The 67,721-nt window shown below is 49.6% G+C and overlaps 5 protein-coding genes across 25 annotated transcripts; 1 reads left to right on the top strand and 4 right to left on the bottom strand.

Annotated features, from left to right (window-relative positions):
* Positions 1–13,085: 13,085 nt before the first annotated feature.
* On the bottom strand, positions 13,086–24,395 carry FXYD5 (FXYD domain containing ion transport regulator 5). Of its 7 annotated transcripts, none has more exons than XM_036232230.1 (9): positions 23,869–24,187; positions 23,533–23,593; positions 21,664–21,753; positions 20,853–20,909; positions 19,377–19,478; positions 15,724–15,753; positions 15,571–15,645; positions 13,358–13,403; positions 13,086–13,266 (listed from the first exon to the last, which is right to left on the bottom strand). In XM_036232230.1, the coding sequence occupies exons 2-9, from the start codon at positions 23,591–23,593 to the stop codon at positions 13,152–13,154; spliced, it is 576 nt and encodes a 191-aa protein (XP_036088123.1). In that variant the 5' UTR covers positions 23,869–24,187; the 3' UTR covers positions 13,086–13,151. The 7 variants fall into 7 exon arrangements, with proteins under 7 accessions (XP_036088123.1, XP_015988841.2, XP_015988844.2 ...); XM_016133355.2 differs by lacking the exon at positions 23,869–24,187 and adding an exon at positions 24,289–24,395 and having other exon boundaries at positions 13,088–13,266; XM_016133358.2 differs by lacking the exon at positions 23,869–24,187 and adding an exon at positions 24,289–24,395 and having other exon boundaries at positions 13,088–13,266; positions 19,377–19,475.
* Positions 24,396–24,516: 121 nt separating this feature from the next.
* Positions 24,517–33,481, bottom strand: FXYD7 (FXYD domain containing ion transport regulator 7). Of its 4 annotated transcripts, none has more exons than XM_036232246.1 (7): positions 33,305–33,481; positions 29,183–29,212; positions 27,551–27,625; positions 27,366–27,408; positions 27,165–27,205; positions 26,274–26,312; positions 24,517–25,261 (listed from the first exon to the last, which is right to left on the bottom strand). In XM_036232246.1, the coding sequence occupies exons 1-7, from the start codon at positions 33,333–33,335 to the stop codon at positions 25,239–25,241; spliced, it is 282 nt and encodes a 93-aa protein (XP_036088139.1). In that variant the 5' UTR covers positions 33,336–33,481; the 3' UTR covers positions 24,517–25,238. The 4 variants fall into 4 exon arrangements, with proteins under 4 accessions (XP_036088139.1, XP_036088140.1, XP_036088141.1 ...); XM_036232247.1 differs by having other exon boundaries at positions 27,375–27,408; XM_036232248.1 differs by lacking the exon at positions 26,274–26,312 and having other exon boundaries at positions 27,375–27,408.
* LGI4 (leucine rich repeat LGI family member 4) lies at positions 32,704–66,721 on the top strand. 4 transcript variants are annotated; one of them, XR_001595439.2, is made up of 13 exons: positions 32,704–32,939; positions 36,285–36,322; positions 39,170–39,315; positions 41,831–41,894; positions 42,318–42,389; positions 42,628–42,699; positions 44,104–44,175; positions 44,277–44,348; positions 44,583–44,752; positions 46,905–47,069; positions 47,176–47,681; positions 58,433–58,657; positions 66,552–66,721. XR_001595439.2 is itself a non-coding variant. In XM_016133354.2 (12 exons), exons 1-12 carry the CDS (start codon positions 32,877–32,879, stop codon positions 58,520–58,522), a joined length of 1,530 nt encoding a protein of 509 aa, XP_015988840.2. In that variant the 5' UTR covers positions 32,704–32,876; the 3' UTR covers positions 58,523–58,743. The 4 variants fall into 4 exon arrangements, 3 of the variants coding, with proteins under 3 accessions (XP_015988840.2, XP_015988836.2, XP_015988838.2); XM_016133354.2 differs by lacking the exon at positions 66,552–66,721 and having other exon boundaries at positions 58,433–58,743; XM_016133350.2 differs by lacking the exons at positions 58,433–58,657; positions 66,552–66,721 and adding an exon at positions 48,524–49,487 and having other exon boundaries at positions 32,705–32,939.
* Positions 33,625–39,475, bottom strand: FXYD1 (FXYD domain containing ion transport regulator 1). 9 transcript variants are annotated; one of them, XM_036232236.1, is made up of 9 exons: positions 39,361–39,475; positions 38,938–39,073; positions 36,353–36,417; positions 35,872–35,904; positions 35,273–35,347; positions 34,983–35,019; positions 34,094–34,239; positions 33,853–33,904; positions 33,625–33,742 (listed from the first exon to the last, which is right to left on the bottom strand). In XM_036232236.1, exons 3-8 carry the CDS (start codon positions 36,411–36,413, stop codon positions 33,882–33,884), a joined length of 375 nt encoding a protein of 124 aa, XP_036088129.1. In that variant the 5' UTR covers positions 36,414–36,417; positions 38,938–39,073; positions 39,361–39,475; the 3' UTR covers positions 33,625–33,742; positions 33,853–33,881. The 9 variants fall into 9 exon arrangements, with proteins under 9 accessions (XP_036088129.1, XP_036088128.1, XP_036088127.1 ...); XM_036232235.1 differs by having other exon boundaries at positions 39,330–39,445; XM_036232234.1 differs by lacking the exons at positions 38,938–39,073; positions 39,361–39,475 and adding an exon at positions 37,564–38,915.
* On the bottom strand, positions 50,342–56,279 carry FXYD3 (FXYD domain containing ion transport regulator 3). The gene is made up of 8 exons (XM_016133363.2): positions 56,163–56,279; positions 53,423–53,476; positions 52,248–52,280; positions 52,118–52,141; positions 51,175–51,249; positions 51,058–51,094; positions 50,673–50,710; positions 50,342–50,549 (listed from the first exon to the last, which is right to left on the bottom strand). The coding sequence occupies exons 2-8, from the start codon at positions 53,460–53,462 to the stop codon at positions 50,530–50,532; spliced, it is 267 nt and encodes an 88-aa protein (XP_015988849.1). The 5' UTR covers positions 53,463–53,476; positions 56,163–56,279; the 3' UTR covers positions 50,342–50,529.
* Positions 66,722–67,721: the final 1,000 nt, after the last annotated feature.

Below are 67,721 nucleotides of genomic sequence, written 5' to 3'. Positions count from 1 at the left end.
TGTAATATTGGTTTGGTGCTGACGAACTCCTTTAGCCTTTTCTTGTCTGGGAAGTTCTTTAGATGTCCTTCAATTCTAAATGACAGCCTTGCTGGCAGAGTAATCTTGGTGGTAGGTCCTTGCTTTTCATCACTTTGAATATTCTGTGCCAATCACTTCTGGTCTGTAAAGTTTCTGTTGAGAAATCAGCTGACAGTCTATGGGAGCTCCCTTATAGGTAACTAATTGCTTTTTTCTTGCTGCTTTTAAGATTCTCTCTTTGTTTTTAACCTTTGGCATTTGAATTATGATGTATCTTGGTGTGGGACTCTTTGGATTCATCTTGTTTGTGACTCTATGAGCTTCCTAGGTTGGTATGTCTACTTCCTTCATCAGGTTAAGGAAGTTCTTTCTTGAAATAGGTTTTCAATTCTTTCTTTCTCTCTTCACTTTCTGATACCCCTATGATGTGAGTGTTGGTATGCTTGATGTCATCTCAAAGGCCCCTTGTTTGTTTTGATTCTTTGTTCTTGTTGCTGTTGTGATTGGTGTTTTCTCTACCTTATCTTCTAAATTACTGATGCTATCCTCAGTTTTATCTAACATACTGTTGATTCCTTCTAGTGTATTCTTCATTTCAGTTATTGTATTCTTCGTTTCTGACTGGTTCTTTAATATGTTTTCTATCTCCACTGTCAAGTTTTCTATTTCTTTGTTAAAGTTTTCACTGAGTTCATCTAGTCTTCCTCTAAGTTCACTGAACATCTTGATAACCAGTGTTTTGAACTATGTATCTGGTAGATTGCTTGTCTCCATTTTGTTTAGTTCTTTTTCTAGAGCTTTGTTCTGTTCTTTCATTTGGGATATGTTTCTTTGTCTCCCAATTTTGGCTGCCTCCCTATGTTTGTTTCTATGTATTATGTAGTGTTGCTCTTAATAAAGTGGCATTATGTAATAGGTGTCATTTGGGATCCAGCAGTGTACTCTCCCTGGTTACCTGAACTGGGTGCTCCAGATGTGTCCCTTGTGTGGGTTGTAGATGCTTTCCTGTTATAGTGTATCTTCATTACTGTTTGCACACCAATGGGAGGGATTGACCCTCAGGCTCATTGGTTATGAGGACTGGCTATGAATACAGGAGAAGAGCTGTTATGCAGGGACTGGCCCAAAAGAGCAGGATTCACTTTAGTAGGGCTCTGGTGCCTGCCCAGTCAGCCCTTTGGGTGTGTCCTCCTTGGGTGTGGCCCCAAGTGGTGCTCTGTCAAGCTGGCTACTGGGCATGCCAGCTCTGGGTCCTCATGGGAGAGGCTCAACCGCAGGCCAAATTCAGCTGAAATTCAGCTGAAGCCTGTGCCTGGCCTGGGGCCACCTATGATAAGCCACAAAGCAATATAAAAATATCTACCATCTGTACTGGGCTTTGAGTTTCTGAGGCTGGCTGCTGCTAGTGCTGGGCTTGTGGCTGTTCGGCAAGAGGTATAGGGCACACCAAGGCCAGATGATACTTGTTTAGGGTTTGTGAACCTTTTAGAGATTTTAGGGAATACCACAGCATGAGCTGAGACAGGCCATTTGTATGGAAAAGCCACTGGAAGCACCTTGGGTGGGCCTGTAAGTTGGATGGGGCAGGGTCTTAGGAAATCACCTGGGTGGGGTGACCCGTGTTAACTATGTTAATGGAGACTCAGATGTGGTACCTGCCTGGGTTTGCAAGCTGGGTGGGGGAGGGCTCAACAAAGATTAATGCCTTCTGCCAGCACTTTTATCTGGGAGAAAGCTGCTCCTCCAGCCCTTGCCCTGAAGCCAGGCAGCTCAGTCCCTCCCTGTATGGCCCTGGTGCCTTTCAAGCTACTGTCCCAGTGCTGGAGCTCACAGTGAGTGAATCCATTACGAAGTAAGTACAAGAAGAGAAAAGTCTGTGACTCCCTCAATCCTCTGTCTCACTCAGCCACAATCTTTGCCGGTTTTCACAGCCAGAAGTTATGGGGACTTCTCTTCCTAGGTCTGGAACTCTGGGCTGGGGAGCCTGGTGTGAGGCTTGGATCCCTTGCTCCTCCTGGCGAATCTCCACAGCCAAGATATTCTTACCAATTTTTAACTGCCACATATGGGTGTGGCAACAAGGCTATTTTGCATCTATGCCGCTCCTATCAGTCTCAAGGTGGCTTCTTTGTATGTCCTCAGTTGTAGCACTTTTGTTCAGCTAGACTTTAGGTAATTCTCAATGATGGTTATTCTGTAATTAGTTATAATTTTGATGTGGTTGTAAGAGGAGGCAAGTACAGCATTTACCTACTCTAGCACACATCTGACACTACACACAATTATAATAATGTTGACTGTATACCCTATGTTATACTCTAAATCTCCATGACTGTTTTGTAACTACTAATTTGTTCTTCTTTTTCCCTTCGCCTTTTTCACCCAGCCCCCAGTGCCCCTCCCCTCTGACAACCACCAGTTTGTTCCCTGTATCTGTGAGTCTGTTTTCATTTAGTTTGTTCTTTTTTCCTTAGATTCTGCTTATAAGGGAAATTATATGGTATTCATCTTTCTCTGTCTGACTTAGTTAACTCAGCATAATACCCTCTAGGTCTATCCATGTTGTTGCTAATGCTAAAATTTCTTTCTTTTTTTAATATCTGAGTATAACCAAACCATTTTCAACCAGTCTCTGACCATCTAGCCAAACCATTAGTCACAATGCATGAATTGATATAGATCCATATTTATGAACATCTCTCCTTCCTGCACCTGGTTGCCCAGGTGCACTGCTCAAATTTCTGACCATACGGAAATTTTCCTTTACTCCTATCCCTTGGGAGTGTCCCAGAATGGAGCTGTAGTGATGTAGTTGTTCAGTTTTGGGTGGTGCTTGCATGTCCTGCAGAACTATATGTAAACCATACCTGAGTTTTTTCTTCCTTAATCAACTGATCATAGGGAACTCCCCATAACTAATAGGTATGGTTTGAGAGAGAGAAGGCAAAGAAGCAGGAACCAGGGATCTAGGTATCCAGATGCTTCCTTGTGCCTTCAGGACCTCCTTCTCAGATTGATGCTACATATGCCTAATTTTATGACTTTTTGAATCAGGCAACGCAAAGGTAATGATGGGTATCTCAGAGTGCGCAGTATCTTAGTGGCCCATGGTCAAGTGTTTAGTCTCTATTAAAGCCCAGTAGAAAGCCAAAAACTGTTTCTCAAAAGTAGAGTAATTTTCAGAGAATGGCATGACTTTGCTCCAAAATCTTAGAGGTATAAATTGTGATTCACCTATAGGGGACTGCCAAAATCTCCAAACAGCATCCCTATCTACCACTGACACTCAAGCACCATCATATCACCCTGAATCTGTTGCAGAGCTTTTCTTTTTCTGGATCTCACTCAAAACTGGTAGCTTTTCAGATTGCTTAGCAAATGGGTTCCAGCAGTCTTCCGAAATGAGGTATATGTTGACTCCAAAATCCAAAGGGGTTCCCAAGGCATTGTGCCTCACTCTTAGTGTCAGGAGGGGCCAGATGCAGCAAATTTTTCTTCACCCAGGAAACATGATTCAAATCACTGGACCCCAAGAACTTCCAAGGGCCCGAAGTGACAGGCCCTTGAATTTTTGTGTGTGGGATTTATTTCTCATCATCTGGCACATAAGTGTCAAGAGCACTTCTTGTTCATCAAAGCTAATTATCATGATATCATCAATGTAGGACCAACATGATGTCCTATATAGAAGAAAGTGAGTAAGGTCAACCAGACCATATTATAACATTAGGGCTGGAACATGGGTATACCTCTCAAGTGGGACAGTGAAGGTGTATTGTTGGCTTTGCCAGCTGAAAACAAACTTTTTCTGATGTTCTTCTCTAACAGATATAGATAAAAATAACATTTCCAGGTCAATAACTGCATACCAGGTCCCAGGAGATGTGTTGATTGCTCCAGTAAAAAAAAAAAAAAAGAAACCATTTGGAACAGCAGCTGCAATTGGAACCACCGCCTGATTAAGTTTATAATGATCTACTGCCATTATTCAAGATTCATCTGTCTTCTGCGCAGGCCAAACAGACAAGTTGAACTGGGTTGTAGTAGGAATCACCACCCCCACATCTTTCAAGTCCTTGGTGACACTAATATCTGCAATACTAAGTCTGCTTAGTATTTTTATAGGCAGACTTCTAGTGGCTCCCACTTGGCTTTCCCTACCATGTTATCCCGTGAGTCAGGGAACCAATGTTGGGATTCTTCTAGTTGCTCAAGATATCTATTTCAATTATGTTTTTCAGCATTGAGGAAATATCCACAGGTATATTGAGAAACTGATTAGGCCTTCTATGAGACAGACCTTCCCCCAAACACCATTGATCACCTGACCTCCATGCTTCTTTTCTGACTGGTAAACCAGAGTGACATTTTAGAATTCCGGAAATTAGAGTCTGTTTAGAACCAGTGTCCAGTAATCCTTGGAAAATCTAATTATTTCCCTTTCCCCAGTTCATAGTCACCTGGTGAATGGCTACATGTTTTTTTGGAGAAATCTAGGAAGAAGATTAGCAGCATATATTTTTTGGCAGTGTAACCAGATCAAAGGAGCCTCAAAAGAATCTGGCCTCTTCTTAATCAAGGGCTCAACTGAGAGAAGTAATTGAGGGGCCATAATCTCTATATTGGCCTTTCATGTCAGACTTCCATTCACTAGACCCAGAACTTATTATTTACTTTTTCAAATCAAGCAAGACTTTAGTAGGCTCCCTACTTATTTCCTTTCGAGGAGGTACCATGATAAATGAGTGAATGCCAAAGATCTCTGGGGGTCAGACTATTCTTATTACTGTTTTGGCTTCACTAGCCACTGCAATAACCATGCCCACCTTATATTTGTCAAATAAGTGCCGCCAGCTCCCTACCACCCCTGGGTCCCATCATACCTATTGCATTTAGAGATCCCCATTCAAAGGTAGCCAATTCCACTAGAATTTCTGACCTCCAAAGAAGAGCCACCACAGAGGTCTTAAAGGATGCAGGACTCCCCCTCATGAATTTATTTCTGATAGCCACATGCTAGCTAAAGATAACAGTATCATTGCATCCCTTGACTCTCCCAGTGTATGTGATTAAGTAAATCTTAAGTGACAAAGCTACTCAGCATTCCAATCTCCCTAAGCTTGTGTGGGTTTTTTTCCAGTTTTATTGAGATATATTGACAAATAAAAATTGTATATAATTAATATGTACAAAATGATGTTTTGGTCTATGCATATACTGTGAAATGATTACCAAAATCAAGCTAATTGACACTTCCATCACTTCACATAATGACTCTTTTCCCCGCTGTGGTGAGAACACTTAACATCTACTCTTTTAGTGAATTTCAGTATTATAGTAATAAATACAGTATTATTAACTATAGTCACTATACTGTACATTACATCTCCAGAACTTATTTATCTTTTGTAATTGAAAATGTGTGCCCTTTGGCCAACATCTTCTCATTTCTCCCACCCTCCAAACCCTTGGCAACCACCACCTACTCTCTGTTTTCATGAGTTTGACTTTCTGAGATTCCACTTATAAGTGATATCATGCAGTATTTCTTTCTCTTTGTCTGGTTTATTTTATTTAGCGTAGTGTCCTTGAGGTCCTAAGCCTTTAAAGAGTTTCCTCTACAGCAGGGGTCAGCACATTACCTCCCGGGGACCAAACGTAGCCCACAGGCTGTTTTTGTATGGCCCATAGGCTAAAGTCGTTTTTACATTTTTAATTAAAATAAAATCAAAAGAATAATAATATTTATGGCATGTAAAAATGATTTAAAATTCAAATTTCAGTCTTCGCAATCTTTTATTGGAACACAGCCATGTTCATTCATTTATAAATTGTCTTTGGCTGATTTTCTGCTACAATGGGAAAGTTAAATTGTTGTAACTGACACTGGCCTGTAAAACCTAAAACATTTGCTCTCTGGCCTTTTATTTAAAAAATTCGCTGACTCATTCTCTACAATATACCAGGGACCTTCTGACATCTCAACCCCATATAGGCCGCCTTTGGGTCCATATATCAGTCAACCAACCAAGCAAATTATCGGAGCCATTTTTTGCCTATCAAACTCAAACAGTGAATCCAGAATCTCTCCTTAGTGGGCCAATATCAACAAATTTGTCCTGATCCAACTTTATATTCTTCTACCTTGATTCCATACCCTTAAGATTCATTTCCACAGGTATTTTCCAGTTTTACATTGATATAACTGGCAAACAGAAGTTGGCAATTGTTTTGGTGTCACATTGCACCTCCTTGTGGGTCGTATTTTGTACCTCACTTTTGGATTCTGTTGAGACTTAAGTCTAGGTATAGGTCTTAGAAGCAAGAAAAAGTGATAGGAGTAGGTCCTAAGGATCAGCCAGGACTTGTCAGACAACTGCCTTAGGGAAGGCCATTACAGTTTCTTCAGACAATAGGAGACTAACCTCTGCAGACAGGGGTGCAGGCAGCTTTTATGGGCAAAGAAGACTCAGTAGAATTTAGGGGTTTATGTCCTCAGCCTTATTAGAATCTGCTCATATGTCTCCAACCCAATTTTCGGGATCCTGTTTCTTCCCAATCAACACCCTAAGTTTAACAAAAGAGACCCTGTGAGGTTAGAAGTTCTATTTGTGTTGTAATCCAACCACCCACAGGATCTGACTTTGAGTTTGGTTTGCAGAACTCAGGCTCAGGGCTGTGGGAAATATGTTCCTTTCAGCACAGTCACAGCAGCTTTCAAGTCCCCGATATAGATCTTGAGCTGGTAATTTAAAGCTCTGATCTTATCATTTCCTCCCGCCCCAACTTTTCCATTATAGAAACAACCAACCAACCAACCAACCAATCCCATTACACTCTTTATTTTAACTAAAATGTTCTATAGAAGCAGATACTTGGTCATCCAGAGCCTTGCCTTCTATAAGAACCTGATACAGGAACCTACTGGTAATGATCTGAGTGGCTGTTTTGCCACTTCATGCCATGAACCTATCAGTGTGCCCCCTTAACCACTGGAAACAGGATCATTAATGACTGCAAATCTACTTAGATCAGAGAACCAATTTCAGAAAAACCTAGAACTTATCTCTAAGATTCTTTTTTCTGAACCACTTTGAGACCAAATTCTGCGTCCGCAAAGGAGAACCACTAATGCATACACACACACACACACACACACACACACACACACACACACACACACCCCAGGAATTTTACCTTTCACAATTGTGGGAGCTAGTTAAGCTGTTTCTGTAAGGCTTTTATCTCTGTGCTTGAGGCTGGAACTTACGGTCCATGGGGTAGGCAGTCAGGAAGGGAAGATGGATGTAACATTGGGAGAGCAAGAACAATCTAGAGCCCACAAGCGCAAACTGGAGTCCATGAAGATGGACTGAATCCCATGTTATTTTTGTGGTCTCTGACCTTGGTGGTGCAGGTGTCTTGCTGAAGTCAGGGCTCTTCATCACGGGGCTAAGCACACCCCTGGCCCAGGAGTTGCAGAAGCTGAAGGAGAATCCAGGGGGAGGCAAAGCAGTTATAGGCTGAGTTGCTGCCTTCCATGTAACCAACAAAATGCTACTGCTTCAACTTCTACCCAGCAATTCCTCCACAAAGAGCTCTTATGGCCTTCCCTAACCATTAGCAAGAAGGAAAGTTCTGGGAAATGAAGTTTAACCTAGATAAATGGACATATTACAAAGTCAATTCAGAGGATGCTTCAAATCCTGTTTAATGTCTCACTAGCAGGAGCTGGAGCCCATCAACTCACCAACCTCACCAATTAGCAGCAAACATACCTCACCGAAGCAAACATTGACAGTCTTTCCCAACACCCCAAGAAAAATACAATCTTGCTTCATGTGAAGAAATCAGATTCCAGTTAATGTGATATGGCCTCAATTTTTCCAGAATAAGAAATTGTCAGTATTGTACTTGGAAGGCTGGCTGCATTACAGGAGCCATTCCATTAGCTCTTGGCAAAGAATCTCTCCCTTGATGTAAGAGTAAATGCAGAGGCTTCAGTTCAGACACTATGCAACAGAAGATGTCTTTGCCAGGAGGGGTTTGAACAGCAGATGACAGCCTTTGGGGAGCATTGAGGCACTATTAGAGAGAATTCTAGATGTCTTTCCCAAGTCTCAAATTCAGTGTTCTGTCGTCTGGAGGTCTCAACAAACTCAATTCTTAAGAATTATCTCTTCCTTCCACGTTTAAATAAAAATAGCTTGAGCCGTGATTCCTTGACTTGGGAGAAACTCAGCATCCTCCTCAGCAGATCAACAAATTCTTCAGGGCTATTTTTTTCCCTGATGGTATTTGGGATATCTTGACCTCAGCTAAAGACTACATTCTCCAGTTTCTTTTTGCAAATAGAGGTGGCCAATAAGACACAAATAGAAGTCTTTGGGAGGGGATTCTGGAAACTCTTTAAAAGGAGATGAGTCACCTAGTGGCGCATTTCCCCCAACTTTTTATTTTCCTCTTTTTTTTTCCCCTGGAGTGTGGCATGATGGCTGAGGCTCCTGCAGTCACTTCATGACCCTGAGGATTGGAGCCACATGCTAAGGATTAACTCAATTTCAAGCCCCTCTTTCCTTATTGGAGGATAGAGAGTGGAGTTGAAAGTTTTAAGCTTCTAATCATGGTTTAGTCTTTCTGGTGATCAACTCTAACCTGGGAGTCCACTAAGCGTTGCCTCATTAGAACAAAAGATGCGCTTATTACCCAGGAAATTCCAAGGGATTTAAGAACTCAGCATCAGGAACTGGGGTCAGAGACCAAATATTAGAATAAAAGATGCTCCCAGTGCTCTTATCACTTAGGAAATTACAGGGTTTTAGGAACTACATGCCAGGAACTCGGTGCAAAAACAAATATATATATATTTTCTATTATTTCACAATGACCAAACTGAATCACCTGAGGAGTTTCTCCCTCCACCCCAATTGGGAGGCCCCATTGTACATGACGCCTTCAGAATCCTCTTGCTCTGTCTCTGATCCAGGATCAGAAAGATGACACCACCCAGAACATAACCGCCTTTTTGTTTTCAATTTTGTTGCGTTTTATATTGAGGTATAGCTAACGCATAATAAAGTACACAGATCTTAAATGTATATGACACTCTGGTCAGTTCTGACCAATATATACATTCCTGTAATCTGCACCACTATCGGAATACAGAACATTTCAATCCTTCGAGAACATTCTTTCATGCTCCTTCTTAGTCAACCCCCACAGCAGAGGCCACGTAATAGTAGTAGTGATGCAGGATGGGGCAAACCTTTCTGAGTGGGGACTCAAGCCCTTCATCTACAAAGAGAGAGCGTCCTTGACTGCATACAGGAAAGAATTCAAGCACAAGTCAGAGTTAGAAACAAAAGGAAAGTTTATTCTAAAAGCAATAACACTCCATAGACAAGAGAGTGGTCTCCTCTCAAAGCTGGAGAATGAGCCTTTGAGTATTCCAGGAACTGGGTTTAAATCTGTTTTTCTTTCAGGGGATGGGTATGTAGCATTAAAAGCATGGGAAGTACTTGTTAGTAATCTCAGCAGGAATTTTCCTGTAAGTTCCCTGTGGTCTGGCCTAGTCCTATGCCGATCAGCCAGGTTCCAGTGTTTAACAGCACGCAGCAGGTTCTGAACACAACCTGGTTTCATATTTACTCAATTTGAGTTGCCCTCATGCTGCTTACCTATATTATTCAAGGCAACTATTATTCTGACTTCTAGCATTGTCAATTAGCTTTCCTTATTCCGAAAATTCATTGTCAATTAGCTTTCCTTATTCCGAATTATACAGTCTGAGTTCTTTTGTATCTGGCTCCTTTTACTCAGAATGATGCTTTTGAGATTCATCCATGTGTTGCGTGCACCAGTAGTCCCTCCTTTTTATTGCTGAGTGGTATTCCGCTGCACGCATATGCCACAATTTGTATCCACTCACCTATACTGATGGACTTCTAGGTTGTTTCCAGTTTTTTGCTATTTTACAAATATTGTTGTTATATACAGTCATGTACAAATCTTTGTGTGGACATCTAGTTTTCTTTCTTTAGGATAGATATCTAAGAATTGAATTGTTGGGTTGTATGTAAAGTGTACATTTATCTTTGAAAGAAACTGATAGTTTCCTAAAGTGAGTGTACCAATTTTATACTTCAAGATACAGCGACATATGAAAATTCTACTTGCTCCACATCCACTTGAATACTTGGTATCGTTAGTCTTTTTAATACTAGCTTCTCTGTGTAAAATGGTTTAACATTCTGATTTTCATTCACTTTTTACTGATGACCAATGATATTGAGCATTTCTTCATGTGTTAATTGGCCATTTAGATATATTTTGTGTGTGTGTGTGTGTGTGTGTGTGTGTGTGCACGCATAACTACATCTCAATTCCCACAGGTTAGTGACTGGACATTGGAATGGTGTGGCCAAAAATCTCATCACCTTCACAACTCTACTGGCCAGCAGAAAATAACCAATTAGATAGAAAAATGGTCTCTTTTTTGGTCTTCCAAATATCATAGGAGGGCCTCTGATTAGCAGAGCTGATCCACATCCAGAACCCCATCCCAGGGGGATCTGGAAAACATAGTCTTAGCTTTTTCATCTCTACCTCATGGGAAGATAGAAAAAGGGGTGGATGGATGTAGAGTGTCAATCCTCCACTCATCCACGCAGTGGGTCAGCACTATCCTTGAGCTGTCCTGGAGGCTGTCAGGTACTCTCCTGAGCTGGTGAATCCTCAAGTCCCAGCTGTGCTCCAGTGGCGGCACATAAGATGATTTTAGGCCCCAGATAATTTTAACTCACATAATTCCATCACAGAAGAGTAAATCGCGTTTTGAATATCTTTTAATTCATCAAATGATATGAAGGAGGAAGGATCTGTGTAGTAAAGAATTAACCTTACCCAGAAAAAGGTCTGGCTTATGCTCTCAGCTCCTGGAAAGTAAGCCCCTGCAGTGTACTGCCCGGAAAAGAGCATCTTCGTTTACTCGGAGGTCTTGGGCCGTCCCAGATAGCTTCTAACCACGGAATTGATCGTGGGGTCTTTGGGCCACAGGTATCAGCTCAACTTTCAGAGGGGCTAGAAACTAAGGTGACCACATGGATGGTAAGTCATTTCTTTCTAATGAAGCTCCAATAAAAGCTCCGGACACCACGGCTTGCAGGAGCTTCCGTGGGTGGCAATACTTTATGCATGTTGTCGCACACTGTTGCCAGAAAGTAGCACTATCCATGGCCCCACTGGGAGAGAACAGCTGGAAGCTCTGTGCTTGGAACTTTCTTGGCCTCTGTGGCACGTGTTTCTTTCCTTGGCTAATTCTAATTCGGTTTATTTTACTGTAATGAACTGCAACTATGAGCATAACAGCTTTCGGTTAGTTCTGTGAGCACTTCCAGCAAATTATTGAATCTGAGGGTGGTCTTGGGGACAAACTTGCAGTTGGTGTCAGAAGTGATGGTGGTCTCAGGCCTCCCAAGCTCTGCAGTGTCTTTGGGAAGACACTTGATGGCCTTCTCCAACAGAGTAGACTCTAGTCTCTGGCTTAGTGCTTTCAGTCAGAAACTCATTATCCAGCTAGAATGCAATTAATCCCTTTGCCTGTTTGTTTTCATTGGGTTTATCTTTATGGCTACCTTCTACTTATGTCAAGCAGTACCGGTTTTCCATATCTGATTGTGCCTTTTAAAATAAATGCTATTTACATTAAAAAGGGAGTTGATATGTGTGTATACATATGTAATATACATGTATATGTATATATACATATAGATGCATATGAATGATTTCCTTCCTAGTTAAGCATCTATTCTGATTAGTAGGTAGTAGGTGCCAATCAAAAAATATCTTTAGTGTCCTCCCTATATGTATATAATATGTACATCCCATACAAGATATACCACATATGTAATATATGTATATTATTCTCAATATATGTATATACATAATACAGAATATATATCACATGTATACAATGAATATCACATCCAACATATGTGTTTGTTTTCACTGGATTTATCTTTCTGGCTATCTTCTATTTATATGAAGCAGTACTGTTTTTCCATATATGATTATGTCTTTTAAAATAAGTCTAAGTTTAAAGAGAGTGGATCTCTTAAAAGTAAATAATAATACAGGTGGGATGAAATGTGGCAAAAATTGAGAAAAAAAATATAGTCATATTATGATATACTCTGATATTCTTTTGTACTTTATTACTACTTTTCCTTTTTTGTCTATGCTACTCACAGCCCACTAAACTTATTTTATAACCCATAAGTAGGCTGTGACCTGAAGTTTGTGAAATATTGTTATGCAACCACTTGTCAATAGAACCTTGTCTCTTTACTTGGCATGATGACCCTTAAGCCTGGGCAGAGGCCTCTGCCCCAAGCCTGTGCTTTGAGAGCCCACTCTGGAAGCATCTGGCTGAGCACCTGCTCATGAGCACAGAACCCAGGAGCCTTCAGGAAGTGCCTACTGGAGCCTACGCCCCTTTCTGACCATGTTCTGGAAATCAGAGACGCTGGAATTCTCCACCCAAACTACTCTGAGCCCACTCCAGGGCTGTTATGGTCTCCTCAGTGGGTATTCCCTTAAATCAAGAGGTAGCCCAGAGCCAGTCATCTGTGGGTTGATAGTATGGATGACACTTGGATGTGCAAGCTGAGTGTCCACACTCATGTGTGTGAGACCCTTCTCAGTGCAGGAGGGACCCAGAGTGCGAAGAAAAGGGGGTCACTGTGGGCCCAGGATCTCCACTGTGCTTGCTCAGTTACCAATCTTATCTTCACCGTTAGGGGTAAATTGGCACTGGACACCAGGCTCTGGGAATGGACTAGGCCAGGCATCTCAAACCGCCGTGGGAAGAATCCAACACCGACCCTCTCAATGGCTAGAGCCCCGACAGCCAGCTCAGTAATCCCTCCTGCTTTACCTCAGGCCAGCTTCATTCGCTATTGCCTTTGTTTATGAGTGCATGACCCCCTCACTCTACTCCTCAAGGGGGCCTTCTCCAGCCCCTGCCACTTTCTTCCACCCGCAGTTATGAATGATCAAAGATCATGAGACCAGGACCACATTGCTTTACTTTTTGTCTGAACAGAATGGTGCTGGGGGGAGCCAGGCAGCCTTCAGGGCAAGGAGGATTGGGAAGGTAGGGAGCTCGGGCCATCAGCCCTGGCTCTGGGTCTGGCTCCATTGGTGTCTTCCCTCTCAAGTTGGGCTTTACCCACTATGCTGTAGGTTCTGCAAGGGGAGGGAGGAGGCTGGTATGAGATGGTGGAGGCTCAGTGTCAGGTGTCATCAGGTCATCAGCTCCCACTTCCAATGGGCTCACCTGTTGTAATTCCGGCACAATCGGGGCAACTGCCTACACTTGCCGCCTGTGGGTGAAGGAAATGATCCAGTCATGAGCTAAAACAATTTGATTTCTGCATGTGCTCTGGATGCTGGAAGAAAAAGCCCATCGACTATGCCCCTTGGGAAGCACCAAGGCAACTCCCAGCAAGTGATGAGAACCAGACAGCAGAAGAGCTGGTGCAGGGCCCAAGGAAAGAGCCTTCCTTACACACAGAGGAGCCTTTCGAAAACCCTCCTACCTTGTGTGTTATTCATTTGTTCAGCAAATGTTTAATGTGCATCTACTATGTGCCGGTTACTGATCTAGGCACTGAGGACACCGCTGTGAACAAGAACAACTAAAATCCCTGCTCTAGTAGAGCTGATATTCTAGTGGGGGAGACTAACAATGAGAAAACCAACTAAGTCAAGTGTATGGATGGTGATAAGTCAGATGGTTATGTGTGCTGTGAAGAAAAAGAAATCCAGGAAGGAGGCGGAAGACCTGAAGGACGTGAGGGGAGAGCCACTTGGATCTGGAGGAAGGGTATTCCAGGCAGAGAGAATGACCTGGATGTATTGGGGGAGGGAGGGTTAGAAGAGAAAAGGGACTTCTGAAATCAGCCCTCTCTTGTCTCCTGGCCACCACTTTTGCCTCCCCTGCTCCTTGGCCTCTTCTAGACTCTTCCTGCAAGTATTGCGACATCAGCTCATTCCTGCGCCCAGGGCTCTGCGCTTACTCCTCCCTCTGTTTGTTTGTTCTTTAAATCGTCTTTCTCATCCTCAGGCATCAGTTCCAATTTTACCTCTTTAGAGGGAACACCTCTCCCTGTTCCTCTCGGTCACGTCATATGGCTTTATTTTCCTCACGGCCATTATCCGTCTCTGTATCCACTCTGCTCATTAGTGCATTCACCTGTTTGCTGTCATCCCCCTGCCAGACGTCAGTTCCCCCAGGGCAGGACCAGCATCACAGCACGGGTTGGACACAGAGTAGGTGCTCAGAAATATTTGTCTTTGGAGCAATTTATGTACCCAGAATGAACATTCAGGCTCTGTCCCCAGTTCTTATGTGCTGTGTGACCTTGGACAAACCCCTCAACTCTCTGAGCCTCACTTTTCCTACATAGGAGAGAACAGGACCAGGCATGAAGTCAGGATCAATAAACACATGTTGCTTGATCCCCAATTCAATTCAGGTATGTGTTAACGATCTCTTTTTATTACTGTTAGTGTTCTGCCTCCCATCTTAAGACTAAAAAGATGTGGCTGTGCCCGCTTCCCTGATGAAGAATTTGGACAAGAGAGATAATGAAACTTGGTGTAGATTATACAGTTTAACTGAGAGCTTGCAAACTGGTGGCCCTCATATTTTATTTAATCTGCATCATTTTTTAAATTAATTAATTTTTTTAATTGAAGAAATGGTTTGAATTCCCTCCCCCCACCTACCTCCCCCAAATCTGCAGCATTTTGAAAACTTAAAAAAAATAGTTCCTCTGTTCGTGTCCCTCTGCCTGCTTCCCTGTGTAATGCTAAGCCCCGGGAGGTGGACCTGAGAGGCCACAGTCCCCAGCAACTTGCCCTCTACTTGAACATTGGCAGGAGAGAAGAGGGCAGGAGGAGAGAGAGGTTTACACATCTGGTTCCCTCCACCCCGGCACCCTCCTGGCTGAGTTACAGTGATGCAGTAGCTGCAAACCTCTCTGACAGTTCCATCTCTCACCAGGCCCCAGCACAGCCATTCTCTCCCCTCACCCTTTCAGGCCCATGTGTTCACAGCGCCCCACTATCACTAATGCTGGAGGTTGCATGATCCCGTTACCCTGCTGCCACCACATAAACAAGCCCAGGCCAGCCTGCTGGAGGGTAAAGACCACAAGGCGAAGAACCAAAGCGCCCACAGAAGCAGAGCTCCCTGTTGACCTGCCGTTGACCTTACTGCATGAATAAATCCAGCTGTGACCAGAACAACCACCCAGCTGAGCCCAGCCTACGTTTCCAGATTGCACAATTGAGAACTAAGTAGATGGTTGCCATTTTAAGCCACTGGTGGTTTGTATGGCTATGAAGCTAGGGACATGCCTCATTTGAAACCACCTTGCCCAAAGGCCTTCAAGAACCTCCCCCCCCTCCCCCAACCTCAGAGTTTCCTCCAAGGCCTTCCCCCTCCCATTCTTAGTGCCCCTCCCGCCCAGTGCCCATTCTCACTGGTGAGGATGACAATGCCCGTGATGAACAGAACGGCTGCGACTATCAGCCCCCGTTTCCGGAGAGTGACTTCGTCTGCAGAGAGAAAAGTGGAGGAGTACGGTGAGAGGAGCTTCACCCCTCCTCCCCCTGCATCCTCCAAGGGTAACTCACCATAGGAGAAGGGGTCATCCTCACTTGAACCTGCAGGGGACAGACAAGGAGCAAGTTGGAGCTCAGTAAGGGTTTGTGGAGTAAATGGGTGAATGACAGGGTCAGGGAGAAGGGACATCTGTGTCTCAGCCTTGGTGCACTTAGAGTAAAACCCAAAGTCCTCATGTGACACACAGTCTGGCTCCCATCAACCTCTCTAACTTCACCTCCTCACTCTCTCCTCGTGCATTTTCTCCAGCCTTGCGGGTGCCCTACCAAGCCACTTGTCACCTCAGGGCCCTTGCACTGGCTGCTTCCTCTGTCTGGAGCACCTGTCCCCAGATAGCCTCATGGCCTCCCCCTCAGCTCCTTCTCAGAGAGTACTGTGGCCCTTTACAGAAATACTCCCCAGTCATTCTCTCAGCCTAACCCTGTTTTATTTTTCTTGATAGCAACTTAAAACCACATGACATATAATTATTATGATTATTTATTGTCTCTCTCCCCACCAAATGTCTGCCCCATGAAGGCAGAGATTTTCATTGTCTTATTCACTGTTGTATCCCTGGTATTTGAATAGTGGCTGGCACATAGGTAGGTGCTCAATGAATATTTTTTGAATGAATAGACTCTCTATGTGACCTATGGGCGTATCATTTCCATCTGTTCATTTGAGTTGGCTAGGCAGGAAGTAGAAGACAGAACCACGAGGGGAAGAACCATGGTCCCCCTAGAAACAGAGCTCCCTGTTGATCCCCAAACTAATCTCAGATGCATGAGTAAGTCCAGATGAGACAAGAAGAACAATGCAGCTAAGCCCAGGTCAGACTTCCTAACTGTAGACTCAAGTTTAGTTCTCAAAAACTAAATAAATGGCTGTCATTTTAAGTCATTGAAATGTTTTGGGGTGGTTTCATGCAGCACTCATTAATCTATTCAGGTATTTATTGCATGTCTACCCTGTGCCCACCGTCTGCCAGCCTTGAAGTCATATATTCACCCCACATATGTTTACTGAGGAGTAGTCTGTGCTGGAAATACATAGTGAATAGGAGATAGCCTATTTCCAGTCTGGGAAGGGAGTTATTGACTAGTCAGCCTGAGAGTAGGGTCCTTCATGAAGTCTTTGCCTAGAGACTGCTTGGAGAGCGTGGTGCTTTTAGTCGGATCAGCAGAGAATGGCTGGAAGACGGTGGAGAGCAGGAGTGAGCCATGAAGGAAAACCAGGGGCATCTCCGAATGTCTATATTTGGGAATAAAACCCCTCTCCCAGGCCTACATATTCAGTAAGCAGGCACAAGCGTCCCCCACTCCCACCCCTGGAAGCAGTTATGAGTGGCAGGTATGGAAATATTGAAATAAGCCTGACTCCCTGGTTAAGACCAGTTGCCACAACCTCCTGGCCCCTCTCCTAGGACCTTGTGGAATACCCCATGATCCAGAAAGTAAAGGGTAACATCTGTCATGGGCAGGCAGGGGGCCTCCAGTTACAGAGCCTGGAGGTACCTGTTATAAAACATTCTGAATATCACCTCTGCTCCCAGACCAAAAATACCGGAGGATTCCTCTCTTAAAAAATAAAAAGCAATGCTCCTTCCCCAAGGACCTGCCCCTCTGGCACTGAGAAGTGTCCCCAGTGAAGTGGTTACCACTGTCTGATGCCCCAATGTGAAGCCAGCAGGCAAAAGAGCTGCCTCATGAACCCTGAGCTCCCCAGGCCAATCTCAGCACCTCACCTCCTAAATGTGAACAGATGGCCAAGGATTCTGACATGTTTGGGAAAGTCTTCCCCAGAAGTATAAGCAAGATCAACAACATGGACAGAGGAGGAGGTTACGGAAAATGTAAAGGACTGCTTAGGTGGTGTGTGGTGCTCAGGCACCCTGGTGCTAGAGAGCCTGGGCTCAAATTCCATTCTGCCACTCAGGGCTGTGTGGCCTAGGGCTAGCAGAGTAACCCCTTTCCCTATAAAATGGGGTTACAACAGTTCCCACCACATAAGGCGATTATGAACATTGTGTGAGTGAATACACGAAAGCTTAGCACAATGCCCAGCACAGAGCAAACTCTCAGCAAAGATTGGCTGTTGTTATCATCTACTTGGTACTCTCCTTAATTCTGGGAAGAGCTCCCCAGTCCTGTTTCTCTTATTGTGACCCAGGCCACAAGGGGGACCCAGTCTGGTCCTTCCCTGAACCTTACAAATCCAAGTAGGGATTCTTAGTGGAAGCTTGATGAAGTTTCTTGAAGCTCTGCGTTAGCAGATGACAAGAACCATTTCCTCTCAAGGTGGAGGACAAGTTCTAGCACAAGAGAAACAAAGATGGAGGGAGAGAGGTGCTGAGGGCTTCTGTGCTCAGGGTTTGGGGGGCCCTGAGGCTCAGCCATACCTTTTACAAACACTTGGCTTCATGACCTATTCAACAACACGCAAAACTCAGGTCAGCGAGGACTTAGAGCAAGTGAATCAGAGATATGAAGATGTTTTCTCAATTGGAAAGTGTGGACAGAGCGGCTACATCCCTGTCCCCACTTTTGTGCAAAGTAGAAAAATTTTCTTCCCCAAGATGCTTTACGTCTGGCTGTTGCAAAACTGTCTTAATAGACAGATTCTGTCAGAATGAGATGATTTACTGCCATCACTGGAAAACTGTAACAATTACAAAAACTGTTATAGGGGAATGGCATGGCCTAAGATTTGTATCAAACTTGCAAAGTTTCCAGTCTGCACACTGCGTGTATGACAGCCTGGGAGTGGCCCAATCTACAGTACTTTCCAGTAGGAGCTGCTCCTCAAATGAATCATCACACAGACATTAGAAGCCACTTGTTGCCTTCATCTAGGCTCAGTCCCCTTTCCCACTTCTCTGATAACATTAGCTACTCACTGGTTTTGAGAGGATACAGCTCTTCCCTGACTCTTGGTCTATGCCGCTCAGACAGGTGGACCTTGTTCTCCAGCCCCAGGGATGGGGCACAAAACTCAGGCCTGACCAATCAGGCCTATCCATTTCCTAGGCTCCTATTGGTCAGATATGGGCGTGTGACCCCAGCTGGGCCAATGAGAGTCGATTCTAGACCTCTGGCTACAGATTATGGGAAAGAGATCTCTCTACCTGCTGAATTTGTGACCTAAACTTAGAATTATGGAACCATTTTTGCCATCAAGAGGAGAAAGTCCACTAGAGAATGAAGACAACAGAGTTAAAAGAGGTTCCTCTGGATTTTACAGAATATGTATACCCAATAAGTCTTTTTATTTTAAGTTGGGTTTTCTGTATTTTGCAACTGAAAATCTCTTGCTCTAACAAGAAGACATACATAAAGGAAACACCCACAGCTGCATTTCCCAGCACCAGCCCTAAGAAGGAACATGAACAAAAGAGGGTCCTGAGTCTATCAAGCTTAGAAAATGCTGTAAAATAGTTGACCCTCTTAGGGACACTTGCTGCAAATAAGCTTTATTAAGACTCTGAGAAGTCCTGCCAAAAAGAGACATGTTTAACTTTATCTCAGTTTCCCAAACACCTTTGGCCGCAAACCAAAAAATTTTTTTGGAAAATATATTAACAATTCCCCAAACGAATGCTCTGAGAAGCATCCTTGGGGAAACGCTGACCTAAATAGAGAATTAAACAAAACTTGTATGCTGCTGTTCTAGTGCCGGGCTCTACCTTCCATGCTGCTCTTGTCTGCGACCGGATCTGTGATTAGATGCACATCCGTTCCCGTTGGTTGCTGCTTCTGTGTCTCTGTCTGGGTCTGTGTTGCTTCTACTGAGGTCAGAAGAACAAGGAGGGGAGGGTAAGATGAGTAAATCAGCAACATGTGGCTCCACAGAACAGCAAGGGGCCCTCTCCCCCCATCAGGCTGGCACAAATCCAAGACATTCATACGCCAAGTGGGGCTACGAGAGTGGTACAGGGGGACTCGCACACTGCAGGTGATAGGGCAGGTCGGCGCAGCCATTTCCCAAGTAGCTTTTAAAATAAATTTCAGTGTTCATGTTCTTGGCCCCATAGTGTTATGGGTAAAGGCAGAGCTCTAGAGCCAGAGTCCTGGACCCTGATCCCAGCCATGTCACTGACAGGCTGTGACACCTCAGGCGAGTGACTCTGAGCTTCCATGTCTTTATCTGTTCTGTGTGAGGGTTGAATGAGCGAAGATGAGTAAAATATATAGAACCATGACTGACACGAAGCACTGCAAATGTCTGATGGAGGAGGAAGGGAGAAGGTTGTTCATTGTTGCACTATGTGTAGCAGAAAAAATTGGAAGCAGCCAAGGTGATCATCAAGATGTGCATGGCTTCATTACCTGTACATGGGCACCCTGTGGAATAGCACTCAGCAGTGAAAAAGAACAAGATCAGTGTTTTCATGGAAATGTGGGAAGAGCTTCCAAACATCATTTCGCAGGGGGAAAAAAACTGATTGCACAATAATAATCATATAACGTCCTTAAGTTCACACAAATACACCTCCCAGTTAGCGCATTTTCTCCAGATCACACACACGTGATATACTCTCGTTACAGAACCATCCCCGACCCAATGCTAACAGTGGGGGCCTCACAGAGATGGGGGTGAGAAGGATGGGGAATGAACAAAGGGATTTCATCTGACCTACCACATTTTTATTACTTCCAAAGAGAATGTGTTTATGTACTGCTGTATCATTAAACATTAATGGGGAAAAAATGAGGGGCATTTTTTGAATTATGTTAGGTTCCAAGAAGAAGTTCAAAAATGATTTTAAAATTAAAAAAAAGAAAAAAGATAAAGGGATTAAAGGAAGAAATGAATGGGGTTGGCACATGGGGAGTTTCTGGGATGTTTGCAAAGCTCTATTCCTTGACCTGGTGGTGGTTACACAGGGGTTCAATTTAGAATAATTTGCTAAGTTGTTCTTTTATGGTTCTTGTACTTTTCTACATGCATATTATTTTCCGCAATTTCAAAAGATTTTTTTAAAGAAGTAAATAGAGTTCCTGTTTGGTCCAAGGTTCCCCACCACAAATTAAACCAGGGGATTCAGAGCTGGGGGGCTCAAATGGGTAACTAAGGACTCAGGGTGTCAGAGCAAAAAGAGGAACAGTGTCTGTCCCAGGCCCACTTCCCCACAACCCACTCCCATCCCTGCCCCACTCACCAGCAGCCTGCAGGGTTGAAGTCTGAAGGGTGGACTGGAGTTCTGGTTGAAAAGTGTCTGAAGTCCAGAAACAGGGAGGGAGAGAAGAGAGAGAAGATGTGGAGATGGTCCATGGATGGAGATACAACAGGATTTCCATAGCAACTCAGTTTTGGTGTAATGGAAATGACTTAATTAACCCACCCATTTGCTCACTGCCTAAGTGTGATGCCAGTATCTCCCCTGCCTCAGGCCCTTCCCTCCCACAGATACCTAGTCCCTTTCTCAGAATCCACCTGCCTCTGGTAAGAGCCCCCGAACTTCCTTTGGGGAACCATCCTTCCCTAACTCTTGGTCTCCTTGGTTCAGTGGGGCTGGCACCAGTCCTGCTGGAGGTTGAACATGAGATTCAGGTCTGGCCAATCAGCTTTCTGTGCCTGTGGCCACATTATCAGCTCCTGGGTGGGCAAGTGACCTGAGCCTGGTCAATGACACTCAGTTCAGCAAATGCTGGATTGAGGAAGGGGAAATTCCCTTTCCTCCAGATTTTAAGCAGGTAGGATGGAAGCCCCAGGTCTCCAGATACCATCTTGGTCCCATTAGAGGATAAACTTCCTAAGAATGAAGCCAACACGGAGAAAACAGAACCAAGAGATAGAGACAGGTTCCTGATATCACCATTTGATAAGCCACATTGAGCCATACCTGAAGGTCTATCCCTGGACTTTTCATTTACACAAATGCAAAAATTCCTGTTTGGTCTAAGCTTGTTTTTATTGCTGTTATTATTTACGATGACAGGGTCTTAACAGAGCTGTGCCTCTTTCCTCACCTGGCGTCTCAGTCAGGGCACGAATGTTCACAGTGTTCGCAGTGGCTGAGTCCACTAGAGAAATGGGTGTGGTCTTCTCCAATGTCTGTCCTGAGAAATCAAAGATGAGAAGCCAGGGAGGAGCCTCTGGTCCTCCTCTTACCAACACCCCCACCCTGCCCTCTCTTCTGAGACCTGGGGTGTAACTCAGGGGTTCTTTGCTGGTGAAACAGCAGACCACTGTTTGATCAGCTTTGGTGGTATCAATCCATGAACCCGGAAGGGTTTCTAGAAACGCTGATGCCCCAGCACCTTTCCTCCAGCCCCCTCTCCCTGCCCATCCTCGCAGGATAGAAGAGACAGTTTAGCCTACTGAGCCCAGCGCTAGAGTCAGCCAGGTCCCTGATCTCACATTCTGTTCCCAACAACTTCCTTGCTGTGTGACCTGGAGCAAATGAAGACACCATTCTGAGCTTCGGTTGCCTCGATTACAAAGTAGGGATAGTTTAATCTAGTTTTCACAGCTATAGAGAGAGTGAAATCAGATGGATGTAGCCACTGGTGCACCCTGGCCCAGCCTCCACCCTCTCCCTCCTGGACCATCACAGCAGGCTCCTCCTCAGTCTTATACTACCTTCCCTGCCCCTGCAGTACACTCCCTACAGGCAGCAAAGGAGGGAGCCTGTAAACACCTGAGATAGGTCATGGCCCTGCTGGCTCAGAGCCTCCCCTGAGTGCACCTTGCACCTGGTAAAAGCCAAAGTCTTCACCCTGCCCCTAAGTTATCCCCTACCCCTCACCGTCTAGTCTCCTGTCACCTCTCTGACCTCTCCTCTTCCCGCCCTGCTTCTCGTTCACCCCAGCCCAGCCACGTGGCCTGCCTGCTGTTATTCCCACTCACCAGACAGCACTCAGCCCTGATACCTGCTTGGCTAATTCCCTCACCTCCTTCAAGTGTCTGCCCAAATGTCACCCTCTCGCGAAGCCTTCCCTGACCACCTATTCAAACCATACTTATTCCTCTCTATTTTTCTCTATAACATGTATCACCTTCTTGTATAGTATATAATTTACTGATGGGTTATTTATTGTCTGTCTTTATGCATTGCTGTTTACACAGTACATAGAATAAGATCTGACACATAGCAGCTGCTCAGCAAACACCTGTCGAATGACTGAAGGAACAGATGAAAAATATTTTATTCAAGAGAACTTTTCAGTGGAGCGTACGCTCTGGGCGCGGGGGCAGGCAGGATGATTAGATTCCAGCCCCTCTACTCGCTAGCCTCTGGCACAGGCACTTCCCTTTGCTGAGCCTCAGTTTCCTCATTGCAAAACAAGCAGGACGACATGTATAATACAGTAGAGCTGAAGCTGAAGCAAGCTCCCACACACGGCACCTGCCATGTGGAAACCACCTGCCAGTGCCACCCCAGTCACTGCCCTCAGGAAGCACTTCCCAGGCAAGGGGGCGACATCTCCAGCTCTCAGACTGGCCCCCGCGCACTCCCTTTGCCTAACTGTGCACCACCCGGGGGATCCAGGGATCTGCTCTGCTGGGAGCCCAGGGCTCCTGGCTGCAAAGCAGAAAACCAACACCAATCTCCCCGCCAAATTAAACTCAGTGAGTTCTTCCTGGAGGTGAAATGGAGGTTGCTCAGCAGGACAGGCTCTGGCCAGACTCGTTGGAAGCGGCCACCTAGGTCTAAGGCATCCAAAAAAGGTAGAACCCTGGCCCCCTCATTGGGGGCCCCACTTCCTGGTGCCGGTTCAGTAGGAGGGCGAGGACACAGGACCGGGCATCCAAACTCACCAGCCGCCCACCCAGCAGAGCACTCGCAGTAGGGGTGGGGGCTCTGGGGCAGGATGGAGACAAGGGCTGGGCCTTACCTCTGGTGGGGAGAATCAGGCCAACAATGGTGAGGAGGCACAAGTGAGCAGAGGGCGACATCTAAGGGGCAAGCGGGAGCCGGGGTCAGCCATGATGTCAGTGAGGCAGGCCCAGCACAGACTCTGGGCGTCCCCTCTGCTCGCTTCCCTCCCCTGAGCAGGTACCTCTGGTTTCAAAGACACTCTGCCAGAGCTGACAGGAGAGTCGAAAGGAGGGGTCCCCAGCCACCACCCGCTTCTTCCCTCTGAAGGTCTCCGAGGAAGGTAAGACACATCAGACCAAACTGGGCTTCCAACAGTAGCACAAGGACACCCCCGAGGCAGGGGAGCACCTACTCCTCGCCAACGGGCCCTGCGGGGCACCTGGAGGCAGCTGGGGCACAAGAGTAGATCCTGAGGCCTCTCACCCTCCCTCTGGGGCTGTCCCCCACGGGAAGAAGTCAGCAAGGAGGGGAAAGAGGAAGAGTGAGTAATGTGCTCCTGATCTCAGAGGAAAAAATGAGTGGTATGGGGGCCTCGCTGCAGGAACAATAGAACAGGATGCTGGGCAGCTCTGGGGGGTGAAGGGGACTGGTTGGAGAGGGATGGAGGAGAGTTGGGGAGACTGAGGCAGGAGGGAGAGAAGCACTGCAGCTCACGGGCAGGCGGGAGAAGTGAGCCTGGATGGGGGCGGAGAGGATCGCTTAGGTCAGTCTTTACCCACCTGGGCCCCGGGCAGAAGGGAGCGGGTGAAGGAGGGTCCGAAGAGAGACTTACGTCCGAGCTGGGGGTCCTGAGCCGGCAGCCTCGTGAAGAGAGGGCAGCTGCAGCAGCCGAATCCAAGCAGAGGGTGTGGCCAGGAGAGCGACGGCGGGGCGGGCGGGGACCCAGACTGGCTCAGTCATTTCCTCTTGGGTTTCCTGGCTTCGTAGCCCAGGGTGGGAGCAGGAAGGGGGAGACGCTAAGGGTCATGGGTGGGGGCAGGGGTGACAAGTAGGGCAGTGACCCCTACCCACCCAGCCAGGGGAGCTTGGATGACGGGAATAGGACAGGCAGGTCTTAGTTGGGTGGGGCTCCTTTGGGAATGGGGTGAGGGGGGTGAGAGAGAAAGAGGAGGGGTATGTTAAGGTCTCTGGGGGAAGAGAAGGAAGGGGCAACTGGTAGGGGGGCGTTGAAGGAGGGAAGAGAAACTCGAGGGGCTCAGAGAGAGAGAGGAGGAGGCCACTGGGGGAGGGGAAGGATAGGGAGGGGGACGATTCTGGGGACGTGGGAGAGAGCTCCCCCAGGTTCGGTTTGCCCCTCCCCCACTTTTGTCCCCACAGATGAGAACACACAGACAGAACAGGGGGAAAAACCAAATGCACATTTATTAAGCTCAAGACATAAACACTGAGGGCGCAGGGGACGAGATCTTTGAAGAGGGGGCAAGGAGGTGCAGGGGGGCAGTACATGGGCTCTCTGGGGAGCTAGGGATTGACTCCCAGACTCCAGGAGCTGGAGGCCTGAGTCCCTGGATCTGGGCTGCAGAAGGACTCTTTGGGGGGTCGTAATTGCCAAGGCCTGGGGAGGGGCAGCGGGGTGCAGCGGCTCCAGCCTCGGGGTGGGTGGGGCGGCTCATTCGGGGGAGCGGTCCCCAGCGATGCAAAGCTGGGGCCCCCACCGCCTCCACCCGGTCCTCAGGCTCCCACACTCGGGCAGGCACAGCAGTGGGGGTGCCAGTGCTGATTTTATACACCACCACCTCCAGGGGCTGGAGAGAGAGAGACAGAGGAGAGAGAAGAGAGGAGGGAAGAGAGAAGAGAGAGAAGAGGGAGGGAGGGATGAAGAAAAGAGAACTCAAGCCTGGGTCAGCGACCGGAGGGGCGGAAGCAACATCCTTCCCACAGCCAGCGAGCCCTCCACCCCCACGGTGGAATCCAGACTCCCGGGGACTATCACTCTTGAGTTGTCTTGCCTCCCCACTTCCTAATGTCTGGTCCATATAGGGACACCTGTTACTTTTGTCCTTCCTCGTAAGACACTCTCATGGAGGGGAGCATACCTGGGATGAGGCTGAGACCCCCTAGTCCAGCTTGAGCTTTTCCGGGGCATACTCTTGCCAGAAAGGGAGTCTCCACCCGGCTCCTATGCCCCTAACCTCCTTCCAGACACACACACACCCCTTTCCCATACCCGGCCTCCTCAACATTAAGACACAACAGGAATTCCCATTTCCCAGCCACTTGGGACTATCACTCAAATGGAGTGGGTCAAAATCTTATACGTAGTCTTAGACCATGCCCCAGGTGCCAGGCCCACCCTCCCTGATCATCCACAAAGTGCACCCTTAATGTTTTCTGGTTTTGTTTTTGTTTAAGCTTCAATCCAATTGTGTTTGCTTAGCTTTATGAAAAAATACAGGGCAGGAAATACATCGTGTTCAACACATTCCCCTCGTCAGAAGGCTGAGCAGTTACCCCAGTACACCACATCTTTTGCTTCTCTCACCCACACTGGTCGAGTATGGCGGCTGAAGATGAGCATTGAGGTACCGCGTGGCTTCCCCTTACCCAGAGAAGCTACAGCCTCAGTTTTGCACCAAGACTTACATGCCAACTCCCAGCTGCATCTTTAAGATGCAAGCCCACAGATCTTTTAAGTCTCATTAAAAGAACATGGAACGAAATGTGTGAAATTCCACACCAAATCTCCCCAAATACTGAGTACCCTGACGTCCATTTTTTTAGTTAAAAGAACTTTATAAGAGGCAGAGAGATTCCCACCTGATTTTTTAAAAAGTCCCTGGAAAGGATGCAGTTCCACTAAAAACAGGTCAAGATATTTTTACATAATTAAAATTAACACCCTCAAGGAGTCAAAATCTTTCATCTGCATGCTTATCCCTCTCCTACATCCTACATCTCCATCTTCCTTTACGCTTTCTATCCACCTGCACCCGCCCTTCCCCTCCCGCATTCCATCTTCTTCCTCCACTCTCCGCCCCTCTAACGCTTCCATCCTCATCCCCTTCTATACTTCCCCCAACAGCCTTCGGCCTTCGTCCTCTTTGCTTTTTATCCCTCTTATATTTTCCATCTTTCCATCCTCATACTCCTTACATTCCCATATTCTCTTTTCCAACATTGATTTTTAAAAAAATCTATATTCTATATATCTCTCCTTTCATTATTCTGATATAATTATTCAGAAGCTCTTCCTCCCTACCTCCTTCCTTCCCTCCTTCTTTTTGCTTTGTCATTTCAACCTAGATCTTTCAAACTGGACAGTAAATTCTGGAAAACACTTTATCTTCCTGCTTCTCTAATACTGAATTCTGTCTTCATTCTGACTGCAGAAATCCTTTTTCCACATAGGGCCCCTCTGTTCCCAGGCTTATGGCTTTCTCCTCTGGGAAATTCACTCATCCCTTACAGGCTCGTGTACTTGTTTCTGGGAGGCTTAGTGGACTCTTTAGGACATTTCACATCCCACTGACTCTCCACGGTTTAACATTTTTGATTTGTGGATTCTCAGCTGCTACTGAATTTCCCATGTCCATTCATTGGGTTGGTGGCCCCATTCTTAGGGACATCCAGTGCAGCTCCCCTTCTGATGACTCCTCTTTCTGCTCCCACCTGTCCCGCTCCCAGAACCATACAATTTCTTACTCTTACCTGAGGAGGGAAGCTCCGACTTACAGGATTTGCATGTTGGGCTGTGGAAAGCAAAGATGAGAGAGAAAAGCATAAAGAGGCTCAATAGCCACATGCTTTATGGAAAACACACGGCAGGCCAGGGACCTCTCTGTTACAGAAGCACCCCCAGGTCCCAGGCTGCTCCCGCCCACACCCCTCTTTCCCCCACTGCTGCCAGACCTCTCAGACCTGGAGTCCGCCTTCCTGCATTTCACCTTCTTGCCTGTTAGGAGAGAGAGAGAACAAGGAGGCAGGACATGAGGCTCTGCTCTGGTCAGAAGCCAGTAGGGGGACTGTAGGTACCTGGGGACCCTGAGGAGGCCCTCTTTGAGGGGTTTTGTAGCCCAGGAAAGGGTTATACTTACTGAGGATGATGAGGATACCCAGCAGGAACAATATGGTGGCCAGAGTCATGCCCACAGTCTGCACAGTGTCGTAGTCTGGGGAAGATAATGGGGGACATCAAGGTGGTGGCGGCACCTCAGCCCCAGACCCCAGCCTGACTTTAAATTGCCCAGTCAGGGGCCCAGAGTTCAGGAACACTGCAGGCCATGCTGGAGGCTTCCCCAGTGGGTAAGTATGAGGACTGAGAGCATGCCTCCCCTTGTCTTCTCTCCCCCATTGCCTTCCTTTGACATCTTTGTAGCCGCCTTTTCCCTGGTCCCATCCACATTGTCACCAAACAACCTTGTCTTTGGTATCCCCACCCCCAGCCACAGGGATCCTGTTAACACGTGAGTCAGATCAGGGTCCTCCTCAGCTCAGAGCCCCGCTCCTCACTCTCCATTTTCATTGCACTCCAAGTAAAAGCCAAAGTCCTCACCATGGCTCACAAGGCCCTGTATGATCTAGTCCCTGTTTTTTCTCAGACTTTATCTTACTCTACTTTTTCTCACTTTCCTAACTCCAGGCACACTGGTCTCCCTGCTAGTCCTGGAGCATATCAGGTATGGTCCTGCCTCAGGGCCTTTGTGCTTACTCTTCCTTCTAAATGAAAGCTCTTCCCTCCCTTGAGTTCGGGGCTTTACTGAAATGTCAGTAAAACTTTCTCTGGTTATCCTGTTTAGAATTTCCCATCCTCTTCTCAATGCTTTCTCATTCTTTATTTTCCTTCATAAGAATTATTTTTGTCTAATATACCACAATAAACATTTGTTAAAACATTAATTTATGGAGCACCCACTCTGTACCAGCAGTGGTCCAGGCCTCTGCCCTCAGGGAGTTGACTTTCATATTGTGATCAAGCATTCAACAAAATAAAACAAAAACTGAGTCATGCGACCATGGATAGATGTGGTGTGGCTCCTCTGGAAGTCTGGGAGGGCCTCTCCTAAAAGAGCAGTCAATATTTGATCTGAGGCCTGAAGAAGGAAAAGGAGCATTAACCAGCTGGGCAGAGAGCTAGAGGAAGAGTATTCCTAGCAGAGAGAACAGTAAGTGCAAAGGCCCTGAGGTGGGAAAGCACTTGGCATACTAGAGGAGGAGTATGAGTAAGCAAAGGCAGAGGACGGGAGGGTGTTTAGAAAGGGAACTGGGCCAGGTCTGCTAGACCTGGGGGTATGATTTAATAGCATTAGCCAAATAAATTTTTCCCATAATCCTCATGGGTAGGAGATATTACTATGCTTTATTTATAGAAGGGCTCAGAGAAGCAAAGTTCCTTCCTCAAAACCAAACTGCTAATAAACGGATAAGCCAGGATTCAAATCCAGGCAGCCTGACCACAGAGTTGTTTGCTTCTCTGGTGACCCCAGTGCACCAGCCAAGAGTCCTGATTATGCCTGAAGGGGGTCCATAGAGCGTACCCCCCCCAACACCCAATCCGATGCTGTCCTCCATGAGCCCAGCTAGTGTGAACTGCATCTATATGAACACATGACCAGTGACCCAGCATGTATCAGCCACAGCTGAAGCCACTTCAGCAGTGACCCATGGGGATATGCAGCCACCCCTCCATCCAGCCCCAGAGAGCCCTCATCAGAGAATCTGCCACTCACCATAGTAAAATGGGTCAGGTTCCTGAGGAACTGTGGGAAGGAAGGCAGAGAAAAGAAGGAAAACATATTTCAACACCGGGTTTCTTAATATTTTTGAGGATCCAGATGAAGCCATTGGCCCAGTGATTTTTGTGTAGAAATCAGATAAAGTGACCCCTTGCTCTGGGTAGTATAGCTTCATGGAAGGACACAAGGCTTGAAGAGTGAAGCATAGGATGGATTCCAGCCCCTACTTACTCCATTAGTTGGTACCTTCCCTTTTTCAGTGCACAACCTATCCAATCATACATGGCCATTCTGGTCCTAGTGCCCTGTGGAGGTCTTTTGCAAGCTATGGATTTATTTCCTGAAAACACATGCATACTTTCATTTGCATATAGCGCTAGGGGTAAACAGATTCCAATCCCACTGGTGGACTGCTGAGTGCATCATCGGCTTCCCCCAAAACCTCTTGGTCATCTAAGAGCTCCAAAAGGGAGGCACTGTAGCTACCTCTCTTATCTGCTCATTTCTGCCACCAAATCCGGCACAGGAAAGCTGTCCTATACTACACCCTATATTATGCTATATATAATGTATCCTATATTATTTATTTCTAAGACACAATTGATTTTAAGATTCATAATTGGTTTTGTATTAGCTTTCCCAGTGTGTGTATTATGTATAAATATGTATATAATTGTACCACATGAAACATACCCATCTATTAGAAGACTCACTCTGATTTCATAAATGTTAATGTGTGGATAAAATGTGTGTGTGTGTGTGTGTGTGTGTGTGTGTGTGTGTGTGTGTTTCTTTTTCCCCATCACCCACCTCCCTGTCTCAAACCATATTCCCCTTCCGGAGAGCTCAGATCGAACTTCTCATTCAAAAACCCATCCTGATGGCTCCCGAATTCCTCAGACAGCTCTGAGCACACTCTGCCTTGTCTAGAGCAGAATTCTAGGACACCCTGAGGGGACAGGTACCAGGAGTGCCAGGATGATGCCAGGTGTTGTCATTAGTGTTCTTCCACTTCCAGGCTCAGGGAAGGTTGGCTGCCTTGAGGTAGGGACAGAGGGGGTATGTGACTAAATCTGACCAATGAACTGTGAGTGGAAATGTCATTGTCACTTCTGCTGGAGCATTTAAGTGCTCATACAAGAGCTACCTTTTGAGTTTGGCCTCTCCGTCCAGTCTTCGAAGAGAAAGTCTTAAGTAGGTGCTGATGTGTCTTTAACATCCTCCAACTCTTGTTAATCTCCTTCTTTTTCCCAAGAGATCACAGGCATAGGGCTCAGAGCCTTCACCAGGTAGAATTTTGTCATGTTATCTGGCTTTATACTTTAGTTATTATCTAACCAGTACTTGACAGCACTGACTCCATGCCAGGTTCTTCTAAGCACTTCACAGATATTAACACATTTTATCTTCACAGTAGCTCTCTGATATAGGTGCTATTTTCATCTTTATTCCACAAAAGAGGGACGCTGAGGCCCAGAAAAGTGAAGACACTTATTTAAGATCATTTTTATATTTGCCTTCAATTTAATGCAAAAAAATCCTGATTTTCCATTTATAGTGGTGATATAAAATAAAGCTGATTAAGTTTTCTAAAAGTTAATCCTTTGAAGGGAATATCTTAAATAGCAGGGAACATTTGGGTAGGGAAAAAATCAGGAAGGTGGTACTCAAAAGCATTAAGATGGGGAAACATTATTTTAGAGACATCTGTGCTCTGTATTAGCTTCCCCACCAGATGGGGAGTAAATTTGCTTGACTCATCTCTGCTGTTAACTCCGGCATTTATGAAAGTCTCTCAAAGAAAGTTTCAAGGAAGGAAGGAAGGAAGGAAGGAAGGAAGGAAGGAAGGAAGGAAGGAAGGAAGGAAGGAAGGAAGCCCCTGTTAGGCTGCAGGAGACTGCATCAGAGGTGGTGCAGTTGGATTATCCAGCTTTTGTCTCGTGTATTTTCACAAGCCCTCACTACCCAAACCATCAGGAGCCCACTGGGTGGGAGCTTGTCCCAGAATCCTCTTTGGTTCCTCCCTGAGTGCTCCGTGCTCCAGGCAGAAGTTCCTCTTCTGGTCCTTGATGACCCAGCAATCTGGGTCCTCAGGGCAAGGCTGGGCTAAGGGTGGAGCCAGGAGTCAGGAGAAGGAATGTGCACCACTCTAGGCCAGTTGTCAGAAAGACATCAGGAAGGAGGTGGCTGCTATGGCAACCAGGGTATCTTGAAAGGTGAAGAGAGGTGATGGGTCTGGACACGCCAGGCTGGGTGGGGTCCTGTGGGAGGCTTGGAGGTTGGGCTTCTGAATCCATCTCCAATCTTGACTCCCTCTGCTCCCTTTGTACCTACCATTGTTGCCCCTGCAGGACTGGCTTCTGGCCAAGCTGAGGGTCCTTCTCAGGAATAGGGACCCAGGTCCAGGGGGGCTCCTGCATACTTTGTTTGCCCCGCCCCCAACTCTCCCTCCAGCTCTGTGATAGAGTGGGCAGAGACTTCACCTTCCTCCCCCACTCTTCCAACAATCCATTAATTAGTTTCATTAAGCAATTCGCAAGGCACAATGTGCTTTTCCTCCCTCGAGATTTCCCAAGACCTGAGTCCCCTTTCATGTTGTGACTGGGGAAAAGGTGGGGCGGTGGGGAGGCTCTGAGGCATCTGTCCTCCCCCCGCTGCCAGCCTGCTGCCATCGATCCTGCTAACCATCTCTGTGAAAAGAAGCTCTGGGCTCCCGCCAGGCCTGCTGGCTCAGCCCTGCCCCCTCTCCCTAAGGTGGCTTCCAGCCTCTGCAGCCCCCCCCCCCCCCGCCCTGCTTCGAATTCTGCAGATACGGCTCAGTGCAGCAGCCCCCGCCAGCTGGGAAAGGCGGCAGGGAAGGGGAGATTAGAGTGGAGTGGGGTTTCCTTCACCACCAGGGGCTCCTCGCTCTGCTAGCCTATCCCCCCAGCCCTGCTCTCTGGTGCTAGAAACCCTTCCCCTGCCCCTCACACCCAATTAAAGCATTCTGCCCTCTGCTCCTCTCCAGGAGCAGGCTCAGAAAAGGGGGCTTTTAGGGGAGAGAGAGTGTTTAAGTGGGTGCATAACTAGGTTAATGGGTGTGAAATGTAAATCGCTGTGGCTGGATCGGGGTAGGGAGGGGCATCTGTGTGCACCCAAGTGCACCTCCCGGACCTGACATCACCCCTGAATGCGGGCTGGAGAGGAGGGTCCTGCCACCCATTCCTGCCCATGGGGGCTCACTGCAGTGGTTCAGGCCCCACCCTGTCCTGCCCCTCCTCCTTTCGCTCAGTCCGTCTCTGGCGCTAGGGTCAGTCTTTCTCTCGGCCTCTGTGTCTTTCTCTATGCCTTCCTCTCAACAGTTGCCTCAGTCCCTCTCTGTCTCTGCCTCTGGGTTCTCTTTTCCTGCATCTCTGTCTGTTGCTCTCTGCCTCTCCTCTTGACTCTCCCTGAATCTCTCTGAATCTCATATCTCTCTTTTCTTTAGGTCTCTCTTTGTGTCTCTGGCACTGGGCCTCCTGTCTCTCTTGGTCTCTTTCTACCTCTTTTGGGCTCTCTCAGTCAGTCTCTTTCTATATTCCTTTCTGACTCTCTTTCTCCACCTCTCTCTCACTTCCTCCAGCGCTCCCTCTCCCTGTCTTTCCCTTTTCTCCCCTTCCCACTGAACCTACCTGTCAGGGATTTCAGAAAACACCCACCATAGGAGCTAATGCTGGAAAAAAAGAGGAATACGGACCCTCTACCCTCACCCACCTCAGGGACCTTGAAATCGGTAAGAACCTCTGCGGCTGCAGACCCACCCGCTTCTGCCCTCGAAGCCCATCTCTTCGCGTCCACAACCACCGCCGTGCAGGACCAGCCACCCGGTTGCCATAGCTACCGGTGCGAGCATCCTTTCTCTCGGGACTGCCGCTCTCCAACCGCCGGTCCGGCACAGGAACGACACCACCGGGAGAGGGTGTCCAAGAGACCCGGAGAGGCTCCAAAGGGTGCACTCCAGGGGCCTCCGCCTATGGGAGGAACCGACGTCCCCTTCCCCACTCCCGTCCCTTTCCAGTACTGGAATCTCCCCAGATCCTCTCTCCGAAGCTCTAAGATCCCAGGCCCCCCTGTGCCCTTTCCCCAGGCGACGCTCACCCTTTGTGGGGGCCTGGGTCGGGGTCGCCATGCCGGGCCGGCGCAGGGGGTGGCTGGATGCTGAGGCTGTGAAGGCGCGGCTGCAGCAGCTGGAAGCGGGACGGACTGATGTCGGGGGGGGAGATGGGGGGAGCCCTGGTGTTGGGGGTGCCGTAGCCAATGGGGGCCCGGAGAGCCCGCCCCTGTCCAGGCCACCCCCGCCCCCGCCCCCGCCCACTGCTGACGTCCCCGCCCCTTCCCCAATGGTGGGGGCGCCCCCTGCCGGGGCCAAGAGGGCGCCCAGGCTTTCGCGCAGAGGGACTGACATCCACAAAGCGCTGTCAGGAGAGAAAAGCACGTTTTATTGGAAGTCTGTGGGGGCTGGGCGGGGGGAAAGCGCAGTCCGAGTGGCAGTGGGCGCGCAGTGGTATGTGGGAGGAGTCAGGTGCCAGGATAATCCTGTGGGGGTGAAAAGGGTGAGAGGCAGGAGAGCCGCCCCAGCCCTCCCATCTTAGTCCCTCTCCCCCTCCTCTCCCCTCCCTCCCCCAGCCTCGTGGAAGCTGCGAGACCTGGCTGGGTTCCATCGCGCCAGGTGTTTCTACCGCCTGCGGGTGGATAGACCTGAGGGGGAACACAGAGAGTTTGGGTGTCAGGGGCGGTACCCCGGCTCCTATAGAGGGCTAGGAAGCAAGGAAACTCCCCGCCCCTCGGTTTGAGATCAAGCCCCTCCACGCGCCCAGAGAGGACCAGTAGAAGGGTTCTTGGAAACAGCCCTCACCCCCAAGCACCCGAAATTTCCCCCAAACTCACGGCGGATAGAACTGCGGAAAGTTCCCTCCTCTTCATCAGGTTCCCCAGTCCTGGGAATAGACAAGCAGAGGAATCGGGAACGGAAAAGGAGACAGCCACTCCCAGGAATCCCCCAATGCAGCCCTGGTTTCACAGGCCGGTGTGCCCTGAGGCCAAGAGGGGCGAGGAGCAGGCTTGAGTTCCGCCAGGAAGTCAGGCGCATCCAGGAGCCCTTTAAGTGTGTGGCCGGAGGCGCTCCCAGCGGGTACCAATGAGTACTTCCTGGAGTACTGGGGAAGGGACTGAAAGTTGGTAGTGGAGGGACCACCAAAGGGACTTGAGGCCCAACTGCCTTGAGAGAATCTCAGTTTCTAGTTGAGTGATCTTGGGCATGTGACTTTACCTCCCTGTGCCTCGGCTTCCTCATCCGTAAAATGATGTTAATAACAGCACCGACCTCAGAGACATGGTGTGAGGGGTAAATAAGATAATACACAATGCAACAGCTTCTGGGACGTGGGACATCTATAATTGTTTTAACGTGGAGAAGGTAGGTATTCATATTTATTTAGAGATGAATCAAAGAGCTAGGAACAAGACTCTGAGCTAAACTGGGCCACCAAGTAAGGTGATCTCATTTCGCGGCAGCTCTTTTTTTCACAGCACTTATCACACTTTGTGATTTTATATTTGTAGGGCTGTTGGAACCTAAAGCCACCGCCCCCACTAGGCTGGGAGCTCAGCCAGGCACGGAAGGCAGTTAATTTACTGCTTGGTCCCAGGACCTAGCTTGGGGCTTGGCACGTAGTAGGTGCTTAATACAAATTTGCTGAAGGGTCTCTGGCTGCGGGTTGGGTGGACTTCCCTGTAGAGCCGCAGTAGGTTAATGAGTGCTGGGTCGGCCTCTTACCTCTGCTGCTGGTTGAATTTGCACCTGCACCTTCTGCCTGTGGGTGGGTGGGTAATGGGGGGAAGACAAGTCTGAGAGTCTGCTCTAGGCGCGTGCCCAGCGGCACTCTTGCTTCAGCGGGTGCTCGCGAGGGGCGGAGCCACAGGGGCTTGGGCGGAGCCAAGGGTGAGGATAGGGGTGGGGCGGGATGGGGCGGAGCAGGAACAGGGCGGGACAAGAGTGGAGACTGGGCGGGGCTGAGGCGGAAACTCTTAGATGCGGGGCGGAGGCAGTGGTGTAGGGGTACTCACTCAAGACAATGAGGATACCCAGGATGAAAAGGATTCCGGCGATGATGAGGCCTCCGATCCGCAGGGATTGGTAGTCTATGGGCAGCAGGGAGGAGGGTAAGGGCAGGGACGGGAGGAGGAAGGATAAGAGAGGGGCAGAATGAGGAGGAGGAAGCAAGAAGGAAGATGGGGAGGAAAGGAGAAAGACGATCAATGAGAGGAGGGAGGAGGCGGATCAGGGAAATGAGAGTGAAAGAAGGGAAGGTGGTGGGCAGTTCAGGGAAAAGGAAGGAAACAATGGACCAGGGAAGGATGATGGAGAGGATGAGGAGGTAAACGTCAGAAGGCAGCAGAGAATGGGCCATAAAATATGGAGAGGTAAAAGTGGAAAGAATCAGAGAGACAAAAAGATTAAATAGACAAAGACACACAAAGAGATGCAGAAGCAGACAAGGGGAGATTGAGACAGAAAGAGTCAGAGAGCCAGATCAAGAGGGAGAGAGCCAAGGAGAGTGACAGACATAAGCACTGAGAGAGATAGAAAGAGAACATGAGGGCAGGACAGGCAAACCCCACCCCCCTCCCCAACTCCCAAAGATAGTTGCCCCTCTCTCCCTTACCATAGGTGAATGGGTCATGTTCCTGTGGAGCTTCTGGAAAGAGAGAAATCAGAGGTTGGATGTTTCATAGGAGCCTAGACAATGAGGGGTATAAAGAGGCCCTTTTGGGGGCTCTCCTTTTCTGGGCTGAGAGTTTGGGAACAGTTGGACCCTGAGTAGGCTACCCATCCTCTAGGTCTTAGCTGCCTCCTCCGCACCATCCTGGGTAGAGCTGGGGGCGCCCAACTGTCCAAGCTCTCCATTACAGGTTGTCTATGGTTCAATATTTCTCAGGAAGGCAGCCACCACCCCACCCTTTACCTCTGCCTGATCTGGACATCCTCCCCTCTCCCGAACATCAGCCTGTGACTGGACCCCAGGTGAGACCAATTTCCCAGTGTTCCAACTGAGTCTCCAACTTGGTTTTTTTGCAGGGAGGGTTTCCCGGACCCCTGCCACCTTGGGGGCTGAGGTGAGTAGTGTGCTCCACCCCCAAACTCACCTGCACTGGCCATGGTCAGGAGACCCACACAGAGAACCAAGATGTGGTCAAGAGATGCCATTGTCCTGGAGGACACCAAGGGTCAGGAAATGTGTACCCTCATCCCCCCTCCATTGAGGCCTGAATCCAAGGGGTTAAGTTGGAGACATTTGAAGGACTTAATTCCAGAAATATTTGTCATCCAGCTTGGCCACCCTCAGAAACAGGAGCAACCCCTGCTTCATGAGACACGGTGTCACCAAAACAACCACACGGTGGGGGATCACATGGCAGCAAGGACAGGGGTGAGACATATGTAAGCCACAGGACTCTCCTGTAGGCCTGCCGCCCCCCGCCCCACACTCCCACAGCAGGCCCCAGATTCCCCATGTCTACTCTAGCGGAGAGGGCAGGAGACCTCACCATACCCAGGTGGACAGCAAGATACACCTCAAAGGACAAGACAACCAGGACACGCCCAAGGGCCCACTTGCCCGCACACCACGGCCTCACTGTGTCTGCAATATCCCAGCTCTGCTGCTCTGGCCGCTGGCAGCCGCTCTCTGCCTGACCCTGGGTATAAATATCTCCCACTTCACTCTGGAGGAATTTGCCTCACACAGGCCACCATGGCAACAGTCTTCCTTCCCCTCCTTGGGGTCACATACAACCCTGCTGGGGAAAAGGCCACCCCTTCTCCTCTCCTGGAAGGGATGAGAAAACGGAAAAACATCCCCTCCGCCCACCTCTGGGTGACATCTTTCATAAGCGGACAACCGGGCGAGTGACATGAGAAAGAAGACAGATGCCAAGGGCAAGGACACACACACACACGCACGCACACACACGCACGCACGCACGCACGCACAGTGGGGCTGGAATGGACACGGCGCCCGCTCCCCACGCTTCTGGGTGGAGCAGGACGTGGGATGGAGACACGGTCAGGCAGGCGTCACTCTCATCTAGGCCTCTAGTGCCCCCAAACAGTGACGCAACCCGACCTGCACATGTGAGTGTCTGCAACCCACGCCCAGCCAGGGGACAGCAGCGGAGGAGGGAGGAGTTGCACCTACACTTCACCCTTAGGGGAACCCCAATGTCCCAACCACCACTCCCTTCCTCTTGGGTCCAGCCTGCCTGGGAAACCACGGGCCGGCCACTCCTGCTCCCAAAATAAGCAGCCCAGCCGGGCAAAGGGTGAGGCCGGGAGGGGAGGGGTGGGAGACGCTCACCCCAATCAGGCTGTCCCCTGCTGAGAGAAGGCCCCCAAGTCCGGCTGTGACCGGGGTGAGCACTTTGGACCCCCTGGCTCAGAGCTGGACGCACCGCCCTAGCAGCCTCCCCTCCCAGCCCCACCCCAGCCATGCCCTCCCCAACCAGCAGCTGTAACTGGAGCCGGGGCTGGAGGGGGGCCAGGGGGCGGCCCCCAGCCCAGACCGGCCTGGCCCGCTAGGTTAACTCTCTCAGCTCAGATGGAAGAACATAGGCAGCCGCGCTGAGGAAAGCTGGGGAGGACCGGACGGCAGACATACACACACACACATACACGCACCCGCACGCACATGCCTCAGGCCCACCTCAGGGAGCTTCTGAGGTCTGGTGGGAGGGTGGGTGTCAGTTTTTGTGCTACTTCCTGAGAATTGAGCCCAGATGGGCCCTAGGTCACCAAGCCTGAGTGTTGAGGAGCCCGCTGACCCCTGACTGTTTGGGGAATATTTCAGTGTGTGTGTGTGTGTGTGTGTGTGTGTGTGTCTAAGTGTGTGTCTGTGTCTTTATCTCTGTGTGTGTGTGTATATGTCTGTGTGTGTGTTTTGTCTGCTGCTGACTGTGAGGTCCCCCAGGGGCACACCACACAGACACACACACACACACACCCCACAGACCCAGGTAAACAGGCACAAAAACACACAACTACATATATGTGCATACATACAAACACAGAGGCAGACACACACAGAATAACACACCCATAGAGAAATCCAAAAACCCAAATATGCAAACACAGTCAGCACTTTTTAACATCAGTCACAAAACACCAAGACAAACACATTCGTGTACCTACACAACACACACAAATATTCATTCAAATAGATACCCGTGCAGAGGGACAATCCAAGACACAGCCACACAACTGTCCCTTCTAATGATTAGTCACAAAGACACACACTATTGTGAAGACACACTCACAACCAGTGGTACGGAAACACACCGATACACACATGCCACACATAAATACACTCAAAGGCATAGACACACAGCCAGCATTTCTACACAGTCTCAGAGATGTGAAGGTTCACAAACTTGTGTACACATGTACACAAACACATACACATTTACACAGGCACACAGAGCAGCAGAAACACTGTCAAGGACACAGCCATACGGCCAGCTACTCTTACACATAACCACAAAGACACACACACCTGTGTTCACAACCTCATGCACAAGCGAACAGACACATAGCTGGCCATATAATCACAGACATATAGGCCTATACGCTTGTGTTCGCACGCCGACACCACCAGACATGGGTTGGTGTGTTTAACCCTGAATCTCCCCTTCCCTGAGCTCATGTGGCCTCTAGGACCTCCTGGAGGAGGACTTACCCGCTGTCTTCATAGGTGAGCCAAATTCACAAGGCATTGGTGACAGAGAAATCCGAAATCAGGTCTGGACTCTGCCACTCCTGGTTGTGTGATCTTGAGCAGCCCACGTGAACTTTCTGTGCCTCAGTTTCTTATCCTATAAAATGGAGAAATCACTGAAGTTGTATGCGTAACCCAGGTCAGGCTCAGAGGTCTCTGATCTGACATTGTCTTATTATTAACACCATTTTAGAGATGAGGAAACTGAGACTGAGCAAAGTGGAGTTAATTCCCCCAGGATCCCCCTGGTGGCTAAGGACAGAAACTGCCCCCTTCCTGTCACAGAGGCCAGAAGCTGGCACAGATCCTTGGCTCTGCAGGGCGCAGAGTCAGGGACAGGTGAGTATGCTCACACTCAGGCACTGGTGAAGCCTTGACACACACATTTATGTATGCGCATGGCCTCAGAGGACCCAAGGCCTTTGAAAATCTCCTTCGTCCCTGTCCATCTGAGCCCTCAGCTTCTGTGCATCCTGTGCCTGCACCCCAGGGTCACCAGCAGTCCCTGGTTAATGATAACCCTGATGTTTATGCAGCACTGGGGAGGGGTGACAGGGATCAACGGGGCAAGCGGCAAGCGGGAAGTGGGGGCACCTGGCCAGATCTAGTCAATCCTCAGCTTCCTCCCCTCACAGGGCCAACTATTCCAGAGTGGAGTGGCTCGGCCACTTTCTAGCTCTGTGATGTTGGGCAAATAACTTAACCTCTCTGTGCCTTCTTCTGTAAAATGGAGATAATATTCATCTTAGAGGGAAGTCGGGATGATTTTCTGAGATGATCTGTGTAAAACATTTAGAATAGGCCTGACATACGGTAAGTGACCAAAAAATGTTAGCTGTCATTATCGTTACTGTCACCCTTCTCATCATAAACTGGCATGAAAACCCTGCTGGGCTGGGCACACTATGAGTGTGGATTTAGGCTTATCTGTCCCCTCCGAGCTCAGGTACTAAGTTCTTTGTCTTTTCAAAGACCCCATAAGAAATTTATCATCCCTTCTTGAGAGCTGAGGTAACCAAGATCTGAGAGCCTTGCTCAAATCACAGAGCTGCTTGGGCGCAGACATGCACTTGGGCCCAGAGTCCACCCAAGCCCACCAACCACTCTGCACTGAACTTCAAGCCAGGGGCGTGGCCTCCATCATCTCACTGACTGCTCAACATACCTGGGAAGTAGGTGCCATGATCGCCCCATTTGACAGATAGGAAAACGGAGGGTCAGGGATGTGTGCAGCAGGAGGAGGGAGGCTGTGTGTTTTACTCAATGGCAGTGGGTGTGGTTAGGTCTGGGTCTGTCCAGGGCCATGAAATGAATCTTTTAACATCCTGATGCTTCAGTTTCCCCACCTGTAAAGTGGGGATTAGCAACCCTACTCACCTCGCGGGGTGGTTGTGACGACTGAGTGAATTCACAGAGAGACAAGTACACAGTAAGTGCTCAGGGAGTATTATTGCTACAATTTTGGGCTGGGCAACAAGCGCCATTTATTTATTTTTATTTAATGGAAAGCATCTAACCAAATTGCTAAAAGTTTAGTCCAAATAAAAACGACCACTACCTATGACTTCTGATCTCCAAAGAAAGGATGTAAAGCCATGTGGTGAGGCCCCGGAGCCGGTGCCTGGGCTCAAGTCCTGGCTCTGCTTTCTGACCTTTCTCTCAGTATGTCCATCTGTAAAATAGCCATGCAATTGTGTCAATCTCAGCAGGCTGTGGGGAGGTTTGAAGGAGTTTATAGATCAACCTTCAGGACGGCCTGGTGCAGAGTCCACCCTGAAGAAGCAGGTGGCGTCCTCATCAACATTTTCCCAACCCCCAGTGGGTGGTAGACACTAAAGGGGTTAATTTTGGGCAGGCAAGGGAGGTTGTGGGTTTGCAGCAGAGCAGTTTGCTGCCTAGTATGGCCACTAGAGGGAGCATCTGGACCTGAGCTGGCCCCTCCAAGACTGGTGACAGTGCCCGCAACAACCTCCTGGAGCCAAGGGAGGGGGCTGTCTGGGAGTGTCCAGGGCAGCTCCAGCTCCCAGTGGTCTCTCTTCCCATCCCCCTCCTGCCTGCAGAGTCATCCGGTCCCCACCCCGGTGACATAGTCCTCATACTCCTTGCGTGGGGAATCTGGGCAGGGGGCTGGCTGGGAGTGGCCAGGGCACTCCAGCCTTCAGTGGCCCCTCCCCTGCCCTCCCCTCCCATGGGACCATCCAGTCCCTTTCCCAGTGCTGCTCTTCCTTTGGCCTCTGACCCCCTCCTCATTCTTACCCGGCTTTGCTGGGCACACCCGGTGCCCAGTGAGTCCCTTTCCCAAACCTCTAGGGACAAGGGGCGTGGGAGGAGGGGAAGAAACATACAGGGAGCTAGAAAGGGGGGTTGGGAGACAAGAAATAAAGACAGAGGGACACACACACAGGCTGACAGAGACTGAGAGACAGAGAAACAGAGTTAGAAAAAGAGACAAAGAAGTAGAGACAAAGACAGAAATAGAGACAGAGTAGGAAACAGACTAACTCACTGAGTCAGAAATACAGAAAGAGAAAGAAAGGGAAAGAGAAATGAACGGAAAATTGGACACCAAAGAGATATAGGAAGAAAGACAGATTGAAAGAGAAACAGACAGGGGAGCAAGGAGCCAGGGCAGAGTGTGCCAGCTGGCGAGATGGAGGGTCGCCTGGCATGGGAGATGTAGTGTCCACAGCTTGGGCGGAGCTGAGGGGCAGAGAGGAGCTGGTGCCTCTGCTGGGGTGAGGGGGCATGGGAGGGGCAGGCATTCTGCTGCTGTTGCTGCTGGCTGAGGCTGGGGCGGGGGTGGCCTGGAGACCCCCAAAAGGAAAGTGTCCTCTGAGCTGCTCCTGCTCCAAAGACAGTGCCCTGTGTGAAGGTTCCCCGGACCTGCCTGAGAGCTTCTCCCCGACCCTGCTGTCACTGTGAGTGTCAGACCCTTTGGGGGCCTGAGGGTGGAGATGGGCGTTCTGGGACCCCAGGGATTGGGGGCAGGGTGCTGGGTTCTCCAAAGAAACAGGGGCCTGTCAGGATCTTGGGAGGTGGGCAGCAAAGGATGTCGGGATGCCTGAAAGGGGGCTGCTGGGATCCGAAAGGGAGAAGATGGGAAATTCCAAAGGGCAGGGGCAGCATGAGGGGCCTGGGAGGAGGAACAGCCGGGGACAGTGGACTGAGTGCTGCCAGGACCCTTGCCAGGCAAAGAGGGCAAATGTGTCCCCCTGGGATGTAGGGGACACACACCCAGGGTAAGGGCACATGCCAGGGTCCCCCAGACAGGTGACGGCTCTAGGATAGGGCTGCAGCACTGAAGTGGTTTCCTCCTCACCCACGACTGCCCTTGTCCCCAGCTCGCTTGTTAGGACTGGAGTCACCCAGCTGAAGGCCGGCAGCTTCCTGAGGTTGCCGTCACTGCACCTGCTGTGAGTGGGCCCCAGCTGAGCTGACGACTAGCTCAAGGGAGTGGGTGTTCATGCACATACGTGTGGGGGGTGTGCACATATATGTGTGTGTGTCTGGAATCTGTGTCCACGCACTCACATCACATGCTTGTGTGTGTGTGTGTGACCACGCCCATGTGGGCTAAGGGTGAGGGCCAAGGTTAAAATGTCAGATAGGGGCCAGCAGCTCTGAAAAATTTCTTTCTTGCTCCTTTGCCAGCCTCTTCACATCCAACTCCTTCTCCGTGATTGAGGATGATGCATTTGCTGGCCTGTCCCACCTGCAGTACCTGTGAGTGAGACCAGAGGATGGGACAGGAATGGGGGCCTGGGAAAGGAAGGCGGGGTCCTATATGGCTCCTAGAGTAGGAGGAGGTAGGGGCTTCTTGGCCTGGTGAGGAAGCGTCTGGACAAGAGTCTGTCCTTGATGGGCACGGGGTCTGGCCTCTTGGGCAGGGTCAGGGCTCCTGCTCAGCTGTGTAATCTCAGCCTGCTCACCTCGCCTCTCTGTACTTAAAGATCCACAGAGGGCCTGGATAACCCAAGGCTGTTTCTGGCCCTACCTGACTTATGGGATCCCAGGGAAGGTGCATAGAGGCCGGAGACAGGAAATGTTTCAAATTAACAAGAAACAGCTCTGAGTTATGTGGTGGTGATGATACTATGGCAATGATGACACCGGTGTTGATGCTCGTGCTGATGGCAATAGTGCCAGTGCTGATCTTGCTGCCGCTGCTCATGAGGAAGTGGTGGCATATTGAGGATGATGTCGATAAAAAAAAAAAAAAAGGCAGACCCAACAGTGATGGCGCTGTTAGTGATGTTGATGATGAAGTATGAGAGGTTGGTGTTAGTGATAATTATCAGCGTAATGGACACCGGTAATTCTGATATCGGTATTGGTGTTTGCGTGGTAATGGTTGCAGGTAGGATGCTGGTGTTGCTGTAACAGAAGTGTCGTCGGTACTGGGTTTGGCGATGATGGTGGAGGTGTTGGTGTGTATTAAAATTGTGGCAGTGGTGGTGCTCGTGGCGGGTGAGGAGGTGAGTGATGGGGATAATGGTGATGTTGTTGGTGTTGGCAATGCTGGTGCCAGTGCTGATGTTTGGGATAATGGCGGTGGTACTGGTAACGATGGCGGCAGCCATTTTGGTGCTGATCGTGATTGTCGCGTTGCTTATCGGTGTTGCTGGCGTGGGGGTAGGTACTGATGGGGTGGTGCTGGTGTCGATGGGAGTGAGTGGTGATGTTGGCGTTGGCAATGATGGTGGTAGTGCTGGTGACATGGTACGGTGTTGGCGATGCTGGCAGCTATTGGTACTGGGGTTGATGACAACGGTAGAGGGAGGCATGGGTGATGATTATAATGCATGGCGGTGGAGGTATTGGTGGTGATACTGGTGCTAGAGCTGGCGTTGGTGATCACAGTGGCAGTGGTGGTGGTGATGCTGCTGGCAGTGTTCACTGTGAGGCTGGCAGTGACCGCAGGGTAAGGTTCTTGGCTCCTGGGATTGTAGGCTGGGACCTTGGTGAAAAGAAGTTTCTGGGGAGGCTTTCCCTAAGATTATGCCAAGTGTTGGGAGAGAATTCAACACATTCCAGTAGCCTATGGCTTCCAGGGACAAGTGCTGCTAAAAACTGTGGGCCCACACAGGAAACCAAGGGGCTCTCCCTCACCCCCTCTTCCCTCCACAGCTTCATCGAGGACAATGAGATTGGCTCCATCTCTAAGAATGCTCTCAGAGGACTTCGCTCACTCACACACCTGTGCGTGCCTCCACCCCTCCACTGCCTCAGCCCACCCTGACAGGAACGCTGGGCACCCTGGTAGCTCTTGATGGTCCCTCCTCCTTCTCTGCCTTCATCAGGAGCCTGGCCAATAATCATCTCGAGACCCTCCCCAGATTCCTGTTCCGAGGCCTGGAGACCCTGACTCACGTGTGAGGCTCAAGGGGGCTGGGTTGTTCTTGGGGGCGGGTGGGAATGTTTGAGAGGGGAGGGGATCTCTGTGCCCACTTTTGGTCAACACAATACATTCAGCAGCGATGGTTCTTACATATTTTTCACACTACCTATGGGGCCCCATCCTGAACCCTTGCCTAGGAGGGGGTGGGGAGTTTGGCCTCCGAGGGGTGGAAGCCAGGTCGCAGCCCCTCCCCGGCCTCTTGCCCCAGGGACCTCCGCGGGAACCAGTTCCAGTGTGACTGCCGTGTCCTCTGGCTGCTGCAGTGGATGTCCACCGTGAACGCCAGCGTGGGGACCGGGGCCTGCGCCAGCCCCAGCACTCTGGCCCACATGCAGCTCCGCCACCTCGACCCCAAGACATTCAAGTGCAGAGCCATAGGTGGGGGCTTTCCTGGCTGGGCGGGGTGTGGGGGGACGGACAGCAGGGATTCCCAGAAGAAAGTGGGAGATCAGGGGGACAGCAGCCAGGGCCGAGGAGTTCACCTCACTTCTTGCTCTGGCATTCCCTGGCTATGAGATTGAGCAAGCAGCATCACCTCCCTGAGCCTCAGTTTCTTCATCTGTAAAATGGAGGTAATAAACAGTGACATTAGGATTGCCGTAAGAATTCAGTGATATGTCTATGCCTGCATAGCACTCGGCACAGGGCCTGGGACAGAAGGGCCTTATAAATGTTCACTCTTGTTATTAATATAAAAATGACCACTGCTAAAACACTTCCTATGATCATTTTGCTTTTCCATAAATATATTTTGGTACCGTGATGGGTACTTGGTAATGCAGAGAGCACAGCAGTGATGAAGACAGCCCTGGGTCTTGCCCTCACAGAGCCACAGTCCAGAAGAAGGCAGAGATAGTCCAGAATGATCAGGACTGGGGTAGGGGAAGCACGGAGTGGTCAGGGCTGGGAAGTAGAAAGCCTAGAGGGCTGTGGGAGCCCAGAGCCAGACCGAAGGCCAGACATAACGAGAGGGTCAGGAAGGGATTCCTGAAGGAGTGGACATTTGAATTCAAATCCGAAGTCTATTAATATAATAAAATCATCATCATCATCATCATCATCATCATCATCATCATCATCTAAGTGTAAGACATGTTTTAGGTCTGTGGGACTCACAGAACAAGAGAATTTAACTTAAGAATCACTCCTTATTCAGTTATTCAACAAACATTCACCAAGGTCCACTTTGTGCCCAACCTTGTGAGAGACGATGGGCACACTGTAGTGGCCAAGATAACCCTGGGCCTTGGCCTCACAGACCTGGGGAGTGGAGAGACAGACATTAAATAAAACGTTGCACAAATAAAAGTGATGAGGAACACTCAGAGTGGAGTGTCCTACCTTACATGGGGCATCTAAGGAGGCTTCTCTGAAGAGATGGCATTAGCTCTGGATGCAGCCAAGTACAGAGGGAAAGCCACTGTGGAGAGAGGGGACTGCACGTGCAGTGGCCCTGAGGCAGCATAGAGCTTGTCCTGTTTGAAGATCAAAGCAAGGAGGTCTGGCTTGGGAGAGTGAGTGAAGGGAAGGACACAGATAAGGTCAAAGGCACAGGGGCCTAACCGTACAAGACACTGAAAGCCACAGAGGGGAAAGTGGATTCTACCTTAGGGCTATAGGAAGCCATGGTTGGTTTTGAGCAAGAGTGATGATTTGGACATTTTGAAAAGATGCCTCTTTGCATGGGCATCCTTGGCAGTTTGGTTCATTACTTCAACCCTGGCACCTAGAAACAGGGCCTGGCATGTAGAGCAAAGTACTATGACCTGGAGTCAACCGCCTAGCTCCACCACCACTATGCTGGGCAACCTGGGTACATTGTTATCATAAAAGCTAAGTTGCTATAACAAAGAGGCTCATGAATTAAAGAAGACAGAGGGTCTGCGGTGAGAGGTCCAGACAGGTGGGGCAGCCCCTGGGGTTGTCCCGGTTTTCATGATTGACACCAAGTTGTGGGACATCCATCTGCCAGTTCATGGGGAGAAGAGGAAGGAAACCAAGTCTAGGGCAAGCCATGCTCATACAAGCGAGGCGAGCATTACGGCCACCACTCTCCTCTTGTTCCATTGGGAAATCAGTCTGAGCATGTTCCATTGGGAAAGGGTGCTGGGGGAGTGCTGGGATAATGTGGCCTGTAGCTGGGCAGCTTTGTGTCCAGCTCCAATCCTATCTCACAAAAGATGGGAAGGATGGATTTTACTGGAAACTGGCTGCCTGTATCTCTTAGCCTAAGTTTCCTCATCTGTAAAGTTGATATAATAATGGAATGTACCTCATAGGATTTTGTGAAATTAAAGGAATTAATAAACATGCTGTTTCTAAGCAATTACCTGATGGTTCCATGAAGCTTAGAAAATAAAGTATTACCATGTTACTGTGAGTTAATACAGCTATAGATAACAGATTCCACTCTGTCCCTATGAGGTGAACGCCATGACGGTCCTCATTTCAGAGATGTGCAAACTGAGGCTCAGTGACGAGAACCCTTGGGGTCCCCCGGGCCTGCCTGACTCTCTCCTACTACCCCCAGAGCTGTCTTGGTTCCAGACGGTTGGGGAATCGGCACTGGGCGTGGAATCTTTCTCCTACCAGGGGGAACCCCACGTGGTCCTAGCCCAGCCCTTCGCTGGCCGCTGCCTCATCCTCACCTGGGACTATGGCCTGCAGCGCTTCCGGCCTGAGGAAGAGCTGTCTGGTGAGCTCCCTTCCCATTTTCCTGCCTGCCTTGCAGCCTGCCTGCTGGGTGGGCCTGCCCTGCCCAGCTGGCCTGACCTGCCCCTTGCTCCCTGACTCTCCCACAGCGCCCTCTGTGGTGTCCTGCAAGCCGCTGGAGCTGGGCCAGCGCCTCTTCGTACTGGCCGCCCGCCTGTGGGGAGGCTCACAGCTATGGGCCCGGCCAGGCCCTGGCCTGCGCCTGGCCCCCACGCAGACCCTGGCCCCGAGGCGGCTGCTGCGGCCCAACGACGCCGAGCTCCTGTGGTTGGATGGGCAGCCCTGCTTTGTGGTGGCTGACGCCTCCAAGGCAGGCAGCACCACACTGCTGTGCCGTGACGGGCCCGGCTTTTACCCGCGCCAGAGCCTGCACGCCTGGCACCGCGACACGGACGCTGAGGCCCTTGAGCTGGACGGCCGGCCCCATCTGCTGCTGGCCTCTGCCTCACAGCGGCCCGTGCTCTTCCACTGGTTTGGGGGCCGCTTCGAGAGGCGCACGGACATCCCTGAGGCCGAGGACGTCTATGCCACACGCCACTTCCGGGCCGGTGGGGATGTGTTCCTGTGTCTGACACGCTACATCGGGGATTCCATGGTGAGCCTGGGCCCAGGAGGTGGGGTGGGCAGCACAAGCCACAAGGCAGGCCTGACCTGCCTCTGACTCGCACTCAGGACTGGCTTTTTAGCACTGACCTGACCTTGCACACTGGCCTCTAAACTCTGACCCAACCTCACAGGCTGGCCTTAGAATTACAACCCCATCTAGTGTACTGATCTTTAAACTCTGACCCCAACGCTGTCTCCAAGATTATGACCCCTCAAAAATGGCTGACCCTAAACCACTCCCCACCCCCAACATTGATGCTTACTCCAGATTCTAATTCTGCCCCCAACCTCTGGCTCTGTAACTCTGACTCACCCCAGGACTTACATTTAGCTACAACACAACATTCTGAACTCCCAAAGCTGATGGCCGTCCTCTCCGCCACTCTCTTTCCAGAGTGAGGTGTAGCCAGGGGAGAGTCTGGGCCTGGGAGGCACTGATCTGACTCGGGTGTTCATAGGGTACCTGAGTGGGCAGCACATTGTGGGCACAGGGACAGGAGCAGGGAGACCGCGGAAGAGGTGACTGTGTCTGGGTCAGAGTATAGCTAGAGGAGATTGGAGAAATATATGCCATAGTAAGTAAGACTGACAGATTCCATTGCCGATGGAATCTAGGTGGGGTGTGTCGGAGACAGAAAGGCCAAGAATGGCTCCAAGTTTGTGGCCTGAGCCGCTGGGTGGTGATATTTATGAAAATGAGAAAGTTGCAGGAGTTTGGGGACTTACAGGCCTCTGCTTACAAGCTGCTCGAAATCCTCCGAAGCCTAGAGGACTACCAGCAGGCATGGCCCTCTTGAACCCCAGGCCCTAACTAGTGGCCACACTTGGCAGGTCATGCGCTGGGATGGTTCCATGTTTCGCCTGCTGCAGCAACTTCCCTCACGTGGCGCCCACGTCTTCCAGCCACTGCTCATTGCCAGGGACCAGCTGGCTATCCTGGGTAGCGACTTCGCCTTCAGCCAGGTCTTCCACTTTGAGCCTGACAAGGGGTTCCTGGAACCGCTGCAGGAGCTGGGGCCTCCGGCCTTGGTGGCCCCCCGGGCCTTTGCGCACATCACCATGTCTGGCAGACGCTTCCTGTTTGCTGCTTGCTTCAAGGGCCCCACACAGATCTACCAGCTTCATGAGTTAGACCTCAGTGCCTGACACCAGAGAGGACCCTGGACATGGCTGGTGGGGATATGGCATGGGGAGTCCTAGGCCTCTGGAAACCCTCTTGACTGGCCTCCTGGCTCCACTTGGAGTTATGGCTGGTCCTGTGAGATACTGGCCACAGGTCAAGTTCAAGGCAAGAGGTGCCCTTCCAGTCTTAAGCAACATCTTGGCTGGGGGCAAGTGACCCCCACCAAGGGTGATGTGGGGGTTTCGGGCTGGGGCACAGAGCCAGAATACAGAAGTCGTGGTGGGAGTAAAGTGCAGAGCTCCGTGAGGTCTGGAAGCGCACCTTCCCCATCGATCTACCCCCACCTCTCCTGCTCCCTGTGAAAGTACTCAGAAAGAGAGCACTTGCCTTTCCCTCTAAACTCAGTCTGGTCAATCACTTTTAGAGCACGCCTCCATGACGCCATCAGTCGCTGGGCAGGTTTTCCTGCCAGGCTCGCTAACTTCCTCTGCTGCTTGTGCGCATGCCCGCTGCGGAGGTGGAAGCCCAGGATGTTGTCCATCTTGCTCAGGGCACCAGGAGTAGGTGGGGAAGTGAGAGTTGTTGCGGGGACACCTAGTACCTCCTGGGTGAGTGACAGGGGTGAAGGCAGAAGGTGTATGAGCTCAATAAAGACGCTGTGAGTCCGCTCCACCCGTTGTTGTGGGATCATTGGGAGAGGGTGTCTCCAGAGGGGCCTGGGTGGGGAGCAAGGACCCAGAAGCAGTGGTATGGAGGGGGAGGTCGCTGGGGTGCATTTTGGCTGCCCCCGTGAGCTTCAGGGGTCTCTAAGGAGTGCAGGTTCGTGATTATGGGGAAGCTCATAAGACTCTCGAGGAATATAAGGATGTTATTAGGGGACAGGTCACAGTTTTATAGTGGGTGTCTTCTTGGGGGCATATCTCATGGAAATGTAGATATTTTGGGGTGTTTTGAGGGGTTTTAGCGTTTCAGGTGGTGGATTTTGGGGACATTTTGGAGGTCTTATGGGTATTGGGGAGTCTCGGAGTTTGAGGCTTATTGGAGGTTCTCACATCAGATGGCATCATATAGTATTAGGGTTATCTGGGAGAGTTATTTAATGGTCTCATGGAGACATTTGGGTATTAGGAAGGGTCTTCTATAAAGAGGTGGGGTCGCAGGGGTGAGTGGAAGGTTCATAGAGGTCTTACTAGTACAATTATAAGCCATCTGGGTACTCATGTCACAGTGGGATGATCCCAGTGTCCACCTGAGTGTCCCAGCATCTGGTTAGAGTTCCCTGTTACTCCCCAAAATGTTCCTATTTGAATACTAGAAAACTTTAAATTGCACATGTAGCTCCCCTGGCCATGGAGGCAGAGGACAGACTCCATGCCACTGACTAGGTCATAAGGGACTAGGCCTTAGGGCTTTTTCCTAATAAAGAGATTCAGCTTCCACCTCCTTGACAGCCCCCAGTGCATGTCCACGTTCTCCTGACCGCCAAAAGCCCACCCCAATTCTCATATAGGAAGTCTCGAGACTACTCGGGCAGGAGGCAAGATCATTTTTGTATAAAAATTGAACAGAGACCCCTCCAGTGACAAGAGAGAGGAGGCCTGACAAGGCAGTCTGAGGAGAGGAGGAATTTCCTTCTAGAGCCCAGGTTCCTGTGCAGGGCCAGGACATACGGAAAGAGAGAGGCCTCCATGCTCTTTGGGCTGATCCGTCGTCCTCAGCAGTTATAGGCAGAGCCTGGGAGAGGTGATGGGATGAGCCGGTGAGAGTGGGTGGAGTGCTTTCTCCCCAGCGCGGGTACACCACACACACGCCCCTCACACCCCGTGCTCCCCTCAGCCCCATCTGTCCCTGCCTTACCTGGAGTGACAAGAGGTGGGATGTCCCCTCTTTGGTGGCTAGGGAAAGAAAAGTGGCGAGATCTGTATCCACCCCTGTTGTCCTCTCCCTCAAGACCGGAAGATTCTCAGCTTTCCCTGACATAGCTTGCTTTCCCTGACATAGCTTGCTGGCTATTTTTCCCTCGTAGGGTTGAACCATCCCAGGGACTAAAGCATCTTAGGATGGGGGCTCCTCCGAGGGAGCCCCCATCAGCTCTGAAGAACAAACCTGGGAAATCCTACTGGCAGGAATCCTCGAGGGCAAAGCCTGGAGGCCTGGCCTCTTTCTGTGAGATTTAGCTTTTTCACCCCTGAAAGGTGTCCGTCCAACATGAGGCAGGCACACACTGAGAAAACCATCTCACCTGGGCTTCTGGTTGAACTTGCATTTGCATTTCCCACCTGTTGAGGAGAGGGGAACAATCAGGAGAGGGCACCCAAAGCCCTACCCTGCCCACGCCCCTGCCAGCCCTTCCACTCACTCATGAGGACAAAGATGCCAGTGGCACACAGAATCCCTGCACAGATGAGCCCGCCGACACGGAGGCTGTGCCAATCTAGGAGAAAAGGGGTCCCGAATGCCAGCTTGAATCTTCCCTATCCAAGCCCCCATCCACGTGACAAAGAAGTATTGGGCACCTATGATGTGCAAGGCGCTGGGGATACAGCAATGTAGGAAACAAACCCCAGCCCTCCTGTGCCCACGTTCTAGTTAACACAAGCAAGTGACAAGAGAGTTAATGTAGAGTCAGTTGGGGAGAAGTGGTCCAAAGGCAAATAAGCAGGGGCAGGGGACAGAAAGTTAGGGGGTAGCTCTTTTAGGGAGAGTAGTCAGGGAAAGCCTGTCTGAGGGGCCCTGCTTGAGCAGAGGCCTGAGGAGATAAGGGAGGCGGCCGCAGGGGCTCTGTAGAAGAAAGTGTTTCAGGCAGAGGGATCAAAAGGTACAAAGGTCCGGAGGCTGGGAGTGTGTCTGCTGTGTCCGAGCAACAGCAGGGGGGCCATTGTGGCCTGAGCAGAAGCAGTGAGGGAAGAGTGAGGACCAAAGAGTGGCAGGGAGCAGACCATCTTGAATCTGGAGGCTACAGGATTTGGGCCAAGTAGCTCAGCTCCTCTAGGCAGTTTTCTCAAGTCAGCCCTTCTCCCAGCAGACTTGATTTGAACCGTAACAAGAGCTTCTTGTGAACTGTCCTCACTTCCTGTGTGTGTGTCTATCATCCTGGATAGTCACGAATCTTCCCAAGGACCAGGCTGGCTTGTTTCATTCCCTTAATCCACTGTGTTTACTGGTCAGTGCCCTGGTCCAAGCCCCTTCCTATCCTTGCCTCTTTTTTCCCCCACATCAGCCCCTCACCCAACCCTGTGTGGGACTCTTGGCAAAAAACAATCTGAGGGTTGGAGGGGGGTGGCGGGGCGGGCAGCTCTTACCATAGTAGAAAGGACTGTTTTTATCTGAAAGGGAAAAAAAAGGAACATGAATCCAGTACAAGAGCCGAAATGCAGGGGTCTCAGGGGAGAATTCGGGGTGGGACTGCTCGAGGAGTACAGTCTGACTCACCTTCCGGGTCGTTGGCAGCCAGGGCAGGCAATCCTGGCGAGAGAAGCAGGGAAGGAGAAAAGATGGTGGTGCCGGGCTCAGTAAAGCTGGCGGGCAGGGCCCTAGGGCCTCAAGGTCCTCGGAATAAGGCCCCCTGGAAAGGACAGTCCCCTGCCCCCTGAGGGTGCAGAGGTCCAGCCCCAAGCTAGCAAGTCCCATCTCAGAGATGTGGACCCTCCTTTCAGCACCACACTTGCGAGCCATGCCAGCATTTTGCCTCCTGAAATGGGTTTCATCTGAGTGGCTTTCGGCCACTCTTTGACCTGATATTTCCAGACACCTGGCTAATCCACGCCTCCTACAGAAACAGCAAAGTTCTTGTCCACGTGACAGAGGGTATGAGTTCCCAGCCATTCTCAGAGCTCATCTCCCCATTCTGCCACATCCACACCCCACCTGTTTCTATGTTTGCTCAGCATTCCTTTTCAAAACAACTTACTAATTAAAAACTTAATACACTTTATTAAAAAATGCAACTTGCCATCACTAACCTGAATGGAATACCAGTCTTGCCTGATGTAAGGGATTGAAAACAAATCCAATGAAAGCAAAGGACTAGGATTAAATTCTGGCTAGAAGCAGTGAGCTGCATTAGCTCTGGGCCTAAGTTCTGTTCTTTCTTTGTTAAAAGGAGATTAATAATTTTTAATTATGTTTAAAGCACAAACACATAGCGCTTACTCTGTACCGGGCACTGTTCTAAGTGCTTTTCAAAAACTCGTTTAATCCTCACAATGGCTCTATAAGCATCCTATTGTTGTCCTCGTTTTCACAGATTGGGAAACTGAGGCACAATCAGTAACTTGCTACATAACCACTAAGCTCCCAGTTACCCCTAGTAAGCAAGTATTAGGGAGGTGTGAAAGACACAAGAGCACAAGGCCGAATCTGCTCCTTGGTGTCATCAATGGGACATCAAGACGGTGACTTTCTAGCGGTGTGAGCTGCTGCTCCAAGAGGTCCTTCCCATCTTTGTGTTCTCGCAAAATCACCAGGGCAACACTTCTTCCTTCAAGGAGATACTGTTCCGACAGTCAGCACCCCCCAGGGGAAAGCATGAGAGAGACACCCGTGAGGCCTGGCCACCACTCGGCTGAGGGCTTCAGGGGAAAGACCGTTCAGGGGATGGCACTCACCTGCCAGGAGGACGAGCAGGCTCAGGGTGACTCGTTCCATGATGCAGCAGTGGCCTGGAGGGGTGTCAGGGAGGGTCCAGCTTTAGCAGGGCCACTGAGATGCTACCAGGGCCTCTGGTTCCCAATCCCCTCCTACTCTACTCCTCACTAGGGTACACAGCTCAACCAGGGCAGAAAGGTTGGCATTGAAGGCTGAGAGATAAGAAGGAGCCGAAAAGTGCAGTGGGGACTGGGTGAGAACTGAGACCTGATGAGGGAGCAGCAATAATAATTCACTGGACGTGGACGTGAGGCTTTACATGAGTCGCCCTGGCAACCACATGAGGAAGAAGCTGCCTGCAGTTATCCCCATCTTACAGATTGGGAAATTGAGGCTCTGAGAGGTGAAAGTGGGTGCCCAGGGTCACCATGCCAGGAAGTGGGATTTAAACAACCCTGGCTCTACAGGGCTGTTCCTAATTCAAGACTCGGGGCCTCAGGGTGTTTTGGGAAACAGCGTTGTTAGAAGCCAGGTGGCAGAAGGCCTGGTTCCGGGTGTGTCTTCCGTAGACAGCTTGGAGCCTGCCCCCCTGCCCGGGCTTTGCAGACCTCAGGTTGCCCAGGGCGGGATGTAGCGGAGGGAACACAGGCTGGGGTGGGGGTATGGGGACAGACTCGGCAGAAGAATTGGCCTGGCTGCAGCCACAGCCTCATTTTCTGTGCCACCCTGACTCCTGACCCCAATTTTTGCCCCACTCCCGCCCATCCCACCCAAGTCCTTTGTCCTGCCTCTATCCCAGTCTCACCCCTGCTCCTACCCCAGCCCCTGCGAAGCTCCTCCTGGCAACAAACTCTTCTTCCTTCCCCAGAAAGGCCTGCCCAGTATGAAGAAGACCCCTCTATCCCCTCCTGGTCTGGGGTCAGATCATCCTCCCGCCATCCTAAAAGCCTGCAATAAGCCCCCGGTCTCTGTACATACCCCTACCCTCGCCCTGTCCCTGCCCCATGGCCACAAGCATATCTTGTCATAACTTTCATAGCCAAGCCAAGAGCTTACAGCTACCCGGATCTACCCTACACTGGGCACTACCAAATGACTCTGCTGGGTTTTCACTTATTTAGTCCCCAACAACCGTGGAAATCATCTGTTATATACCCCATTTCGTGACACTGAAACACATACCCTTCCAGGCCTGGTAAAAAGCCCAAGTGACAGTCCCTGCTGTGTCCCCTCAAGGATCCCCTTGTTCACAGCTGAGGAGATCGCCCATCTCTCCCAACCTCGGTTCCCTCCGTGTAACCCCACCCCAGTTGCTTTGTTTCCTATACTTCTGCATAGATCCCACCTCCTCCCATGCCCACCCCAGGTCCTGGGAATCCTCTTAGCTTCTTGTTAATCCCATGTGCAACATTTATAATTTTAGTTTGAACATCTATTTCTTGCAGGAAGAGGACCTGTAGGTTTGGGGAGCTTTATTAAGGCATTTAGGAGCCCAAAAAGTTTTGGGGAAAGCTGGAGTGAGTGTATGGGCAGGACGGCCAAGTGGTTCTGAACTCAGAGGTCTAGACAGTCAGTTGATGTCTAAAGCTACCTCATGAGGCTTTGTTACCTCGTGACTATACGAGTACCGGTAGTAAAAGCTTGGGCTAATTGAGTGCTCACTCCATGGCAAATGCTGTTCTTAGCTCTGTACACTTATTCACACATATAATCTTCACAGCTCCATGAAGTTGGCATTATGATTATCCCATGTTGCTGTCGCAACCCCATAAACCCTGCAAATTCAGCTTAATGCTGTATACTCTGCCACCCGAGACACAGAGTCTCGGCTCTTAAGCCTCTTTCCATCGGATCCTCCACGTCCCCTGCCCCACTGCAAGGCCTCCATTACTCCCCCTCCCTGGGGCATCTCCCAGCATCCCCAGCTCAGGGGAGACTGATGGCGGTCTCATCTGTGCCCCACTCCTGGGCACCATTTCCAGCCCGCCTCTCTTGTGGTGGGCCGCTGGGAGATGGTGTCTGGCCATCTGCTCTCCCCTACCCCAGTCAGGCCATTTGTTGTTGGAAGAGGCCCTGGTCTGCTCCGGAACTGGCTGCAGTTAGCGCGAGGCTTGGAGAAAAAGGCGGCCTGCAGATGGAGGCTCGCCCACCCCTCTCCACTCCTTCCTGGCCCCGGAGGACCTGCCTCCGAAGTCCACCCTCTGCTCTCACCTCTGTTCCTCTGCGATGGGGGCTAGGCCCTTCAGGCATGCAGAGTCACTCCCCGTGTCCCTGAAATCTCCTGCCTAACTCCACTTTTTACAGCTCCTCAGGAGCCGCCATCCCCTTTTCCTAGATCCACAGGACCCCAGTTCTTTGTCTAGCAAGACACCCCCCCAACTACTCTATTACCCTATTACCTCTGGTCCATTAGATACCCTCATCCATCCAGGCACCCCCAACCCACTGCTGTGCACCCAGATGCCCCGCAGTACTCCAGATACTTCTGGCTCACTCAGAAATCTCCTGCTCCACCCCAAACCCACCCCAATCCCACCTGTGGGCTTTATCCTCACCTCAGCTGGCTCACCCAGCCCCTAAGAGCAGAATGATGGGGGGAGGATTTCGTTAGGAGAAGGGGCTTTCTTTAATCTTCTGCCCCCTCAAAGGACCTTGAAGGGGGAAAGTTCTAGGGTCTTTAACAGAGAATAGTGAGGAAGGGACTGATATTTTGGGGGCAGAGCCAAGAGGGGTTGGAGGGAGGGGGCCCTGGTCGCTCACCTGTGTGGCTCCCCGGGCTGAGCTGCGTGGAGGTTCCGAGGTTGAGGTTCCCAGTTCAGCCTGAGTCCTGCCTTTATCTGCGGCTGCCACGCCCTAAGCAAACCTGGGCAAAGCCAGGCAAGTAGAGAACAAGTCTGACTCCCTAAAGCACAGGGGCTCTCACCCCATTCCTGCTCTTAAAGAGACAGCTCCCCGCCGCCACCTCCACTGGTAACAGGGAGCTCCCAGGGGTCCAAAGTATTAACAGCCTCAGGTTGGGTGCAGGAAGAATAGGATGGGCTGGAACTCAGCCCCCCACATCAAGAGAGTGTACAATGTCCTGCCCCTCAGAAAAGGACCTGGAAGAAAGAAGGTCCGGGGTTTTTAACAGCAGAGCTTCTGTCTGGCAGGTTAGTGAGGAAGGGCGATGCAGGGGTGTGATAGCTTAATTTCTCTTACTTAGATTGTGTGTTGTGCTTGGAGGAGGGATGGATGGGGACTATGGAGATCTAATGTCCTCTTCCAGGCCACTTGTTGCTGTTGACTTGGTTTGAGGGTCAGCAGAAGATGCTGATATGACCAAGGTCCTAAGATGAGGATGGGGTGCACAGGGCGTAGGGGCGGGGGTGGGGCTTTTGGGCCTTAGACCCCACCCCCCATTGTGCCCATCATGCTCTAGAGAGACTGGGAACTGGCTCCCAAGCACCAGGCCAGACCTTCCTAGCCCAAGCTCTTCCCAAGAATGCAGGAAGCTTGGGTCTACACAGTGGGCTTGGGGTAGGGCAGGCTGCCTCCCACTCTGGATAAGGCTTGCCGCACTGTACAAGGCTCCCTTCCCCTCTGTTCTCCCTCTCCTGACCCTCCTCTTCATGGCATTCCTTCCGGCTGGGGTCTGTGCAGGCCCCCACATGGTCCCCGTTGGGGCGCCCCCTCCCCCCATTCCGCCTTTTTAGACAGAAGGACTTTTGTCTGGGGGCTGGATGGAGAACAAGGCGCCTTTGAGTGGCTGGTGGAGGATTGGGGTCACGGGGAGGGGCAGGGCCAGGAAAGGGGTGGCTCTGTACTGGCCACCAGCTGGACTCCAGGCGACCCCCAACACCATAGCAGGGGTGGGGAGGAGGGCCGCAGGAGCCAGGCCAGAGAAAGTACTCTCGGGAGGGCGGCAAACAGGGCAGGGAAAGGGGATTTGGAGGTCAAGGCTCTGCTGGGGGCTGTCTGCTGGGGGCAGGGAGAACGGACCCCCCACCTTAAACAGGGCCGGACAGGGAGGCAGGAATGCTCACCCAGCTACTTGATTTCTTTATGTGACTCCCTCAGGCAATTTCTCAATCCCAGGCCCTAGACTAGGACAAAGCCTCGCCTGACCCCCATTCAAGAGGGGCCAATCCCTACAAGGAGTGGAGAGAGTATTCAGGGAAGGTGGGGTTCAGTCAAAGTGGGAAATTCAGGGAGGGATAGAAACAGAGGAAGGGGATCCCAGTCCAGCTAAGGGGTCTTTGTGTCTGGGCAGATAGATCTCTTGCCCAGACATTTCAAGATTGTAATGTCCCTCAGAAGACCCCTTTGGCAGTCATGGGAGTGGAGTGGTTTCTCCCTCTGCCGGGAAGTCTGGGAACTGCAGGCATCAGAGAGTGAGGAGGGGTGAGGGTTCCGTGGCTGAGGAGGCATGCTGTGTCCTTCGCCTGTGCCAGAGTCTGCAAACTCAGATGCCAAAGGAACCAGGCACGAATCCTGAACGAGTGAAGCAGGACAGGCGTGAGATTATAAGGTACAGTGGCAACTGGGCAAACAGGAGAACTATTGTCCTGTTTAAAGGGCAGCCACAAAAAAGACTGGAGCAAGCTCACGTGGACAAAGAAGTACTTTCCCAGACATCTTGCTAAGAGAAAAAAACAAGACGTAGAGAAGAATTCTACCATTTGTGAGGGGAAAAATAATGTATGTGCATATACTTACATATGAATAAAATATTGTTGCTTCTGCGGAGGACTGGGAGGCTGCAGGATGAGGTGGAAGAGATACTCACTTATCATCAAACACCCTTTTGTACCTTTGAATCTTATATCCTGAAAATGTACTACCTTGAAAAGAATTTTAATTTAAAAAATTAAAGGGTAGCCTCTACACAGGTCCAGCCAGTTTTTGCTATATTTTCAATAGGTATCAGAAACCCGAATCTTCGTGTGGACTTTCTAATATTAAAATTTGGATCAGATTTTTAAAAAATTATGCAGGTCAAACAGAACACATCAGTTAGAGACTGTTGCCTACTTTTTTTTCTGAATCCATAGGTGTTGTGTTTGTGCATTCAGACATCCGGGTGTTTACAGGGCTCATGCCCAACCCAGGCCACCATACCTTCCTCCCAGGGCTGGACTTGAACGCGTCATTTCCAAGAGTGAGTTGGGCTGGAGCTGGGGCTGGGACTTATGGCCCGAAGGTAGCACCTGGGACCCCTCTGTGGATGGATGAAGGTGTGGACACTGGAATCCTGGGGAGAGTCTGAGGGAAGATGGGTACGTGTAGCCTATTGTGACCTATTGGGGGCTGGATCTCTTTTGGGGTGTCTTCCAAGCCAATCTGACTTTAGCCATATTTAAAGTGTGCCCACTTATTTATTTATATACATGATATGTGTACGTGTATACACACACACACACATGCTTTTTATATATGTTTATTATATAGATAATAAACTTTTAAAATATTTCCCCTTCATTTTTTTTTAAAACCACTTGGCCCTGAAGAACCTGTTGAAGCTGTGATTGGCTGCAATTTCTCAATATCCTGGGAATTCTTGCAAAATAAGAAAAAACAAATCTATAAATAGTTTCTGAACATTACAGAGTCTTCAGGAATGCTGATTTAAAATACAAAATCAAGGCCATAGGGCCTTGATTTAAAGTTTTATTAATTTTTGTTTTGATGTTCAGGGATCAATAGTTTTATTGTTCTTCTTTTAAGGCTGTGAATGTTTCCACAGGTTCCTGGAAATTTTATAGGCCCTAGAAGGGACAGCCTGGGCTGTGGGAGCTGGAGGCACTCTGACCCATAAGAGGGGGTCTGGTTGGGCCAGGTCTCCACCTTCCAAGATAGAGACTAAGAGACCAGGCTAGCGGGTTGGGGAGCTATGCCCCAAGCTCCTACTTCCTGGGCAAGATGGGGGCGGGAGATTCCTGGGTAGACAAGTGTCGCCTCCTAGGACTCTATGGAACTGCTTTCTGTGGCCTCAGAATTCAGCACCTGTGGGAGAAGGGTGGGAGCTAGCAGGCGGCTCAGTCCTGCCGCTTTGGGGTGGTGTGGCCGTGGCATGTCACTGTCTGCCTGACTTCCAGGAGCCATGTGAAGGGCCACACAGGGCAGACTTGGTTCTACAGGCCCCTTGAGGCCTGACCCCCGGGCTGCTTCGATGTCATTACCCACCAAGAGAAGCTGGAAATGTTGCTTTTATGATGGCATCTCCTGATTTTTAAATGTTGGTAACTGACTTTTTTTTTATTACTTTTTTTTTAACTTTTCTTTTTATTTTTAAATAGATTTTTAATTGAAGAAATGACTTAAATTTTGGTAACTGACTTTTAATTTTCTTAACACTTTGTGGACCAGATGAAAGGTGCCCAATGATTGGATTGGGCCCTGGGGCCGCCCGTTTGAGTCCCCATCTGAGGGACCGGGCAAGCCGGGGGAGGTTCAGTTCCCTCTCCCCTCATCTACTGTCACTCTGTTCCAGCCATCTTGGCCTCTTTCTATTCCTGGAACACTCCAGGCATATTCCTGCCTCAGGGCCTTTGCAGCAGCTGCTTCCTCTCTGGGATTCTTTTCCCACATGTCAGCATGGCTCATTCCCTTTGGTTCTTCAAGTCCTGGCTCAAACACCACCTTCTCATGTAGCCTTTCCGGACCAACCCATATACAGCTACACCTACCCTCTGCCCTTTTATTCTCTTATGACTTATCTATCTTCAAAGCATATTCTAGGAAACTTCTCTTTGCTTTTTTAAATTATCAGCTTCCCCTTCTCCTCCTAAGAATTTTCATCTGAATTATAGAACAATGCCTGGCACGTAGTAGGCATTCATGAAGTAGTTATTAAATAAAAGTGTTCTTATCCTTCATTATCATGGAGGCCTTACAGGAACAGAGGTGGGGGTGACGAGGGCAGAGCTACTCATGGGGAGTGGGGGGCGGGTGGGCACGGAGGACCAGATTTGCTAACAGGTCTGGACCAGTTTCCTCCTCATCACTTGGGGAGGGAACTTAGGATGATGGCTGGGGGGGGGGGGGTCCCCATCCCAAGTGAGTTGGAATTACAGGGAAACAGAAGAGGGTAGGCTACATATTTGGGGTGGGGGCTGAGGAGCCAAAGGGGAACCTTGAAGCCTCCTCCCATCCTGCCTTAGTCACTAAGACAAGGATCTCACACTGGTGCCCCCAGGACCAAACCCAACTATGATGCATGTTTCCTTTGGTTCACAAAGGGTTGCAAAAATTAATAATTGCCAAAATTTAGACATCAGGATATTTCAACATAACAAGCTGCTTCTACAGCTTCTCTCAGAAGACCTGGCCTAAGCCAGGTCCACATTCTCCCTTGCAGGCAATTGTTGGAAGGGCAGGTCTGTCTCACCCCTGGTGGCCCAGGCCCAATCTTCCTTTGGTTTGAGGATTCATGAGAGAGAATGAGGGAGAAGGAGACCCACGGCCACCATAACAGAAAAGACCCTGGACAGAGGCTCCGGTGGGATATATCAGGGTGGCGTTTATGCTGGAAAGATCCCCAGGACTGCCAGCCTGAGTCTGCCTGGGGTCAGGGGAAAAGGCGCAATTGAGGAAAAGCTTGGTTGTGTTTTGTAACTCTCTCCCCAAAGGCTTTGATGAGCAGCAAACAGTGCTGAAGGCTGTCTTTGGGAATGCCTGTGTGCAGAGGGGCAGGGGATTGATTCCTGAGATGTGAGAAACTCAGAAAACATTATAAACATAGCTATAGATAGAAAGAAAAAAAATGAGGCAAAACACTAGGAACTGGCGAATCTCCGTAAAGGGCATTTAGGTTCATTATACTGTTTACGTAACTTTTCTGTGGTCGAAATAATTCAAAATAAAAGTTTGAGGGGAAATCAATAAAAAATTTTGAAATTAAAGTTAACAAAATAATAAATCACAAGTTTTAAAAAATGGCAAAATAATGAAAGAAAAAGTAAATTCAGGATGGGGTAACTTAAAAGTTAAATAAACAATTTAATTGAATTCAGGAAATAATGTATTTATGTATACAATATGTATTACATATTAAGTATTACATATATATTTTTTATTTTCAGATAAGAGCCTGTGTTCTTTTCCCCCTCCTACAATGTCTTCCTTTTCCTTCTCTTGGTTAAGTTCCCAGCTCCTGTGCCTCCCTAGTGGTGGGTGCCCCCTCCTGGCTGCTCCGCTCTGGCCTGGGGGGAGCTTTAAGGCTCTGGGATTGTCACTGGGGCTGGCGGCTTCTGCTTGGCTGCAGAGACAGGGGGATGAGTCTGCAGTTCTAAGAGCTTGGCTGGCGCCCACAGCCATGGGGAGGCACTGACCCAGCAGCCTGCTGGCAGCGGGACTCCTGACACCTCAGCGTTCTCATCCGGCCTTCCCCTTCACCTTGGTGTCCAAAAAGGAGGTGCTGTGGCCAGCGAGAGCCAGTGCCACAGCCCTGCACATTCCTGAGTCATTTACCTACTATTCTAACAGTCTCTCTTTTGGACAAACAGTCCTGGCATAAGCACCTGCAGGGCTTATTCCTGGAGTCGTATTCTCTCTTCCCACCATGCCGTTTGTTCTTGGGACCATCAAATAATACATTTTTTTTTTTTAAATTAGATTCAATGGGGTTGTTGTATGGGATGCTGACAACCACTCCCCGCCTCCATTGTACCCCAGCCTTCATCCTCTGCCTCCTGGACCTCACAGCCACCTCTTCCCTAGTCTTCTGTTCCATCCGTGCCCCACAGTCTGCTCTCCACACACAGTCAGAGGGAACCTGTGAACCTCTGAACAGGTCAGGTTCCTCTTAGCTGAGTCTCCTAGCTGTACTTCATTCCCTATACAAGCCAAAGTCCTCACCAGGATACATAAGTCCCCTCCAGCTGGTTCCCTGTCACGCCTCTGACCTCATCTCCTCCTGCCCATCAGCCACTCACTCACTCACTCACTCACTCACTCACTCAGCTCCAGCCACACTGGTCTCTCTGCTGTTCCTCCAACACCCCAGGTACCATCTCAGCCTTCAGATATTTGCACTTGTCCTTCCATCTAGGGATTCACTCATCTGGCAGAGGTGCACATGAATCTTTCATCTCCTTTATTCAGGGCTTTGCTCAAACATCGCCTTCTTGATGAGGCTTTCCTTGGCCACTCTATTTAAAACCACAGTTTCCACCTGAAAACCACTGCCTCCCTCCCCTTCTTTATCCTATTTTCTCTTTTATTTTGCCCCATAGCCCTGGTATACATCACGTCCTGATATACTGTATAATTACACCCTTATTGACTATATTTATTATCTCTCTCCCCTCTGGAATGTCAGCTTAGTGAGTGAGGGACCTTGTCTATACTATTTCCTCTGTGTCCCCAGCATTGAGCACAGGGTCTGGCCCATAGTAGGTGCTCAGGAAATATTTTTTCAGTGAATGAATGAAAACCATCCTTGAGAGTTACTATATCCCAGACCTTATAACAGATGAATCAGGTACCCTACTCTTCTTAAGTAGATTACACTTGGGGGCACACAGTAGGTCCACAAGTGAAGAGGGAAGGCTCTCAAAGCTGGAAAGCCTAGATTCAAATACTAGCTCCCTCTCTTTCTCACTGTGCGATCTCAGGCAAGTGAGTCTCCCCCCCGGGCCTCAGTTTCCTCATCTGTGAAGTGGGGATAAGAATAGCACTTGCCCTGCAGAATTGCCCTTTGGATTCAATGGGGTTGTTGTATGGGATGCTGACAGCGTGACTAATTCTGAAAACTGTTCCCTTCCTGGAAGGAATGGGGTGGGAGGGGCATGACTGTGTGTGTTCCAACAGCCAACAATGGAACTCTTGTAGGCAGGGGACCTCAGGCGGAAAACAGGTCCACGCCTGGAGTTACCAAACCAAAGTCTCAGGTCTCAGAGGGAACGTTTTCCTAGGCATGTACATTCTCTGAGGATTGCTGAAGCAAAAAATAACTGGTTTGGGAATGTGAGCCCACTGGGGTGGGTTCTCATTTCAACCTTGTCCTGGAAATGAGCACCCCCTGTGAGGGGTGGGGGATCTCTCCCACCTGCAGCTCTTGAGGCTAAGATTGGATTAGTCTAAGACAATCTCTAGGCCATAACAATTTGTTTAGTGGTGTCTCATCAAAATGAAGTACAGGGATTTTACTTGGGGGTTTGCTTCGAAAGGTGGGGAATGCACATTTGAGGCCTGGAAATTGTAGTATTTTTGCCACCACAAGAAAAGCCAGCCTGAAGACAAAGCTAACATTATAGAAGACCACAAACCAAGAGAAAGGCTGAGAAACAGAGTCAACACCCTGATCAAACCATGCCTGATGTCACTCAAGAATTTTCAGTTATGTTATCTAAAAACCTGACTTGTTTTTAGTTATGTAATCTAAAATTACATAATTTTCAGTTAGGTAATCTAAAAACCTGACTTGAGTGAGTTTTAATGTGGTTTCCTGTTATTTGTAACGCAAAACAGCTAAACTGGCATACAGAAAATTCTGTGGACCCAGAATCATAGCACTTTCACTGGGATATGTCACATGCTTTTTACTTAGTTTGAGCCAATGCATTTCTTTTAGCTTCAATCAGTTCAAGAGTCTCAGAGGCCAATGGCTGCTTACCTTGGTCAGGTCAAGGCTCCCTCTCTGTGGACAAATCCGGGTCCCATTGGCCTGGATAGATCTCTTTGAAATGGACCTGTTCTCCTTCCCAAGTTTAGCCTTCAAAAGGAGCCAAGGGCCAGAGCAACCACAGGACTTGGCAGAGACAGAAGCACAGCTGCCTGGGAACTTAACGGTCCTCCCATCAAAGGTGATGTATAATTGCCCAGATGCCTGGCAGGTGCCGGGGAGAGCAGGTGCCCCTTAAGGTTTCATGCCAGATTTGTAGGAGGAAGGAGCAGTGCATGGCATGTGTGGAAATCTCGTAACAGAATTGCTCAGAGTGTTCCCCAGCCCAGAAAGCCTTCCTGGCCAGGTGGTACCTGTGCCCCATAGAAAAGCTGCAGCGAACATGGGGGCACACAGTCAATACTAAGGGTGAAGGCTGTGTCATACTGGCAGCCCTCCTGGCATGGCTGTTGGGCAGGGCGGGCTCAGTGCAAGAGTTGTAACACAAGGAGCCATAGAGATCACAGTGGCTGAGGAAGAGTAGGCCAGCGATGGAGGAAGATGAGGGCTAATAACTAGACAAGCATTACTATTCTGGAACATTTCCAACAAGAAGACCAAGGAAGCAGATGAAGATTGAAGGAGCCAACGGCAGATCATGAGGGCAAAGGGAGAAAAGTAGAAGCATTATCAGGTACTGTGATGGTGATGATAGTGGTGGCGATGGTGATGATGATGGTGGCGGTGATCACAATGATGGTGATGATGGAGACAAGGATGGTGCTGAGGATGGTCTGAGATAACATTTCCTGAACACTCGCTACATGCCAGGACCTGCTCCATGCTTCTTCTAGGTATTATTTCTTATAATTGTTAGTATTCTCTTCTTGAGTTCACTGCAGAAAATGGAATTAGAAACTGTGAAAGGTCATAATCATCTTATCAATGAAAGAATCACCTATAATTGAGCTGTTACCAGGAGCTTGCTTTTCACATGCCATTTTATTTATACTTCACAATGATCCCATGAGCTAGCGTCTTTCATCACCCATTTTATAGATAAGAAAACTGAGGCCCAGAGAGGTTAAGTGACTTGCCTGAGGTCACCCAACTCCGTGAGTGACAAGTGACAGAGCTGGTATTCAAAACAAGGCTCCACTGAGCCCACACTCCTGGGGCAGGATAAGTAACCTAGAAATATCCCCTCCCCTCTGGGATAAGGTTCCAGAATTTCTCCTCCTTTCTTTGTTCAGTTTTGCCTAATCATAGTATTATTATAATATCATCCGCATTGCAAGTACTATAGCTCCCATTATGCACCTGACACCATGACAGTTCTGGAAACACCAAATAAGAAAGAAAGAAAGAATGGGTCACCGGGCTCCATGCCGACTGGAAGGAAACAAGAATTTCGATATCACATCTCCAGGCCCTGCCCCCAAGGAAAACAAAAGCCCATAATCCAGACATTCTCCGAGACTCACTCTGAGTTCACCCACACTTCTCTCTTAAGTGTGCACTTTCACTTTAATGAACCTACACTTTCCTGCTTGATGTTTACCTTGCGTTCGAATTCTTTTTTGTGGCACAAAACAAGGAACTGGTCACCAGAGCTGCAGGTCAAGTCCTCTCTTGGACTTCCATTGCCATCGAGCTCTCCACCGTTATTCCCACTTGGTGAGAATCATCTAGGGAGAGTAGTGCCGACCACCACAGGCAGAATACACTCCCACAATAGTCTGGTCTCCCCAGTTCACATCAGCCATTGGCCTCTCTGGCCCCACTGGCATTTGAGTTTCTGAGCCCCAAAGAGTAGCAAGAAACTGCCTGGAGAGTGTGAGGATTACACACACTTCAGGATTCCAAAGCGTAAAAGAGGTAAAGGGCAGCAGACAGGGGTCAGAGGAGTGGGTGGGTCAGCGCACATGAGCGTTCAAGTGCTCAGCCCAAGGTGTGCACTTTATCCTCAAGGCAGCAGGAATCAAAGCAATACTCAACTTGTTGACTCTCTGAGTGACCTTGCTCAAGTTACAGGACCTCCCCGTGCCCTAGTTTCTTCATTGGTAAAACAGAAGGAAAAATAGCACTTCCCCAGGCAGGTTGTTATAAAGATTAAATGAGCTAATGCCTATGCAGAGTCACTTATAGCCACTAAATGCCCGTATGCTTTCCCATTCCAGCCCCCCTTGAAGATGGGTGGCATCATGACTAGTTCTGGCCAAAGTGCTATGAGCTATGACTGTGACTTCCAAGGTGAAGGATTAAAGAATTAGGGTGCATATATTACCAGGGTGGCATCACAGGATGGAAATGAACTTGAATGGTGCCTTGGAGAATACTGTGGAATTTGTAAGGAGAGAGAATAATCCTTTGTTATGTTGGGCCATGGAGATTTCAGGTTAGTTTCTAACTACAGATAGTCTACTAACCTAGACTATTCTGCCTGACTTGATAGCACTCAGTGCTAGCTGTCAATATCAATGAAGCATTTTATCATAATGGGTCCTCAGGGGTGACAGTTATCCAGCAGAATGTACAGTAACTCAACTTTGGTGACATTCTTCTAGGAATGGAGGTGGCATTGGGCCAGCTAGTGAAATCAGGCTGAGAAAGACCCTCGCCTGGAACATCCTCTTATCACAGGCCACTCGGTGTCTCTGAGGCCACAAGAGAAGGCCACATCACTGGCATTCCTGGGCAGAGCTCACCAACACTGCACGCAGTGTCCATTGAGCCCCCTGTGACACAGAGCCCTTGGACACAGTTCTCCACGTGGGCCCAAGCCTCCATTGCCTCATTTCAGCCACTGTAGGATTCATTGCAGGCATCCAGCAATCTGCAGAAGGCCCAGTATAGAGCTGCCTTGTCTAGTAAGCACAAAGGGACTAGGCCCATGGTTGAGCATGGGCATCAAAGAGCCACATACTATTGGATCCACTAAAGTCATCCTGAGCATCCAAGTGTGTGGATCCCAGGCCTGGCTGGTCCCAGGTCAGGCTCATGGCTATGAAAAAGGCCCCAGATCTGACATTAAACTCAGTAACGCGCCTGCACCTAGCTTATGTTAAAATGACCCAGCTTGTTGTACTACACATGTGTGGCAAAATGTCACTATTGTTCTCTGGTATATATAAGCCCATGTGGTCCCCCAATGCAGAAGCGCACACCTCACAATAAAGGATTGGCTTACAGTCTCATTCTCATGTCGGCTCCTTGTGCATTCTTTCAATTGTGCGTCTCACTACCGAAACCTTCTCTTCTTGATCAGCTTGGTGCTGACACTTGGTGTAGCCAGCAAGGATGAGGTTAGTACAACCCCCAGTGCTCCAGACGGTCTCCAGGTGGACAATATGTGGCCCCCCACCTCCCTATGGTATCCCATGGATGCTCCCTGTGGCAATCGTGGATGTCCCCGGAGGATTGGGATGGAGTAAAGCCATGTCCAGAGGACATGTGGAAAGCCCTGGAGATGTTGGAGCCAAATGTCCCGACTGCTCACCAGGAGATAGCTGGTCAGGTGGTCTGGATGTGTCTGGCCGTGCTGCGGCAGGCCAGCCTGGAAGTTTAGGCCCAGGCCCAGCGGGGGCAGCAACTGCAATGCCAGGAAGAAGTGCTGGAGAAGTGGCTAACGGCAGTGGAACACATGCTGTGGGGCCTGACGGGTCATTGCCATAATCCCGGTCTGGGAGTCCACCGACACCACCGCAGCAGGTGCGGCTGGTGATACAGCAGCAGGT

Source organism: Rousettus aegyptiacus, unplaced genomic scaffold (assembly GCF_014176215.1).
Source record: "Rousettus aegyptiacus isolate mRouAeg1 unplaced genomic scaffold, mRouAeg1.p scaffold_m13_p_14, whole genome shotgun sequence".
Classification (NCBI taxonomy): domain Eukaryota; kingdom Metazoa; phylum Chordata; class Mammalia; order Chiroptera; family Pteropodidae; genus Rousettus; species Rousettus aegyptiacus.
Note: the sequence above shows the minus strand (reverse complement) of the source record. Positions and strands in the feature narration are given on the sequence as shown.

Excerpts from the sequence above, each read along its gene's own strand:
- FXYD1 (XM_036232236.1), bottom strand. The coding sequence starts at position 36,413 with ATGGCATCTCTTGACCACATCTTGGTTCTCTGTGTGGGTCTCCTGACC. Across the intron at positions 35,348-35,871 it reads ACATGACCCATTCACCTATG|ACTACCAATCCCTGCGGATC; the intron begins GTAAGGGAGAGA and ends TGCTGCCCATAG. Across the intron at positions 35,020-35,272 it reads GGGTATCCTCATTGTCTTGA|GCAGAAGGTGCAGGTGCAAA; the intron begins GTGAGTACCCCT and ends ACCCACCCACAG.
- FXYD3 (XM_016133363.2), bottom strand. The coding sequence starts at position 53,462 with ATGGAACGAGTCACCCTGAGCCTGCTCGTCCTCCTGGCAG. Across the intron at positions 52,142-52,247 it reads GGCTGCCAACGACCCGGAAG|ATAAAAACAGTCCTTTCTAC; the intron begins GTGAGTCAGACT and ends TTTCCCTTTCAG. Across the intron at positions 51,250-52,117 it reads AAACAGTCCTTTCTACTATG|ATTGGCACAGCCTCCGTGTC; the intron begins GTAAGAGCTGCC and ends CTTTTCTCCTAG.
- FXYD5 (XM_016133355.2), bottom strand. The coding sequence starts at position 23,593 with ATGTCGCCCTCTGCTCACTTGTGCCTCCTCACCATTGTTGGCCTGATT. Across the intron at positions 19,479-20,852 it reads TTCAACCCTGCAGGCTGCTG|TAGAAGCAACACAGACCCAG; the intron begins GTGAGTGGGGCA and ends TTCTGACCTCAG. Across the intron at positions 13,267-13,357 it reads TTGTGCCGGAATTACAACAG|AACCTACAGCATAGTGGGTA; the intron begins GTGAGCCCATTG and ends CTCCCCTTGCAG.
- FXYD7 (XM_036232246.1), bottom strand. The coding sequence starts at position 33,335 with ATGGCGACCCCGACCCAGGCCCCCACAAAGG. Across the intron at positions 27,409-27,550 it reads GGGTATCCTCATCATCCTCA|GCAAGAAGGTGAAATGCAGG; the intron begins GTAAGTATAACC and ends CTCTCCTAACAG. Across the intron at positions 27,206-27,365 it reads GCGGACTCCAGGTCTGAGAG|CCCAACATGCAAATCCTGTA; the intron begins GTCTGGCAGCAG and ends TGCTTTCCACAG.
- LGI4 (XM_016133350.2), top strand. The coding sequence starts at position 32,877 with ATGCTGGAAAAAAAGAGGAATACGGACCCTCTACCCTCACCCACCTCA. Across the intron at positions 44,349-44,582 it reads CTGGAGACCCTGACTCACGT|GGACCTCCGCGGGAACCAGT; the intron begins GTGAGGCTCAAG and ends CTCTTGCCCCAG. Across the intron at positions 44,753-46,904 it reads ATTCAAGTGCAGAGCCATAG|AGCTGTCTTGGTTCCAGACG; the intron begins GTGGGGGCTTTC and ends TACTACCCCCAG.